The sequence below is a fragment of the Phyllobates terribilis genome, unplaced genomic scaffold (assembly GCF_046119375.1).
Source record: "Phyllobates terribilis strain yellow unplaced genomic scaffold, ASM4611937v1 Scaffold_9__5_contigs__length_417890890, whole genome shotgun sequence".
NCBI classification, from domain to species: domain Eukaryota; kingdom Metazoa; phylum Chordata; class Amphibia; order Anura; family Dendrobatidae; genus Phyllobates; species Phyllobates terribilis.
The window spans coordinates 106849124-106921212 of record NW_027362769.1 but is presented as its reverse complement, the minus strand read 5'-3'; positions in this window follow the sequence as shown (position 1 = coordinate 106921212).

The window sequence follows — 72089 nt, the reverse complement described above, 5'->3', positions numbered from 1 at the left end:
TATTGGGAGAGGGGGGCTGGCCATCAGGGTTCACCGCGGCTCTGGCACAAACCCGGCGACACGGAGGTGGCACGGGCAGGAGCGGACTGGCCGTGTTGGCTTCTCACTTTTTGGATTTTAGAAGGGCATGACATGCCTATATCTGTGTCTCCCCCTCCTTTTACTCCTCCACCTCTTTTATTTTCGCATGACTATATGTACTTGTCACTTTTCCATGTGTTAGTTATGTCTTCTGAGCAGTTTGTCAGCTTTTGGACACCTTTGAAGGTGTTTTCTATGTGTTTCTATGTGTTTTTGTTTGCCTGCCATTGGTTTTAACGGTGTTCGAAGGTGTTCGTCGAACAGTTCGACGAACAGTTCGGCGAACACACGGGTGTTCGACCAACCGAACCGAACTCGAACACTACGGGGGTGGCTCAACACTAAGAAGGAGCACCTCCTTGCCTTTTGAATGTATTTACATGAAACAACTTTTGACCATACTTTTTGTTTGCTCTTCTTTGCACCTTTCTAGCTGCAGGGCATCTTTTTTAGGAACTGGTGCCCAGAAGTGAACTGCATGGTCCAGATGAGGATGCACTAACGTTTTGTAAAGTGATAGTATTATGCCCCTCTCTCGCGAGATTATACCTATTTTTAATCATGACCATATCCCACTGGCTTCAGTAGCAGGCTGATTGACATTGCATGCTGTTATCTAGTCTGTGATCTACAAGTACACCCAGATCCTTCTCTACAAGTGACTCTCCTAGTTTTACTCCAACTAAAACATATGATGCCCACATATTGTTAGTGCACATGCGCATAACTTTACATTTCTCCACATTGAACCTCATCTGCCAAGAATATTAAAGAGTAACTTACCTTTTGACTGAAACTTCCATTGATTGCTCAAAAAAACCTCTGAGAAGTTCACAGCTGGGGAGACAGGAGTGAACAGAGTGAACAGTGCCTCCCTTTTGAAGCAGTACTCCACTCTGTGTGCTCATTCAGGCAGAAGCCTCCCGAGCTGTGCTCTTCTCAGAGGTCTTCTGAGTGATTGATGGGGGTGTCATTACCTGTACCCCCACCATTCTGCAGGCAATTAAAGGGCCTAAAAATATTTAAAAAAATTGTTAAGATTCAAATGAGGGCTGCAAAATAATATTCTAATCCTTCCTCGCCATTGTATAAGAGTTTCTATTTTGGATCTGCTGCAATAGTCAAGTCATGAGCTCGTATGATTCACCCTAATTACCTGTCCAGGATCAATTAGATTCACATCATGGTGTCTAAGATGGAGCCCTGATTAATTGTGGTCTTTATAAAGGATTTCTACAGTAATGATCATGCTACTATATCTCTAGGCTAGAAAAATATACCTTTCCGCAGACAAAGACAAGATAGAAATGTTATTATTTTTATTTTTTTTACCCCTGTACTAAAATATTCCTACTTGTATTTCCCTGCCGTTACACTAACATGTTAACCTAGTTACAGCAATTAGTGCTTCATTAGTAAGGCTAACTAACTGCTGCTTGATCCTGTAATGATTTACCAAGGTTTTCCATATACAAGTGCATAATCAATGTTTTCCAATTACTGCGATCGTGCAACCACTATTTCAAATAAACTAGCTAATAATACAACACCATTACAGAGGCTGGAGAAGCAGAGGCATTTAATTGCAGTGCAGAGCTTCTTCAGCTTTTAAAATTTTTCACACTAATGAACTGTCATGCAAAAAGTTGTATTGATTTTTACACCACATGACTTCAACCACAAATATGTAATTATCCCTTTTATATCTAGCTGGGGGATTAAAATAATCTATAGTATGTAGCCTTTACTTATCCCTGATAGGTTTAGTGGTCCTTTACCCTTTTCAAAACATTGTAGTTTTTGATGAATGAACTTTAGACATTTTCTTTCTATCACTGCCATTTGAGATCTGTTTGCATCCTGCCAGTAAAATGTTATTTTAACAATTGCTGGAGAAAAAAAAAAAAAAAAAATTAGAGAGGTTATTAGTTTGCAGATAAACTTCACAGCTTGCAGTTGCTGCTTATTAAAACATACAGAAAACAATATCTAAGTACAGGATGTACTATTAGGTCTTTTATAGTCGGCTGCAGATAGCTTTGTTTTAAATTGTTAGATGTTAAAAATTGAGAAAAATATTAATTTCAGCAAAAATTACCTATTATTTAAATCTATTTTTTAAGGTTGAACATATTTTTTAAGATTTTTTTTTTATTTCCCATATAACTACGAATATAAAAAAAAAATCCTGAAATCATGCCATTCTCAATGTGGTCACAGCAGGAGCGGACACAGGCAGCAGAGGGCTCCTTTTCAAGAACAATATATGGGCCCTTTGCAGTCAAAAAGCTCATCATGATGCTCAATTCCACCTGCTTTGGAGGTGAAGGTGGGCCCCCTTACTTCTTGGGCCCCTGTGTGACTGCCCAGGTTGCACCAATAGTATGCCCACCCCTGGGTTACAGGCCATCATAATAGACTGAGTCTTTCTGATTTATTTAGATCACTTTTCAGCAACTATCTCATTATCATCACAGACAGGATTACAATAAAGGTAATGGCTACTCCACTAGGATCCATCATTTACAATAAATGTTGGTCACAGCACTGGCGGACACAGACAGAAGAAGGCCCCTGTGCAAGAACAACATATGGGCTCTTTGTAGCCTAAGAACTCATCTTAATGTAAAATTCCACCTGATTTAGAGGTAGAAATGGACCCCATCACCAATTTGCACCAATGATATATCTGCCTCTGGATCATAGATCACCTCCTTCCTCTCCCTTCATCTGCATAGGTCACAGAGCATCCCCATCTACAGTCTATTACGTTCTAATATATCAGGCACAATGACTTACCCCCATAAACAAGTCAAATTCGATTTTAAAAAAATTTAAATATTATACATATTATTGCAGAGGATGGATGTACTCGTAATATCTGTAATCTTTCCTACATGTTGAGACATGCCTGTATTGATGGGGAGAAGAAGAAACACGCAGAAATCATGCCTTCTTTTCAAACCTGGACAATTTAGCATGAAATAACAAACACCATACTGTATATTTTGGAGGCACCATATTAAGAACGTAGCTTGCATATTGCATGTTGCTACGTAGCAAACAGGGCCCTACATAATTCCACTGTAGCGACTGGTGAGGAGCGCGAGGGGGCAACACACAGATAAGCTTGGGTTACTTATTTGTCTGGATCTCTGCAGCAATAAGTTCTATACTGCCTTGAGGGCTCATACATGTGACAACAATGCCATGAGTAGTGTTGAGCCACCCCCGTAGTGTTCGAGTTCGGTTCGGTTCGTCGAACACCCGTGTGTTCGCCGAACTGTTCGTCGAACTGTTCGACGAACACCTTCGAACACCGTTAAAACCAATGGCAGGCAAACAAAAACACATAGAAACACATAGAAAACACCTTCAAAGGTGTCCAAAAGCTGACAAACTGCTCAGAAGACATAACTAACACATGGAAAAGTGACAAGTACATATAGTCATGCGAAAATAAAAGAGGTGGAGGAGTAAAAGGAGGGGGAGACACAGATATAGGCATGTCATGCCCTTCTAAAATCCAAAAAGTGAGAAGCCGACACGGCCAGTCCGCTCCTGCCCGTGCCACCTCCGTGTCGCCGGGTTTGTGCCAGAGCCGCGGTGAACCCTGATGGCCAGCCCCCCTCTCCCAATACTGGTGCCTGTCCGCTGGTGGGTCGAGCGAGCCCCCCTGTGGTGGAGGCAGCTCTAAGCTTTTTAATTTAAATTGTCTCTCTAATTTGAAGGAATACACTTTAAATCCATTTACAAGGATCTATTGGAGGGCAAGTCTCATGCCAGCAGCTGCGTAATTCCAGCTCCAGTAGCGTCCACTAAAGCTGCTGCAGTTAAAAAGCTTTTATAAGGATCAAGCTCGGCTGTCCACCGCAAGGCATCCTACTGCCAGTCCCAGCCCCTATGCCTTGGGGTGCCTCCTGATGCTCTTCACTGAGTATCCCGTGGTCCCGAAGCATTTCCTTTGAAAAAATGAAGTGTCCAAACTACAGGTGGTGTAGCTTGCTTAACAGCCGGGATAATCCGCTGACTAGCAGACCCTGCTACTAGGCACAAAGTATTTCCTGGGCTAGATGCAGTTAAAAATTTGTAATTAGATACTCTCGTTGGATGCTGAGAAAGCATTCCATAGAGTCTCCTGGCACGCCATATATGATTCTCTTAAAAAGCTTGGGGTAGGGGTCTAGGGGACCCTTTTATAGCCAAAATCACGGCCCTGTATCGCAATACGTCACCTAGGCTGAAGATAAATGGAACTGCAGCACCCTGAGGGCTCGGTTGCTACAGAGGTATTGCACCTCACCCAGAGGTGTGATATCTCACTCTCAGGTAAGGATGTAGTGTGGATCAGGACCCGACACCTGCATGCATTACACCACATTGCCGTGGGGCAGGGCGACCAATATGCCCCTGAGATGGGCACGACAGTCCCTGTCCCTGGCTGGAGTGGGGGGAGGAAACACTGAGGAAGGGGAACCCTGTAGTGCAGGAGCAGGGAGGAAGCAGTTCCTGGGTGCATTGAGAAGGGAGTATAAAAGGTGGGCACCATCTTAATTCAGTGCAGAGAAGTCTGAGCAGAAGTGGCAGGGAGCAGGGGCTCTGCATGAGCTCTGCTCCGGAGGCGGGCCTAGTAACAGAGGCCCAGGCCTGGAAGAGGGAGAAGGAAGGAAGAGGAGCGGAGAAGGCTCCAGGAACGAGGAACGAAGGGATCTCAGGGGTGCGGACGGGCGAGTCGCCACCGCACGCCAGAATCCACCTGCGTGGAGGGGTCAGGCCAAAGGGGGAGACCGGTCCCCGAAACTAGTGGAGGCAGGAAACGACCCTCAGCTAGAAACAGGAGGCTGTGACATTTTATGTGGCGCAGCCCCTCGCTACACCCGCTAGGAAGGCACCACATAGGGTCAGGGAAACTGGCGCCAAGTTTACCAAGAGGAGGCCCGAGGCAGCCGGACAGAAGGGTTGGTAAGAAAGGCCAGACAAAGGACACACAAAGGGGGTCCTGTGAAGCGCTCCAAAGTTATCTGGGAGTTGTCTGAGCCCCTCACCTGGTGAGCACAGTACGACGTGGGCAGCCGTTACCTGCAGACGTGGTCTGGATAATAAGAACTGTGAGTAAAGGCCCTGGACTGCATCACTGACTCCGTGTCATTACTGCTGCTGCCCTGCATCATCACCCCCATCCTCCGCATACACTGCCCTGAGGCTATACTCCTCCCGTGGGGAGTTATGCTACGCTCTGCTGCACCCACAACACCAGCCTCAGCGGTCTGCCCTGGAGCGGCGGTTCACTCTGACCGCAATCCACGGGTGGCGTAGTCGGACATTTAAACATCAAAACCACATAAATAGTTCCGCCACTGGTTTGACCGCCCTGAGCCACGGAACCGGGTTGCCGCCACGGAGACTACAACCACCAGCATCCACCAAAAAGGGTCCGGCTCCGGGTGTCCCAAGGCCCAGGGGGCGCGTCAGAACATTTTCATCACCTTTCACAATCACCAATGGGACAAGGCAGGGATGTTCTCTGTCCCCTCTCTTATACATCCTAGTGACGGAGCACCTGCTCTCATCAATTCGCCATAACCCCAATATTAGGTGGATTGAGGTGGGAGGCACCGAGTACAAGTGCTCTCTATTTGCTGATGATGTCCTAGTATATATCACTCAATCACATATATCCATCCATGCTGTTATGGCTGAAATAGATCACTTTGTTACATGGTCAAATTTTAAAATCAATGCAGCGAAGTCTGAGGCCCTCGATGTCTCCCTCCCCAAATCCATATAGGATTCCATCCAGTCCAACTTTCCCTTTGCCTGGCCCTCACAGGGTATCAAATACTTAGGAATTCATATTCATAGAAACCTCTCCCATCTATGTTATCTTAATTTTGGGCCCTTTATTGAACAACTCCATACAGACCACGGTTGGCAAGTTAGAACTGTAAGATTCACTACGTGAACCACTGGTGTTTTGTGGAAAAGCACATGTACACTGTGTTCCAAATTATTATGCAAAAAGTGTTTAGGAGTGATAAGGGAAGAATTTGTTTGTTTGTCAGTTAAACTCATTGATGGTGATGTGTGTCAGGGCTCTTTATATCACTGTAAGCAATTGCAGACACCAGTGCTAATTAGTTTGTCAGGTGTGTCCAATGAAAGGCAAGACTACTTAAGAAGGCTCTCTCACATTATTCAGCAGCCTACATTTTCTGCCAAAATGGGAAAGAAAAAGGATGTGTCGGCTGCTGAGAAGCAACAAATTGTGGAGTGTTTAGGTCAAGGCATGACTACAATCAACATTGTGCGATGATCAGGATGAAGTGTCTTGGCAATCAAGAAGTATGTAGCTGATTCACAGTACACACGTGTGCGTGCTGATAAGGGCAAATTGAGGACTCTTTCCTACAGGCAATTACGTCAGGTTGAAAGAGCAGCGGCAAAAAAGCCTTGTCATAGCAGCAGACAAGTTTTTGAAGCTGCTTGTGCCTCCAACGTCCCCCGAACAACAAGATGCAGGGTCCTTCAGAGGTTTGCAGCTGTGCATACGCCATCCTGTCGACCTCCTCTATCCACTTCACACAAGCAGAAACGGCTCTAGTGGGCCAAACATTACATGAAGACTGATTTCAAAACTGTTTTGTTCACGGATGAGTGCCGTGCAGCGCTCGATGGTCCAGATGGATGGAGTGGAGGATGCCTGGTTGATGGACACCCCACGCAAACATGGCTACAGCGCCAACAAGGAGGAGGTGGAGTAATGTTTTGGGCTGGAATCATGGGGAGAGAGATTGTCGGCCCCTTTAGGATCCCTGAAGGCGCTAAAGATGAACTCCATAATGTATGTGGATTTTCTCAAACAGCACTTCCTGCCATGGTTCAAGAAGAAGAACCGTGTATTTCACAGCAAGATCATTTTTCTGCATGATAATGTGACGCGCCCCCTGGGCCATATTCTTTTAGGGGGAATATCCGGAGCCGGAATCAGATGGGGGTTGTAGTCTTCCGAGTGGCTGTGACCCGGTCCGTGCCCAGGGTGTCAAACTCAGTTGTATGTGGCAGTCCTACAGATGTTATAAGTTCTTTATTGTCGACTACGCCACCCGTTGTGTTGCGGTCACTGTGGCAGCCGCTGCAGCAGGGTCCGCTGAGGCTGGTGGTGTAGGTGCAGCTTTGGTGATATAACCCCCAACGGGTGGGGTATAGCCTCAGAGGGATCAGGTGCAGAGGATGGGAGTTGTGGTGATGCAGTGTAGACGGCAATCAGAGACAGAGTCGGGTTATGCAGTTTAGGATGTTTACTCACTGCTGATGTTCTGGTCACTCCAGCTTCGAGTGACCTCCCGAGCCGTGCTGCGTCCACCAGGTTCTGGATCCAGCCAACTCCCAAATAAGTCCGGAGCGTGACCCTGAGCTCTCCTTCTGTCCTTTCTCTGGCCGTCCCCACTATTGATCCACCCAGGTCCAGCTCCCTCGGGCCTTCTGTTGGGAGACCCTTGGCCTTGGGTTCCCTGACCCTCCTCGTGGTATGCCTTCGTGGTGGATGTGGTGGGTGACCGTGACAAACGCTGCCCACGGTCTCCGGTCTCTGGCTGGGGAGTGTTTTTGCCCCCACCAGTTTGGGTTCCGGTACCCTGATGCCGACTCTTCACCCGGGGATTTAGTTTGGGGTCTTAGAGTCCTTTTCTTCTGTTTCCCCCTCTGGGTCTCTCTCTCTTCTCCTCTCTCACTCTGGGTCTCTCTTCTCCTCTGCTCGCTGACTTTCTCTCTGCAACTGACCCTGTTCTTAGTTGGTGCCCACCTTATATACACCCTCTATGTGTGAGCTCAGGTGACCAGCACCCAATGAGCTCCTATCTTTACCCAGGCTGCTCCCCCTATCTGCCCCTACACTACTTGGGATGTACCACCCCCCTCCCACTCCAGCCAGGAACAGACTCTGTCGTACCTGCACATTTCTAAGTGGGAGTACCGTCGGCCTGTTCCTCGGAAATGGGATGTATGTAGTGCATGCAGCCTACCGAGCCCAGATCCACACTCCATCCTTACCCGGGAGTGGAATATCACACCTCTGGGTTGAGGTGCAATACCCCTGTAGCAGCCGAATCCTCAGGGTGCTACATAATGCACCATCTCATGCTGCACATAAAACATCTGCATCTCTGGCTGATATGGGCATAAAAGGGGACAAACTTATGGTGTGACCCCCATGCTCCCCTGACCTCTACCCCATTCAGAACCCTTGGAGCATCATTAAAAGGAGTGTCTATGATGGCGGGAGGCAGTTCACATCTAAGCAACAGCTCTGGGAGGGTATTCTGTCCTCATGCAAAACAATTGAAGCAGAAACCATCCAAAACCTGACAAATTCAATGGACGAGAGAGTTCAGAAGCTCCTTTCGAACAAGGGGTCCTATGTGAAAATGTAACATCACCTAGAATAAAGTTTTGAGTTGAAAACTGTTTGATTTCAGTTTCTAACAACCTGCTAATGCTTATAATTTCAAAAATGACCATTTTTTTGGTCTTTATTAAAATGAAAAGGTTGATCGAAAAGTTTGGGGGATCTAAGAGTGTGGCAACCCAGTAGTCATGATTACTTCGAATTCTGACAATATGAGGGTCATGCTGCAGGTAGTGCAGCAAGAAGGCACTTATGTGTCTTGCGCATCTCGGAGCCCCAAAATTATTTTCCGGGCTAGATGCAGCTAAAAATTATTTTTAATTTTAAATCTGGTGGAGCTTATTATAGATGGCCTAATAGGATCAGTGCTGCACACTGCTACAAAGCCCAAATTATTTTCCAGTCAAGATACAGATAAACATGATTAGTAATTTGAAAGCTTAAAACGGTTGGTAGGGTGATTTTAAACAATCATCAAGCTTTTACTCTCCCCAGGATGACACAGGGGTAGAAAAGTCGTTTCGGATCCATGATTTGTTCATCTTTATGAACGTGAGTCTGTCTACATTATCAGTGGAGAGCCGCGTACTCTTATCTGTCAGCACACCACCAGCAGCGCTGAACACACGTTCAGACAGAACGCTGGCTGCGGGGCATGACAAGATCTCCAAGGCGTAAGTGGCTAGCTCCGGCCATTTATCCAGATTGGAAGCCCAAAAAGAGCAAGGGTCCAGTGACACAGTCGTGGCTTCAATGTTTTCTTGGAGATACTCCTGTACCATCGTCTCTAGGCGTTGACTATGTGTCAGACTTCTTGTCTCCTGTGGCCTTGCAAAGGATGGGCTAAAAAAGTGGTGAAATGATTCCGCAAAATTGATGTTACCACCAGATACTGTGGTTCTGTTACGGTTTGAGTGCTGAACACTTGACGGTCCCACGGTTGGCAAGTTGGAACTGTGAGATTCACTACGTGCACCACTGGTATTTTGTGGAAAAGCACATGTAAGATTCTGCAACAGTCTCTGCTGATACTCCTGCATGCGTGCATCCCTTTCTATGGCAGGAATAATTTCTGCAAATTTACTTTTGTACCGGGGATCTAACAGTGTGGCAACCCAGTAGTCAGGATTATTTCTAATTCTCACAATTCGAGGGTCATGTTGCAGGTAGTGCAGCAAGAAGGCACTCATGTGTGTTGCGCATCCAGGAGCACCAAGTCCTTGTTGTGTTGGTGGCGAGGTAACAATCATGCTTCCTTCCTCTGTCCTCTTCCCCCAACCTCGCACAACAGAAATGTGATCAAGGTCTCCCTCATCTGATGAGTCTTCCATCAGTTCGTCCTCCACTTCTTCCTGGGCTCCTGCACCTTCCTCACTAGTTTGGCTGCTACCATGCGCCCTGGTAAAACCATCTCCCCCACCCTCACATGCCTGCCGCCTTGGTGCTGCCGACCGTCTGGACCTTGCAGATGTTAGCCCTTCCGCATACAACTCCTCCTCCTCTACTTCCTCCACCTCCTCTTGTGCCACCACCTGACTCCGAATTCTGTTTAACATGTGCTCCAGCATGTAAATCACCGGAATAGTCATGCTGATAATGGCATCGTCAGCACTAAACATCTTCGTCGCCATTTCAAAACTGTGCAGAAGGGTGCATAGGTCCCTGATCTGAGACCACTCCTCCAGCGTGATTTGCCCCACCTCTGAATCTCGTTGGCCCAGGCTATACGTCAGAACGTATTGCACCAGGGCTTGTCGGTGCTGCCACAGTCGCTGCAACATGTGCAGAGTTGAATTCCACCGGGTAGGCACATCGCATTTTAGCCGGTGAAGTGGCAGGCCCAACGACTTCTGTAGAGATGTAAGTCGCTGAGCTGCGGGATGCGAACGGCGGAAGTGAGCACACAGCGACCGTGCCCTCTGCAGAAGGCCATCTAGTCTGGGATAGTGGGCTAAAAATTGCTGGACAACCAGGTTCAACACGTGAGCCATACAAGGCACGTGTGTGACATTGCCCCGGCGAAGGGCCGCACCCAGGTTTGCAGCATTGTCGCACACGGCCTTCCCTGGTTTCAGGTCCAGTGGAGACAACCATTCATGAAATTGGTTCTCCAGAGCTGACCACAACTCCTCAGCTGTGTGACTCACATTTCCCAGACATTTCAAAGTAAAAACCGCCTGATGACGTTGAGCCCTACTGCCAGCATAGTAAGGAGGTGTGCAGGATCCCTTCTGCGCAGTTAGAAAGCTTGTGGCATGACCAGACAGGCTTTGGGTGCAGGTGGAAGACCGAGAGGAGGTTGAGGAGGCAGAAGCAGTGGAGGAACTTTGACATAAAGAGGATTGACGCACAACTCGTGGGGACGGCAAGACTTGGACAGCAGCCCCTTGTCCTGCTGTTACCATAGTTACCCAGTGCCCAGTCAGCGACATGTAACGCCCCTGTCCATGCCTACTCGTCCAAGTGTCTGTGGTGAAATGCACCCTGTCACACACAGAGTTTCTCAAAGAAGCGGTGATGTTGTGTGCGACATGCTGGTGGAGCGCAGGCACACCTTTCTTTGAGAAGTAGTGCCGACTGTGCATCTGGTACTGGGGCACTGCGACGGACATAAGGTCTCGAAAATCCTCTGTGTCCACCAGGCGGAAAGGCAGCATTTCTGTAGCCAAGAGCTTGCAGATGGTGAAATTCAACCTCTTAGCTTTCTCATGGCTAGCAGGAAATGGTCTTTTACTTGTCCACATCTGAGGGACCGAGGGCTGGCTATTGTGCTTAGACGGGGTTGATAAGGGTGTCCCCGGCAAACTGCCGGTCTGTGAGGAAGATGCAGGCGGACATGTTAGGTTGCCTTGATCCAAAGGTGGTGCTATCGATGTCGGACAGCGCTCAACACCAGCTGCTGTTACCACCTCCAAAGAAAATGATGACCTGCCAATCACGCTGGCTGTTGCGGGTAAAGAGGTGGCAGGTCTGCGCCCCAAAACAGGTGTGACTGCTGTCCCCCCAGTCACAGAGGATGAAGAGGCCGCGGATGCACAAGATATGGCAGACGGTGGTTGGCCCGGGCGGCTAGGCCGCATTGTAGCACACTGAGCTTCCCACTGCAACTTATGCTTCATGTCCATGTGCCGGTTCATGCATGAAGTACTCAAACTATGTATTTTTTGGCCTCTACTTAGCTTTTGCTGACAAATGTTACAGATAACACGAGTTGGGTCATCTTTATCGATCTGAAAAAATGCCCAGGCTATGCAAGGCTTAGCACCCATGCGACCTGAAGAGCCACCACGACTTGTGGTGAGAGGCAGAGTTGTGTTTGAGGATGCAGTTGTTGACGTGCTTCCAGTACTACGTCTCTGTCCAGGAAGGCGCAACCTGACCTCGTCGTCACTAGCATCTTCCTCCACCTCCTCTGCTGACCTCATCTCTTGGCTGACTGTGGGTTGACAGTAAGTGGGATCTCCAACCTCATCATCATCACCCTGTGTGTTATCACACCCGTCGTCCTCAGAGCCAACCTGTTCCTGCCCTGACAAAAAACTAAAGTTGTCGCTCCAATCAGGTATTTGAGTCTTATCATCGTCTTCCTCATTGTCTCCACCAACAGGAGTTACAGTTTGGGAATGAGGGTCTACATTATGGTCAGAACCTTCTGCGTCTGGTCCTGGATCCGACTCATAAAGATTCTGGGCATCAGTGCAGATCATTTCCTCGTCTGGATTCACAGAAGCGCTGGAGTCGACCTCTGATTCCCAGGCTATAGTATGAGTAAACAGCTCTGCAGACTCAACCATCTGTTCTACCTCATACTCAGACGGGCAGCTGGAGATTTGGGAGCTGTGAGGAAGCAAGTGCGATTTGGGTGACACCTTTGAGGACTGGAGTATTTGTGATGTTGAAGTTGATGTGGAGGAGAGCCCACTTAAAGGAGCACTTGATATCCGTTGAAGCACCTGCTGTTTTTGTGCCTCATCTGGAATTTGTAGCGATTGGCGTGGCCGTAAGAAAGGGATCTTATCACATTGTCCGCTAAAAGAAGTAGACATTTTAGTTTGGCTGGAAGATGGTCTTTCTTCTGCAGATGTTACTGTTGCTTTAACACCTACCCCACGGACACAACCTTTTTTCCCCTTCCCAACACGCCTATTCCCCTTTCCACCAGCAGCAGGCCTTTTTCCACTCATTTTGGTGGTTAACTAATTCACAACTCTGGAGTTGTTTGCACAAAAAAACAATGGATGGTAACCGAGCAGAGCTGAGTGGCCAAACTGTGGTATTAGGCCAAAACTATTGGCTGGGTTAGATGCAGAAAAAAATATATTCAGTTTGCAACCTGATGGAGGTCAGTATAGATGGACTAATAGAGAAAGTCGGACACACTGCTACAAGGCCAAATATTTTTTCAGAGGTAGATGCAGAAAAAAATTATATTCAGTTTGCAACCTGATGGAGGTCTGTATAGATGGATTAATAGAACAAGACCCACACACAGCTAGAAGCCCAATATTTTTTCAGAGGTAGATGCAGAAAAAAATATATTCAGTTTGCAACCTGATGGAGGTCAGTATAGATGGACTAATACAACAAATCCCACACACAGCTAGAAGCCCAATATTTTTTCAGAGGTAGATGCAGAAAAAAATATATTCAGTTTGCAACCTGATGGAGGTCAGTATAGATGGTCTAATACAACAAGTCCCACACACAGCTAGAAGCCCAAATATTTTTTCAGAGGTACTGTAGATGCAGATACAAATTATTTTTAATTTGCAACCTGATGGAGGTCAGTATAGATGGACTAATACAACAAGTCCCACACACAGCTAGAAGCCCAAATATTTTTTCAGAGGTACTGTAGATGCAGATAAAAATTATTTTTAATTTGCAACCTGATGGAGGTCAGTATAGATGGACTAATAGAGAAAGTCCGACACACTGCTAGAAGGCCAAATATTTTTTCAGAGCTAGATGCAGAAAAAAATTATATTCAGTTTGCAACCTGATGGAGGTCAGTATAGATGGATTAATAGAACAAGACCCACATACAGCTAGAAGCCCAATATTTTTTCAGAGGTAGATGCAGAAAAAAATATATTCAGTTTGCAACCTGATGGAGGTCAGTATAGATTGACTAATACAACAAGTCCCACACACAGCTAGAAGCCCAAATATTTTTTCAGAGGTACTGTAGATGCAGATAAAAATTAGTTTTAATTTGCAACCTGATGGAGGTCAGTATAGATGGACTAATACAACAAGTCCCACACACAGCTAGAAGCCCAAATATTTTTTCAGAGGTACTGTAGATGCAGATACAAATTATTTTTAATTTGCAACCTGATGGAGGTCAGTATAGATGGACTAATACAACAAGTCCCACACACAGCTAGAAGCCCAAATATTTTTTCAGAGGTAGATGCAGAAAAAAGTATATTCAGTTTGCAACCTGATGGAGGTCAGTATAGATGGATTAATAGAACAAGACCCACACACAGCTAGAAGCCCAATATTTTTTCAGAGGTAGATGCAGAAAAAAATATATTCAGTTTGCAACCTGATGGAGGTCAGTATAGATGGACTAATACAACAAGTCCCACACACAGCTAGAAGCCCAAATATTTTTTCAGAGGTACTGTAGATGCAGATAAAAATTATTTTTAATTTGCAACCTGATGGAGGTCAGTATAGATGGACTAATACAACAAGTCCCACACACAGCTAGAAGCCCAAATATTTTTTCAGAGGTAGATGCAGAAAAAAATATATTCAGTTTGCAACCTGATGGAGGTCAGTATAGATGGACTAATACAACAAGTCCCACACACAGCTAGAAGCCCAAATATTTTTTCAGAGGTACTGTAGATGCAGATAAAAATTATTTTTAATTTGCAACCTGATGGAGGTCAGTATAGATGGACTAATAGAGAAAGTCCGACACACTGCTAGAAGGCCAAATATTTTTTCAGAGCTAGATGCAGAAAAAAATTATATTCAGTTTGCAACCTGATGGAGGTCAGTATAGATGGATTAATAGAACAAGACCCACATACAGCTAGAAGCCCAATATTTTTTCAGAGGTAGATGCAGAAAAAAATATATTCAGTTTGCAACCTGATGGAGGTCAGTATAGATTGACTAATACAACAAGTCCCACACACAGCTAGAAGCCCAAATATTTTTTCAGAGGTACTGTAGATGCAGATAAAAATTAGTTTTAATTTGCAACCTGATGGAGGTCAGTATAGATGGACTAATACAACAAGTCCCACACACAGCTAGAAGCCCAAATATTTTTTCAGAGGTACTGTAGATGCAGATACAAATTATTTTTAATTTGCAACCTGATGGAGGTCAGTATAGATGGACTAATACAACAAGTCCCACACACAGCTAGAAGCCCAAATATTTTTTCAGAGGTAGATGCAGAAAAAAGTATATTCAGTTTGCAACCTGATGGAGGTCAGTATAGATGGTCTAATACAACAAGTCCCACACACAGCTAGAAGCCCAAATATTTTTTCAGAGGTACTGTAGATGCAAATAAAAATTATTTTTAATTTGCAACCTGATGGAGGTCAGTATAGATGGACTAATACAACAAGTCCCACACACAGCTAGAAGCCCAAATATTTTTTCAGAGGTACTGTAGATGCAGATACAAATTATTTTTAATTTGCAACCTGATGGAGGTCAGTATAGATGGACTAATAGAGAAAGTCCGGCACACTGCTAGAAGGCCAAATCTTTTTCAGAGCTAGATGCAGAAAAAAATTATATTCAGTTTGCAACCTGATGGAGGTCAGTATAGATGGATTAATAGAACAAGACCCACACACAGCTAGAAGCCCAAATATTTTTTCAGAGGTAGATGCAGAAAAAAATATATTCAGTTTGCAACCTGATGGAGGTCAGTATAGATGGACTAATACAAGTCCCACACACAGCTAGAAGCCCAAATATTTTTTCAGAGGTACTGTAGATGCAGATAAAAATTATTTTTAATTTGCAACCTGATGGAGGTCAGTATAGATGGACTAATAGAATGATGCTATGCCCAAAAGATTTTACTTCACTAGGTGCAGTAAAAAAATTGGTATTCTATACACAGGTGGTATATCTTGCAGCACAGATAGGCTACTCCACTGACTAACACACTCTGCAATAGGCCAAAAAGGATTAGCTTTGCTAGATTCAGCCAAATGCTGTGAAAAAAACTTGCACAGCACTGGCACAGACCTGCCTGGCAAAAACTGATAGGAACTGATGTAACCTAGTCCTGAAAAGGACTCCAGTTACAATTAGTCTTTACTCCCACAACCTATCTATTTAAGAGCACAGACCTCCCTGATAAAAGTCGTAGGAAATGCTGTAACCTAGTCCTTAAAAGGACTGCAATCACAACTATTCCCTACTCCCAAGCTATCTGTATATTTGTGCGAAAATTGGCTTGAAATTAACAAGGTATAGCGCACACAGCAACAGCGGTGCCGTCTAACACGCAGCTGCAGCAGTGAGAAAATGGTGGCGACGGGGAAAATGGCTTGGTCTTATAGGGCAAGGACATGTGACATACACTGCCAATGACACATGCCCTTGCTTGTGTGAAAAAAAGCACTTCGCTCCGTGTGTGCGCTGCTGATAGGCTGACAGATTGCACCTCCCCACTGCAAATGCGGGAAAGAGAAAAAAAAATGGATATCTTCATTGTTCCTGCAGAGATCCATCCCCTGCCCCTCCCCCCACCCCGCTGTACACTCAAACTGCGTATTAACATTAATTTTCATCATTACTGAGAAAAAATCCAGTTATGATTTTGGTGCACGAACAGTTATCGAACATAACCTCGAACAGCCGAATTTTTATCAAATTGTTCGTGTTCGCCGAACGGCTCGAACACCGCCCAAAACAGCTCGAATTTGAGATTGGCGAACAGTTCGAGTAGAACAACGCTCATCTCTAGCCATGAGCACTGCAGACCTATTGCAATCCTAGGGTCACATAATGCTATAATATGTGACTATAAATTTCTACTAGCATCATATTTGACATCCATTCAATTTACACTCCTCAATATTGAAATTGAATCACCAAAAGGAAAATATGTGAAAAAATGGAAGTCATAGGATCGATAGACAATGTGTTAATGAGATGCAAATGATGAAAAACTAGAAAAAAATGTTTTCAAAACATCTTGATTTATTCAACATGGGCAAATCATCAAGATCCGCTGCCTGCAGCTCTATGTCAAATTACCAACCATTGATCTAACAGATGCGTGCAATGAGAGGGAAGTCTGGAGAAATTACTGGCCATGAAGGATGCTAACAGTAACACAAGAAACATGCGGTGCGGCCTGGTGTTGTCATGTTGAAAACTGCTCCTGGGACATTTTGGAGAAATGACCATACCACTTTTTCCAAGACCAAATTAATGTGATGCTGAGCATTTAGTGCACCTGGAATGAAGACTACATGAGTCCAGCTACTGCACATTATGTCAACCTACAAGATGATCCCATTGCGACATTTCCTCATGAAGGCCTCTTCATGGTGTTGTTCACTGGTCTCCAACTCAGTCTCTAGCTATCATTGTGTCCAAGACAAAAACTGGACTCAACAGTGAAAAAGATATATCATGGTGGCTGTTATGATCTGCTACAAGCTCTAAGGAAAGAGAGGAGATCTGTCCCTACAATAGAACTAAGCTTGAGCCCTACGATGTAACGGGGAACCTGACCCTACGATCAGACCCGCTAAAGTCCTCAGCTAGTCTGTACGAAGACCTATAGATGTGAGGGAGGGATCCCTACAAGAACTAGGGACTGGGAGTAAGATGGACACCTCCTAGCAGAAATTGTAGCAGAAAAGGACAAACAAACAACATAGAACATAGAGGTCAAGAGACCAAGCTGAACTGACGGAGAAAGGTAACAAAGCACCTGGCTAGCTTAAGAGTAAAAATTACAATGAAGTCCAGCAAGGCCAGAAGGGCGGAGCAGGATTAAATAGGCAAAAAAGGTCATGAGACCAGCAAACTAGAATAAACCTAACAGGAGAGTTCTAACAGTACCCCCTCTTCTATGAGGATCCTCTGGATCCCCTAGCCCAGGCTTATCAGGAAACCTCCTGTGAAACGCTCTGACAAGTCTGGAAGCAGAAACATCATCCGCCCTCACCCATGAGTTATCCTCGGGACCGAAACCCTTCCAAGCGACGAGATACTGCAAACTCCCTCTATACCGTCTAGAATTAAGGATGCGGGAAATTTCATATTTCCCGTCCTCCACCACCGGAGGAACAGTGGCATTGGCATCTCTATCAGATACATCAGCTTTTTTCAATAGAGAAACATGGAACACCGGATTAATCTTCCAGGAGGTGGGAACCTCCAACCTAACAGCAGATTGGTTAACCACCTGAAGCACCTTAAAGGGCCCTACAAACTTGGGACCCAATTTTTTAGAAGGAATCCTCAACCGCAGATTCTTAGAGGACAACCAAACCATGTCACCAACCTTAAACAAAACCTCTTGACGTTTCCTGTCAAAGTACCTCTTAGATTTTTTGTTAGCCTCCTGAAGATTACCACGCACATCCGTCCAAACTCTTTCCAAATCACCGGAAAAACTCTCCTCCTCAGGCACAGCCGATACCAATTTGGAGAATGACCCAAAAGACGGATGTCTCCCAGAACAACAAAAAAAAGGCGAACACCCAGCAGAAGAGGATGTATGGTTGTTAAAGGCAAATTCAGCAAGCGGCAGAAACTCAGACCACCCTTCTTGATTGTCTGCCACAAAACAACGCAAGAACTGCTCAACATCCTGGTTCTTCCTTTCTGTCTGGCCATTAGACTCAGGATGAAATCCAGATGAAAATGACAAATGAACTCCCAACCTGTCACAAAAGGCACGCCAAAAACGAGCCACGAACTGAGGTCCCCTATCAGAAACAATGTCAGTAGGAAGACCATGGAGTCTGACAATCTCTCTGACAAAGGACTTAGCGAGTGTCTTAGCGCAGGGCAGTTTGATGAAGGGAACCAAGTGACACGTCTTGCTAAAACGGTCCACGACCACCCAGATGACCGTGAAACCCTCAGAAGGGGGGAAGGTCAGTAATAAAGTCCATAGCCAGATGTGTCCAAGGTGCACTAGGAACCTCCAGAGGGCAAAGCAACCCCGCAGCAGGAGTATGAGAAGACTTAGATCTAGCACACACAGTACATTGACGCAGTACTTAATGACTACCTTCTGCCATCCAGGCCACCAAAAACTGCGACCCACAAGTCTCTTGGTCTCAGAAATTCCTGGATGACCTGCCAACCGAGACTCATGACACTCAACAAACAAATCTCTCCTAAAGGTCCTAGGCACAAACAACCTCCCATGGGGAGTGTTAGATGGGGCATTCTCCTGTGCTTTAAGAATCTCATCTTCCAAAAAGGAGTCCAATGCAGCAATCACAACACCTTCTTGTAAAATGCTCTCCTCCTCCTCAGCACCGACCATGGGAGAAAAGCTGCGAGACAAAGCATCAGCTTTAACATTCTTGGTACCCGGGATGTAAGTAACGGAAAAATTAAACCGCGAAAAAAAAAGTGCCCACCTAGCCTGACGGGCATTCAAGCGCTTGGCAGCATCAAGATAGATCAGATTTTTATGATCAGTGAAAACCTGAATGGGAAAATCAGCACCTTCCAAGAGATGACGCCAGTGTTCAAATGCGAGTTTAATAGCCAGCAATTCCCGATTACCAATATCGTAATTAAGTTCAGTCTCAGAAAATTTTTTTGAAAAAAAGGCACAGGGATGTACTCCATCCTTGTTTTCCTGAGACAACACCGCACCGACCCCCACAGAAGAAGCATCAACCTCAACCAAAAACGGCTTAGTCACATCAGGCTGCATAAGGATGGGGGCAGAGCTGAACCTTTCCTTTAGAAACACAAAAGCTTCAATGGCATCAGTAGTCCACTGAACCGTATTAGCACCTTTCCTGGTGAGATCGGTCAGTGGTTTAACAATAATAGAAAAATGTTTAATTAATTTTCTGTAGTAATTGGCGAAACCCCAAAACCTCTGTATCGATTTCAAACCAATAGGCCTAGGCCATTCCTGCACAGCTTGAACTTTCACCGGGTCCATCTCAAAGCCCTCGCTGGAGATAATGTAGCCCAAAAAACTAATTCTCTGTACAGCGAACTCACATTTCTCCAGCTTAGCAAAAAGCGAATTGTCAATCAATAACTGCAATACCTCACGTACGCTCCGCCAATGAGACTCCAGATCAGGCGAATAAATCAAAATGTCATCCAAATACACAACCACATTTTTGCCGATCAAAGGTCTAAGGATATCATTAATAAGATTCTGAAAAAATGCTGGTGCATTGGTAAGACCAAAAGGCATAACCAGACTCTCAAAATTACCCATAGGAGTGTTAAAAGCAGTCTTCCATTCATCACCCTCCTTCATACGCAACAAATTGTATGCCCCCCGGAGATCAATTTTAGAGAACCATTTGGCCCCCACTAACTGGTTAAACAAATCAGGGATCAATGGCAGTGGGTAGGGATTGCGTACAGTAATTTTATTAATCTTGCGAAAGTCCAGACAAGGACGTAAACCGCCGTCCTTTTTTTTAACAAAAAAAAAATCCAACAGCCACAGGTGACTTAGAGGGTCTGATATGACCGGCGGCCAAGCTCGTCTGTATGTATTCCTCCAAAGCCTTTCTCTCAGGAATAGTAAGATTAAATAAACGACTTTTAGGGAGAGTCGCTCCAGGGACAAATTCAATGGTACAATCATAGTCTCTATGAGGAGGCAAAACTTGAGACTCCTCCTCAGAAAAAACTTTCCAAAAATCCTGAATAGGTACAGGTAATTCCCCTTTATCCACAGCAGCAATGCGCCCGTTACAACACTTGTCATAACACTTAGGGCTCCAGGACTTAATTTCATTGGTAGACCAATCCAGTACAGGATTGTGCAATTTTAACCAGGGCAAACCCAACACTACTGGAGAAGGCAAATTATTTAATACCACCAAATCCAAATTTTCTTGGTGAATACCATTAATAGTGAGGGGAAATTCATAAATCTTGTGAGTAACACATTTCAAGGGAGAGCCATCAACAGAAACCACGGCAATAGGGGATGACAAAGGTTTGGGTTTTAATTTAAGTTTTTCCAAGAATCCCCCATCAATCACATTCAGAGTAGAACCACAATCCACAAATACCCGAAATTCAATTAATTCTTCCTCAGCAGCGGTGGTAGCAGAAAGAAATACACCCTTAGTGTTTAAACAGGCTATACGGGCGTAACTGACCTTTTTTTTTTCTTTGTTCATACAAAGCACACAGTTCTTAATGAAATGGTCAGATTTTCCACAATAAAAGCACAAACCTTCAGAAAACCTGCGGTCTTTTCCCTGAGAGCGGGGTGACATCGCCCCAATCTCCATTGGCTCTCCAATGTCAGTACAGACCCTCTCAGAACTCGGAGCTGACATGGCAGAGGATTTACTCTCATTAACCCTTGCACGCAGTCTCCTGTCCACCCGTATAGCTAATTGCATTGCCTCCTGCAAGTTTCCAGGTGTAGGCTAAGCAATCAGCAGATCCTTAACCCTTTCACCTAGCCCTGCAAGAAACAAACTTTTCAGAGCAGAATCGTTCCACCCCACCTGAGCAGACCACCGACGGAAGTGAGTGCAATAATTTTCCACATTACTTGATCCCTGCCTCAAATGTCTCAATTCCGTCTCAGCTGATGAGACACAATCAGGATCATCATACAACAACCCCAAAGCAGAAAAAAAACTATCCACTGATCTAAAGCACGGATCACTAGGTTGGAGAGAAATGGCCCATCCCTGAGGTTCCTTGTGCAAAAGTGACATTATGAACCCTATGCGCTGTGATTCATCACCAGAGGATCTGGGTCTTAAACGAAAATACAATAAACAAGCATTTTTAAAGGAAAAAAAATCTTGTTGTTCACCAAAAAATAAATCAGGCAAACGTACCTTTGGCTCTACAAAATGCCAGAACAGCTACTCACGTGTTGTTGGAGCTCGGCCACCTCCAGAGAGAGTCCCTGCAAGCGTTGAGCCAAATCCTGAACCGACACCATGGTGGAAACTGGAGGTCTTTCCTTAGAGAAATTTTTGGGCTGGACTTACTGTTATGATCTGCTACAAGCTCTAAGGAAAGAGAGGAGATCTGTCCCTACAATAGAACTAAGCTTGAGCCCTACGATGTAACGGGGAACCTGATCCTGCGATCAGACCCGCTAAAGTCCTCAGCTAGTCTGTACGAAGACCTATAGATGTGAGGGAGGGATCCCTACAAGAACTAGAGACTGGGAGTAAGATGGACACCTCCTAGCAGAAATTGTAGCAGAAAAGGACAAACAAACAACATAGAACATAGAGGTCAAGAGACCAAGCTAAACTGACGGAGAAAGGTAACAAAGCACCTGGCTAGCTTAAGAGTAAAAATTACAATGAAGTCCAGCAAGGCCAGAAGGGCGGAGCAGGATTAAATAGGCAAAAAAGGTCATGTGACCAGCAAACTAGAAAAAACCTAACAGGAGAGTTCTAACAGTGGCTCAGTGGTTAGCATTGCAGCGCTGGGGTCCTGGGTTCAATTCCCACCAAGGACAACATCTGCAAGGAGTTTGTATGTTCTCCCTGTGTTCTCGTGGGTTTCCTCCAGTTTCCTGGCACACTCTAAAGACATACTGATAAGGAATCTAGATTGTGAGCCCCAATGGGGACAGTGATGATAATGTCTGTAAAGCGCTGCGGAATATGTTAGCGCTATATAAAAATAAACATTATTATTGTTATTTATTTATTTCCAGCCTCTATGGCACTATTCCAACTCTGGTTTCCATCTGTAGACCACATGAGCAACACCATGAGGAGGCCTTCATGAGGAAATGTAACAATGGGATCATCTTGTATGGTGACATAATGTCCAGTAGCTGGACCCCTGTAGTCTTCATTCCAGGTGCACTAAATGCTCATCATCACATTAATTTGGTCTTGGAACCAGTGGTATGGTCATTTCTCCAAAATGTCTCAGGAGCAGTGTTCAACATGACAACACTTCACAGCAGACCTACATTTGGGAGAATTTATTTTGCATATTGTGGGGTCCATATTCTCATACTACCCCTTGTGTAGATGAAACATTTGGGGCTAAAGTATAACTTTAGTAGACAAATGTAATTTTTTATTTTACATTCAAGTGCTATAAACTTTTAAGAAGCACCTGTAAGTTCAAAATGGTCATTACACGCCTAGATAAATTCCTTAAAGTATGTAGTTCATAAAAAGGGGTCTCTTTTAGGGGGTTACTGACTCAGAGGTAATGAAAATTGCAACATGGCGTCCACAGTCCATTCCAGCCAAAATTGTGCTCCAAAAGTCAAATAGCAATACTTCCCTTCCAAGACCTACCATGTGCCCAAACAGTAGTTTCAGACAAAATATGGGGATTTGTCATACTCAGGAGAAATTAAAAACAAATTGTGTTGTCCAATTTCTCCTGTTACCTTTGTGAAAGGTAAAATTTGGTGCTAAATTAATATTTTTGTGGAAATGGTGTTATCGCAGCCGTCGTTGTTACTACTCCCCACAGGCGGAGCAGGACCTCAGGGCAGAGGGACAGGATGGAGGGGGTAGTAGTCTAGGAGGTCTGGTGCTGCGTAGTGCGGTGTAATGCAGAATAAGAGTCCGGAGGCCATAGGGGTTTACTTCCAGGGTTTTTACTCACGAAAGAGATGGCAGTAGGAATGCGTCTCCCTGCTCCTCGCGGAGTTCTGCGGTCACCAAAGACGGGGGTCCGACAACCTCCGAGTAAGTCCAGTGTAGATAGGCCGGGTCTCCCTCTGAACTTCACTCAGAAAAAGGGTACGGGTGGCAGATCCTCAGGGCCTACCGGGCATCCCTGACCAGGACGTGGAGTAGCAAGGTCAGGTGTCGGGGGCCGGTACCCCTCTTGCAGCCGGAATCCCTCTGAATAGATCAGGATGGCGAGGACAGGTGGCGTATACCGCTCCGTCTGCATCCTCCCTGGGATCCATTTGCGGTGGAGCTACACTCCTAAGCTCCGGGCCTTCTTGGTCATGGTCCTTGACCGGGTTGAGACATACATTATCTGCAACCTGCCTCTCGACCCAAGGCCTGGGTACGAGGGCCGTGCCTCCATCCTCTGCAGGTCCACACAGGATCCATGCTCAGGGAGGAAGGTCATGAACAAAGAACAGTCAAAGAACCCAGAACCAAAATGGCTGAGTATTAAATATGAAATTTTAAGTGTCTCTAAAATGTGAATCCTCTACCCTCACTCACTAATTGGTTCCCCAGTCTCCCAATTCCAGTAGGGGCAGCACCTAGTGCCTTCTAGCCCCCTCTGGTGGGAGAAGTGTGGTGTTGGATGTGGAGGTTGGGTCCTGACCATCACACTGTTCTTACCTCAGAGGAGGAACACCACACTCCATTAGAGAAGTGCAGCATCCCTGTGGCGGTCGAACCCTCAGGGGCGCCACATATCTATATCTCTCTCTATCTATCTGTGTCTCTATCTTTCTATCTCTCTATCTCTATCTATCTATATCTCTGTCTATCTATCTATCTATCTATCTATCTCTCTATCTATCTATATCTCTATCTATCTATGTTTCTATCTATCTATCTATCCATTATCTATTTATCTATCTATCTATCTATCTATCTATCTATCTATCTATCTATCTATTAATCTATATATAAATGTATTAATGGTAATATCATTATTGTTTGTGGAGTGCATCATATGTTTGCTATGCCCCAAAGAATTAATTTTTCAATATATATTTAGTTTATCCTAATTTATTTATTCCCTTTCCTCATCTCATGAATCATACCTACTACTGTAACATACAGTATTATATAACATCATTAATTTGTATTGCATCATATATGTTACATATAACATATATTTATAAGTTTATGATGTACAGGTACTTGTCACCTGTTGGCTATATTAAGTGGGCGCTATCCCATTAAATGATGGTTATACTAAGTGGGTGCTAACTTTTTAAATGTTTGCTAAGAGGGCACTATCCCTTTAAATGACAGTTATATTAAGTGGGCACTATTTCTTCAAATAATTACTAAGCCGATGCTATCCCTCTAATTGATGGTTAGGTTACGTTCATAAGTTCAGTATTTGATCAGTATTTGTAAGCCAAAGCCAGGAATGGTAAACTCAGAGGAAATTTATAATAGAAACACGTCACCACTTCTGTATTTATCACCCACTCCTGGTTTTGGTTTACAAATACTGATGTAAAATACTGACCAAATCCTGAACGTGTGAACGTGACCTTATACTAGGTGGGCGTTATCCCTTTAAATTATGGTTATATCGCTCAAGGATTCTTCAGGTCATTATCTAGTACAGGTTTATTCTAGTACATTATTCTCTATTGCACAGGCACTGTGGCCATTTTAAAGAATCTCAAAGTATAAGACCAGCCCCATCTTTTTGAAGACTTCAGACATCTCTTTACATTGCATAGGCATTGCGCACATTTTGAAGGAGTTCAAAGTATAAGACCAAGCGCCATTCTCTTGAAGACTTTTTTAAGTGACATCTCTACCGTACAAGCGTCTGGGTCATCTTTTTTAAACCCATAATATGGAGCGGAAGCTATTTTCTTGAAGACCTTTATGCTTTTATGTTTTCTTGTACACTTTTAAAAATAGATATCCTATACCTAATGTGACTTATGTACTTACTGTAAAAATCAATCACAGAATGGCTGTATAGTACTAATAATAAGATGAACATTTTAGTACAGCTAAGCTTATAAAATGTTCATTTTAATATAAGACAGAAAATGTTTGAAAAAAGATTTTGCAGTTCTTCCAATTGTCAAAGTAAGTACACCAGCCTCATTACATCAAACATATTTACTTAATAATGTGCTAATGCTCCTTTTAGTATCAGTCAGTCAAAAGTAAAAAAAGACACACACAGCAAAAAGTCCTTTAATTGATCAAAACACTCCCCGACAATTACCCTCTTTTTCCTATTTATTAACATAAAAAAAAAAAAAAAAATCAAAGTATTCCTCACCTGTCCGCTATTAAAGGGGTTGTACACTACTATTTAAAATATGCCAAAGCGTTTTTATGATGAAAAGCAACTTCTTTATAATTACCTCCCTCTGCCTTTTCTGCCTGTGAGGGGCGCTATCACTGGCCGCTCACAGGCATCATGTGACCCCGCGCTGACGTCACGACAAGTGAGGTGTGACTCAGCGCTGGGGTCACCGTGGTGGCTGCTGGGTTGTGGGCGGGAAATAAATAAATAATAATAATCTTTATTTTTATATAGCGCTAACAAATTCCGCAGCGCTTTACATACATTATCATTGCTGTCCCCATTGGGGCTCACAATCTATATTCCCTATCAGTATGTCTTTGGAGTGTGGGAGGAAACCGAAGAACCCGAAGGAAACCCAGGCAAACACAGGGAGAACATACAAACTCCTTGCAGACGTTGTTCTTGGTGGGATTTGAACCCAGGACCCCAGCGCTGCAATGCTAACCACTGAGCCACCGTGATATATCTTTTTCACCATTGAGTCCAGTTTTTGTCTTGGACGCAATGATAGTTAGAGATTGATTTGGAGACCAGTGAACAACACCATGAAGAGGCCTTCATGAGGAAATGTCGCAATGGGATCATCTTGTAGGTTGACATAATGTGCAGTAGCTGGACTCGTGTAGTCTTCATTCCAGGTGCACTAAATGCTCAGCATCACATTAATTCGGTCTTGGAACCAGAGGTATGACCATTTCTCCAAAATATCCCAGGAGCAGTTTTCAACATGACAACACCAGGCCGCACCGCATGTATCTTGTGTTACTGTTAGCAGCCTACATGGCCAGTAATTTCTCCAGACTTCACTCCCATTGCACGCATATGTTAGATCAATGGTTGTGTGGTGCCCTGCTGTGCATTGGTGCCACAAAACCCAGAAGGGTGCATGGATGGACTTCTCCACAAGAGACCCTTGCTACATTCACACACCTCCACCCTACCACCTCAGACCAGCAGAGGGAGCCAGTTAGGGATATATATAGGGAGGGTGGAGCCAGGCAGCTCAGATTAGTGTTCAGAGACAGAGAGGAACACAGCTCAGAGTGAGCAGAGAGCGTGCTGATGCTCAGAGAGCAGTGAAGAGGCAGCGAGCTGGCTGCTGTGCTTAGGCGAGCCAAGGCCTACAGCACGTGTGAAGGCCTAGTGAGGGCCTTGAGTGGGCCAAAGGCAAGAGGAGAAGGAAGAAGTAGCGAGGGGGCAGAGGCACATACCAGGCTCACCCCGATATATATACCGGACACCGGGTCCGCGCCTACAGGGACATTTATACCCAGTAGGAACCACCGGAACCCCTGGAGGACTACAGGTGCCAGGGCTAGGAGTCACTGAGGTCCCAGCATCCAGGGAAAGTGATTTCCAAAGAGAAGGCCCTACCACCAGGTCAGCAGGTGCAAAGAGAGACAGCAACCAAGCTAGGCCTAGCTCCAGGCAGGTCAGAAGCTTAGAGAGTAAAGCAACGGATCAGGAGGCCCTGTACCCGCTCACTGGGGAGAGAGTCCAAAAGTGCGCCCTTCACCTGGAGTACCCTGGACCGTGTCTGCAGCATCACCAGTAAAGGTACTGAAGCTTACCCCCGTGTGAGTGTCCGTCTTTCCTCCGGGACCGTCTTTGCCGTCTCTCCCCTGCACCACCATCCATTACATCCCCCACGCTGCCCTGGAGCTAGCTCTACCTGTGGAGAGCCACACCATCCCTGCTGCCGTAACACCAGCTCCAGAGGACTGCCCCGCAGCGGCGGCCCCCCTCTAGCCGCAATCCACAGGTGGCGTCACGAACCATTTTCCCAAATCCCCTATAAACTATCCCCCTTTTACTGACCGCCCAGGGTCACGAACCAGGCCAGCCACCGTGATATCCCCCCAGCAACCAGAGGCCCGGCTGCCGAGTACCCCACTGCCCAGGGGGCGCATCAGTCTTGGCGTCACGAACAGGATTGCGTGCCCGTTGCCACCGGGTACTGTGCGCCTTAAGAGACTGTAACCCTTACTGTGGTGAAGTTTTCCCGCCATTCCTGAGGTTATCCCGCCATATCCGCCATTTTTCCTGTTGTCGCGCGGGAAGAAGAGGGGCGTAACCGTTGGAAGCGCGTGAAGCCTAGGACACGCCCCGCTCCTGATGTCGTACCAGGAAGCATCAGGTCCTAGCAGGATCCAGAGGATGCTCTGACGTCAGACGCGAGCGACGCAAGGTCCTGAAAGAAGACCGTCGCCCTCGGAGCTGCGGCCTACCTGAAAAGAAAGTGAAGAAGGTAGGCTCCGGTTCACTAGGGGGGCGCAACCATGACCGATGACCAGCAAGCCACCGGAGTGCCCATTAGCACTCGTGAGGCCCAACCTGCGCCCCGCTCCACCAGCGGGGGTCGTAACTCCGTTGATACCTATGACCCTGCCGTATATCGCTCGAGCAAAGAGGTTCCCCCAGTATAATGGTAAACCGGACACACTGTCCGGATTCAAGAGGAAAATATGCGGTATACTGGATATGTATTCTATGACTGGCAAGCAGAGAGCCGCTGTAGTGTTAAGACAATTGACTGGTGCCGCTCAGCGAGAAGTTGAAACCTGGCCAGCCGCAGACCAAGAATCAGTTTCCATCATCTTTAAAAGATTACAAACAGCGTTTGAAAACCACACTGAGACAGATCTCTGGATGAGGTTCTACCAGTGTGTCCAGAAACCTGAGGACAGTAACCGGGACTATGCCTGGAATTTGCAGGAGGCACTGCGGGCCCTGAAACAGGTTAGTCCAGCCAGCATCCATGAGGAAAATAAAATGCTGATGGAACAGTTTATCCGGGGGTTGAAGTCCCAGGAGGAGAGCAGAACTGTACGGTGGTGGGCCTTAGACCATCCAGATGCCACCTTTGACACCCTTAAGGACATGGCTATAAAGGGCCTGCAGCCCCTGGGGACCATAGATACTGCTATCCAGCGTTACCAGGGTGGGGCCACCCCAGTGCCTACAGCACCCGTCGCTCCTTAACTAACGGCCGAAACAAGGATGCAAACAGTGCCCCCTAGCGAGCTGGACAGCCTACGCTCTGAAGTGCGGCAGCTAAGTAAAATCTGGACACTGTCATGAGCACCCTGCAGCTACAGACTGAGCCTGAGCCGGAAGGAAGGATCCTGCTAGCCGACAGCCCTGAGGATGTCCCCTGGATGAGAAGAAGAAGGAGGACAACGCCACCCCGTAGGAAGACAATGCCACCCCGTGGGAGGACCCACGACCAAAGTCGCCCTCCAGGAGAGTTCATCTGCTATTGCTGCCAGAAGGCAGGCCACACCACGCGGACCTGCCCTTTAAACGAGGAAACCCTGGGGCCGAGGGCCGACACCCAGGAGTAGACCAACCAGGCCCATCAAACTGGTACCGCCGGTTCGTGGGAGGAAGACCTTTCCTGTCCATTGTGTTGGACGGCATCGCGACACCTGCCCTGCTGGACACAGGATCTCAGGTAACCATTATGCCTGATGTCCTCTACAAAAGGTTCTGGTCTATAGACGAACTTCACCCGCCAGATCCAAACCTTTCCATGTACGCCTCTAATGGCCTCCCCCTTAACCTAGTCGGGGTTAAGGATGTGGCAGTAAAGGTGGGAAGAGTGGAACTGAAGGACCAGGGACTAATTGTAGTAGAGACTAATCCTGATGATACAGACTTGTATATGGTACTTGGCACAAATATTGTTAGTAACTGTTTGGGAGAAGTGTTGTTCTTGCTCCAACAGATGGCTGACACCGCCAGACCAGGGCAGAGGAGGGTGCTCCAGAAAGAGATCCAAACCCTTATGTACCAGCAACAGGTAAAACTAACAGGTGGTGAAATTGGTAATGTACGGGTGACAGACCCGATACCCATTGTGATCCCCCCGATGAGTGAGATGCTGATTTGGTGTAGAGCAGCAATAGGTCTCAAAGTATGGAGCTACCAGGCGGTAGTGGAGCCCCTTAGCTTGGAGCATAGACCTACACTCTTGACTGCCAGAGGGGTAGTGGATGTGCGCAATGGGAGGGTGCCCGTATGCCTCCTAAACTATGGGGAGGACGAGATTAGATTACCACGCTACGTCACTGTTGCCAAACTGTACACAGTACCAGGCGAAGTGGAGGATAATGACCCCGGAACCCAGGTGGAGGATTGGTGTCAACAGCTTCATGTTGGGACAGACACCACTCCTGCCCATCAGAAGCAGGGTGTACACCGGGTGGTTAAGGAATACGAGCAGGTATTCAGTAAACACCCACTTAATTTCGGGAGGATTAAAGGGGTTCAACACTATATACCCACAGGTGACCATCCACCCATCAAAGAACGTTACAGGCCCATACCACCAGCACACTACTAGAAGGCGAAGGAGATGTTGCACGACATGAAGAGGACAGGGGTAGTAAGGGATAGCTGTAGTCCCTGGGCAGCTCCCCTGGTCCTAGTCAGGAAAAAGGAAGGAAGCATGAGAATGTGTGTAGATTACAGACAGGTAAATCGCATAACACATAAAGATGCATACCCTTTGCCACGTATAGAGGAATCCCTGGCTGCACTAAAGTCTGCAAATTACTTCTCTACCCTTGACCTCACTAGTGGGTACTGGCAAGTAGCAGTTGCTGAGGAGGACCGGGAGAAGACGGCCTTCACTACCCCGATGGGACTCTGCGAGCTCAACAGTATGCTGTTCAGACTCTGCAACGCCCCCGGAACGTTCCAGAGATTTGTGGAGTGCTGCGTGGGACACCACAACTTCGAGACTGTACTGCTATAACTGGATGACGTGATAGTGAACTCCAAAATGTACGAGGACCATTTGAAGCACCTGGCAGAGGTATTTAAGTCGCTGTCCCGGTATGGGATGAAGCTGAAGCCCTCCAAGTGCCACCTACTCAAGCGAAAGGTACAGTACCTGGGGCACATCGTCAGTCCAGAAGGAGTAGCACCGGACCCGGAGAAGGTCACTGCCATGCAGAAATGGCCGGAGCCGAAGAGCCTCAAGGAGGTACGTCAGTTCCTGGGACTAGTCGGGTATTTCCGGGGGTTTGTGAAGGACTATACCAAGAAAGCAGCGCCTTTGCAAGATCTCCTGGTAGGACAGTCCGGGAGAGGCAGAAACCCCCCGTTCCAGTGGGGTAAGGAGCAAGCTGAATCCTTTGAGGTGATGAAGGAGATCCTGACCGGCGAAGACATCCTAGCCTACCCTGACTACAGCCAACCGTTCCTGCTGTACACTGATGCCAGCAACGAGGGATTAGGAGCTGTGTTAAGTCAGAAGCAGAATGGCCGAGAGAAGTTGATCGCCTATGCAAGCAGGAAGCTCCACCCGACCGCGAGAAACCCAGAGAACTATAGCAGCTTCCAGCTGGAGTTCCTTGCCCTGGTCTGGGCCATCACCGAGCGGTTTAAGCACTACCTAGCCTCCAGTAAGTTCACTGCCTACACTGATAATAACCCCTTGCTCATCTGGAAACGGCCAAGTTAGGAGCCATGGAACAACGATGGATGGCTCGGCTGTCAAACTACCAGTTCACCATTAAGTACCGGGCAGGCCGCAAGAATGCCAACGCCGATGCCCTGTCCAGGATGCCTCACCAGTCGGACACTGAAGTAGAAGTGGATGACCTGGAGGAGATTGAGCTACCTGCCTTCCACCGTAATGGAGTGGTCCACGAGCAATTAGCCTCCAGGAGAGATCGCGGTAAGACGTTAAACCCTTTGCCTCACCACAGCTGGAAGGAGACCCAGGACAGCGACCCAGTTGTCAGCCGTATCAAAGAACTGATAACCCAGGAAGGTTCCTCCCTGGAGAAGGATGCGTCTCCACAAGCCAAGCAACTGTGGAATGAGAGAAGCCGGCTGTTCATCTATAGGGAGAAGCTGTGCCGAAGGTACATCAACCCGAGGACTCATGAGATGGTATGGCAGATCGTAGTGCCCAGGATGGACATCCAGATGGTGTTGGAGGCCTACCACGATCAAGCGGGGCACTTTGGCTGGAAGAAGCTAGAAACCCTGCTGAAAGGTCGGTTTTATTGGATTGGAATGCGCAGTTCCATAGCGAGATGGTGCCGGGATTGTGGACCCTGTAGCCTCAGAAGAAAAGACTACAGCAGCCAGAAGGCACCCCTGCAACCCATCAAGACAACTCGACCCTTGGAGATCGTGGCCCTGGATCATGTCAAGCTGTCACCCAGCAGGTCAGGATATTCCTATAACCTGACCATGGTGGATCACTACTCCTGGTTCCTGGTGGTCGCCCCCGTCAAGGATCTGACGGCAGAAACTGCGGCGAAGACGTTTCAGGCGTACTTCTGCAGGCCCCATGGATACCCGGAGCAGGTGCTGACAGATCAAGGCACTGCCTTCAAGGCCGAATTGTTCAAGGAGTTCTGCCATCTGTACTGGTGTAAGAAGATCCGGACTACACCGTACCACCCCCAAACCAATGGGTTATGTGAAAAGATGAATAACATCGTCATCGACCTGTTGAAGACCTTACCGCTAGAAGAAAGAAACCAGTGGCCTGACAAGCTACCTGACCTGGTAGATTTGTACAACCACATACCTATGAGTTCCACCAATTGTACTCCAGCATATCTCATGCGAGCAAGACCCGGAAAGTTGCCCATGTACCTGGAGCTTGGTGTAGTAGAACCTGAAGCAGATATGTCCACAGAGGACTGGGATACGACGCGACAGGAACAGTACAGGAGAGTACAAGCCTGTGTCGAAGACAGTCTGAATAGGGTAAGAGACAAGCAGGAAGCACAGTACAACAAGAGTGCACCAGCAGAACCCTTTTCACCTGGAGAAGTCGTGCTAAAGAGAAAAAGAAGAAACCACAAACTTGATGACCAGTGGGAGAGGGAACCCTACACTGTGTTGAATTCAAGATTTGATAACAGGAAGACCTGTTTAATTACCAAGGACGGAGGAAGAACGACTGCAACGGTATCTAGAGACCATCTGAAGTTGTGTCCGGGTCTGCTAAAGCCCCAGGAAGAATTGCCTCTCATCGTACCGGAGGAGCCTAAAGAAGTAGTAATACATACCGAATTAGGAGATTTCCCGGCAGATTGGCCTCAACTAGGAGGAGCAGTGATAATACCTGTGATCCACTTTTACCAACAGCCAGAAGACCCTCCACAACAAGAAGCACCTGTAAGTGCCCCAGAAGAGCCTGCTCAGGAAGAATCCCCGGAAGAAGGATCCCCGGTTGGAGCAGAGCAAGAAGGCCCAGCCAAAGGTACACTTGCCAGTCCCGTAGAGAGGTCAAGGCAGTCTTGCAGCCCCTCCACACCTAGAACTGACAGAATAGGAGGTAGTACAAACACCAGTACCGCACGAATCCCAGTACTACGTAGGTCAACACATAGCACGCAAGGTCAGACCCCTGTCAGATATAGAGAATAGAAAGGAAAACTCTGATGGTGTAAATAGTTACCCAGTTGGGTATTGCCTACTAATGTTTATTGTATAAAATGAAATATATGTGTTTATTTAGTTACCCGTCACGGTACAGAAACTTGTAGGCTGAGGACTGTGAGCAGCCCAAAAACTGTCCTGTACATAGTTGCACTCCCTGGAGAGCCCTATTAAGTGACCACTGAACAAAAACCCATTTGGCGTGGCAGAAGACGTGGTCCAGCACCTGGATCACCTATGCCCTGTAGCCACGCCCAGGGAAGAAATGTTATTGTTAACCTGTTTTGCAAAAATGCTTCAGTCCAGGAGTACTGAGTTTTACTAGGGGGGAATGTGGCGCCCTGCTGTGCATTGGTGCCACAGAACCCAGAAGGGTGCATGGATGGACTTCTCCACAAGAGGCCCTCAATACATTCACACACCTCCACCCTACCACCTCAGACCAGCAGAGGGAACCCGTTAGGGATATATATAGGGAGGGTGGAGCCAGACAGCTCAGATTAGTGTTCAGAGACAGAGAGGAACACATCTCAGAGTGAGCAGAGAGCGTGCTGACGCTCAGAGAGTAGTGAAGAGGCAGCGAGCTGGCTGCTGTGCTTAGGCGAGCCAAGGCCTACAGCACGTGTGAAGGCCTAGTGAGGGCCTTGAGTGGGCCGAAGGCGAGAGGAGAAGGAAGCAGTAGCAAGGGGGCAGAGGAGCATACCAGGCTCACCCCGATATATATACCGGACACCGGGTCCGCACCTACAGGGACATTTATACCCAGTAGGAACCACCGGAACCCCTGGAGGACTACAGGTCCCAGGTTCACCAAACGCTGATTGCAGTACCAGGGCTAGGAGTCACGGAGGTCCCAGCGTCCACGGAGAGTGATTTCCAAAGAGAAGGCCCTACCACCAGGTCAGCAGGTGCAAAGAGAGACAGTAACCAAGCTAGGCCTAGCTCCAGGCAGGTCAGAAGCTTAGAGAGTAAAGTAACAGATTAGGAGGCCCTATACCCGCTCACTGGGGAGAGTCCAAAGTGCGCCCTTCACCTGGAGTACCCTGGACCGTGCCTGCAGCATCACCAGTAAAGGTACTGAAGCTTACCCCCGTGTGAGTGTCCGTCTTTCCTCCGGGACCGTCTTTGCCGTCTCTCCACTGCACCACCATCCATTACATCCCCCACGCTGCCCTGGAGCTAGCTCTACCTGTGGAGAGCCACACCATCCCTGCTGCCGTAACACCAGGCCGAGAGGACTGCCCCGCAGCGGAGGCCCCCCTCTAGCCGCAATCCACAGGTGGCGTCACGAACATTTTCCCAAATCCTCTATAAACTATCCCCCTTTTACTGACCGCCCAGGGTCACGGACCGGGCCAGCCACCGTGATATCCCCCCAGCAACCAGAGGCCCGGCTGCCGAGTACCCCATGGCCCAGGGGGCGCGTCAGTTAGTAATTTTACAGGGAGCTGCAAGCAGCGGATCTTGATGATTTGCCCATGTTGAATAAATCAAGATGCTTTGAAAACATTTTTTTCTAGTTTTTCATCATTTGCATCTCATTAACACATTGTCTATCGATCCTGTGACTTCCATTATTTCACAAATTTTCCTTCTTGGTGATTCAATTTCAATAGGAGTGTAAATTGAATGGATGTCAAATATGGTGCTAGTAGAAATTTATAGACACATATTATAGCATTATGTGACCCTAGGATTGCAATAGGTCTGCAGTGCTCATGGCATTGTTGTCACATGTATGAGCCCTCAAGGCAGTATAGAACTTATTGCTGCAGAGATCCAGACAAATAAGTAACCCAAGCTTATCTGTGTGCTGCCCCCTCGCACTCCTCACCAGTCGCTACAGTGGAATTATGTAGGGCCCTGTTTGCTAAGTAGCAACAGCTGTCGGTTTTACCTCTGCTTGTTATTAAAAATAGAGGCGACCCCACGTATTTTTTTATTTTTATCTTTTTCCTTTTTTTACACAGTGCTCTGGCCAATCACAGCCAAGCCAAGCTTGACATGGATGTGATGGGGCCAGAAGTGCCCACACAGGAAAAGCTTATTGATTGGCTGCGCTGCAGCCTTTCAACAAGCGTTGTTCGGGCTGCTGAACCCGAACAGTAACACGGACTTCCATGAGAAGTCCGTGTTTGGGGTCTGTGCATGGACACATTTGTTGTCCAGTACAGATTCCGAACTTTTCCTACTCGGGTTCGCCCATTAATAATTATGTACAATTTGCCTTTCTCTGTTTTTTTTTGTGTTGTTCCAATGCAAACAAATAAATAAACAAATGGATAACAAAACATTTGTAAGTGCAATAATTTTCCAACACTTTTGGGCATGACTGTATATATATATTACATTTTTGCTTGTAATCTGATCTAAAGCAGATGTGTTCTTTCGGCCATGACTGTATATATACATATCCCTGTGAAATGTATATATTCTCTGTGACATGCAACATGCGATAAAAAAAATACATATATATATATAAATATATATATGGCACGCTTAATCTAGACGAATACACCAATGATATCACATTTTGTCTTCACATTATTTTAGGTTGTCTTCTTGCATATTTATGTACTTTTTTATTATTATTATTATTAGTAGTAGTAGTAGTAGTAGTAGTAATATTTGATAATTTAAAAAATGATAATCTAGTCCCACTGCTGCTGTTGTACATTTTTCACTTCTTAATATGTTCCCTATAATTATTGATTTTACTATTTGCTTTCTTACATTATTATATTTCTAGTTCTCAGCATTGTTCTGAAGGTAACACTTCAAGGAATAGTGATCTAGCTATCTCACAAGCTCTCTTGTGAACTTTACTTTTTTGGTTAAGATTCTCGAACTGTCCTTCGCCTATGCATCTCGGCCGCTTGGATAAAATTCAGTAAATTCGTGACATGCATAAAATAACACTCAGAAATGTAACTGTAACCGTAAAAAAAAAAAAATGAAACCGCGACAGCAAAACACAATGCATACTTAAATTTCAGGCATTTGTGTGTTTTGTAAAAAGGTCTCTGGTATAATAAAAGGCTATTAACATGACTGCTGACATGAAGCTATCAGAGTCACGGGTATTGATGAAACTCTCAGCTCTCAATCTGCTGCACAGGAAGTTTATCATGCAGCTGTCAGCTAAGACAGAGCCCACAAACAATGATAGCAGCTGACATTTCCTTTAGCTCATTTACAAAAACACAATGTTTTGGAGGCATTGGAGATTTCTGTAAGCAGACACCATAAAATGTGACTATATAATGTAGCTGGAATTATTCACCGACTGTCATTTAACTCATATTTTTTCTCCGGTCTACTCCTTATTCCTTCTACATAAGGAAGTCGCATATATTATTACTGATTATAATCAGGATATAATGCCTTGTTTATTAGTATTCTTAAAGAGGTTGCCTATTATGAATTATCCAACAGTAGGAATAATAGTGTCTCAGTACTAGGAACCTAGCGGTTATATTTTGTTGGAGAATCTGGTACCAAATGTTCTATTTCCCTTCAGCGCCACCGCAGGAGAAATGAAGCATTACATGGTATTACATGGATGCGCTAGATCATGTAGGGTAAGGGCCATTCTATGTAACTTCTCTTTATCAAGGCTGAGATCAGGGTAAGGTTCCAGAATAGCAAAATCCCACTATTCAATGAAAGGGCCTATTTATCAGGGCCCAGTTGTTCATGGTGATCTTGTTGAGGGGGCATGCTGGAGTCAGACGATCTCGATTCACAAAGAGGTGCACACCTCTTCATGAATCTGGAGCATCTGATGAGTGGCCGTGTGCCAGTCGGGTACTGGAGTAAGAATTCTGGCATAGGGAACGCCACAGCTTTTCATGATGTAGGCAAGCTGTGGCGTCCTACCCCAGCTCCTCTCATTTCATCCGAGCTGGGAGAAACTAGCGTGAAAAAGGCAAAAGTCACAAAATTTAGGCACGGCATTGAGTTCTGCCTAAATTTTACAACTTTTTGAAGTTTGTGCACCAGAATTCTGGCATGAAAGTGTAGCGCCCCGAGGGTTCGGTCGCTACCGGGGTATTGCACCTCAACCAGAGGTGTGATATCCCACTCCCGGGTAAGGATAGAGTGTGGACCGGGACTCAGTTAGCTGCATGCATCACATACACACCATTTCTGGGGGACAGCTCAACGGTGCTCCCATTAGTACAGTAATGCAGGCACGACAGAACATGTCCCTGGCTGGAGGGGGGAGGAAAACCCAGTGATGTAGGAGCAGGAGGGGAGGGTTTCTGGGCATAGGTAGGAGCCCATTGGTTGCAAGTCACCTGGGATCATACACAGAGAGGGAGGTATATAAGGTGGGCACCATCTTAGATCAGTGTTCAGTCTGAGAGAGGAAGTGACAGAGCAGGGCCTCTGTGGAGCTCTGCTCCGGAGGCGGGCCTAGCCTGTGAGGCCCAGCCAGCACTGAAAGAGAAGAAGTCAGTGCAGAGAGTTGGAGAAGAGAAGGAGTTCAGCCAGAGAGGGCTGACAGGGAGCTGTGGCTCAGTCTGCTCCACGAAGCAGGCCTGGAGTGGAGGCCAGAGCCAGAGGAGAGGAACGGAAACAGAAAGGAACAGAAAGGAAAGTAAGAAGGAACAGAACACCAAGAGAGGCCCAGAGACATGAAAGCAGAAGGAACCCTAAGGACCCAGGAGATTGCGGGTGACGGGTTGGCAGAGCAGGGCACCGGATCCCAAATTGGTGGAGGCGACTAATCCTCAGCCAAGGATCGGCGGTCGTGACCATTTACTGGTGCGACCCCTCACTACACCTACTAGAAAGGCACACCACATAGGGTCAGGGAAGTGGACACCCAGCCTCCCAAGAGAAGACCCGAGGCAGCTGGACAGAAGTAGTGTCACTGGTGGGGCACGGCTGACGAAAGGATAGAAGGGAGTCCTGTGCCACACTCCGGAATTGCCTGGGGGTTGATCGAGCCCTCTGCCTGGTGGACGCAGCACGGCTCGGGCGGTCCTATCTGTGCACAAGTGACCTGGATGAGAACTGTGAGTAAAGAACCTGAACTGCAACACCTTGTCTCTGTGCTTTCTCACCGCATACAGCACTACTAGTGCTGGGACGCCCGCACCATCACCCCCACCATTTACTACACTGCCCTGGGGCTGCACTCTTCCCGTGGGGAGTTACACTACCTCAGCTGCATACACCATCAGCCCCAGCGGTCTGCCTTGCAGCGGCGGTTCGCACTGACCGCAATCCACGGGTGGTGTAGTCGGACATTAAACCACAAAAACCCTATAAAGACTGCCACTGGTTTGACCACCCTGAGCCACGGGACCGGGTCACCGCCATGGTGACTACAACCCCCAGCGTCCCACGAAAGGCCTGGTTCCAGGCTCCCCTCGCGGCCCAGGGGGCGCGCCAAAATCTTTCATAAATCAGGGCCATCTATAATATAACGTTACAAGCGTCCCTATGTATGAAGCCTCTATAGACTGCGCAAGCACGACACGCCTGGGCAGTCTGGCTCCAGACAGAAGAATGCATGGAGTCATTACAGGTAAGAGGAGTGTATGGCGCCGGAGATCGCGGTATGCGTAGACACTGAACCAGACAGCCCTTTACATTAACTTTTCTGTTAATTAGTTTGTTAGTTAGTCCAAGTAATACACCATCACTTAGGGGTGCCAAAAGTTGGGTCCTTAAAAATTAATTGTCCATATATGCTGAAATTGAACAAACAGGAGTGCACGGAGGAAGTGTCATTAGAATATAGAAATAATACAACTAAAGTTTTGAACCTTAAATTGGGGATAGTTTTAAAGAACTAGACAATTTCCCACTTTTCCATTAACATTTAAACTTGAGAATACCCTTTTAGCTACTCTTTACAGAGGCTATACACTGGGAAGAAACTATATGTGGATAGTCTAGAGGTATAGTAAAGAGCAAGAATTATTGGTGCCTGTTATTATCTTTCCTCTAGAAATTATCCATAAGCCAACTTATGTGTATGTGGCACCCCAGGAGTCCTGTTGCCACAGTGGCATTGCCTCCCTCACAAGGGGGTGATGCCATGCCTGGAAGCAAGGAGGGGTCCCCTAATCAGGTTTTGCTAGCATGCAACACTTTCCTGACTCCAGACCAGCAAGGGGAGCTCCTCCCCTTAGCAGCTGGGATCTGGAGGCGGGGTTAGTTAGTCTGAGTAGAACAGACAGGAGTTGAAGTCAGGACGTCGACGAGGAAAGACCTGGGGAGTGGAGCTGCACGGCAGTTCACCCCAGGGGAAGCGCAGTAGAACCGGACCCCGGAGTCCGTGGTTGTGGGGCACCGAAGGCCCAGCAGCAGAAACCGGAGGGCAGGAGACTGCAGGTCTCCTGGCCCCATCAGACACCCGGAGGCTCAGCAGCACGATAGGGCCCAACACCACCACGTGGGAGCAACACTCCAGGAAGGCCCGAGCTGCCTGCCATACGGGTGAGCACAAAGACGTTTTACTCTGGGACGAGAGCCACAGCACAGCTATAAGCAGCAGGGCCAAAGAGATTAGCAAAAAGGGAAGGCCTACAACTCCACCTGGCGAGGTGGATCCCCAACTTGTTCCCAGGCCGCCCGGACCTCTACTACCAGCTAGTACCCGTGCCCCGGTCTGCCTAACCACCGCAAGTAAAGATAAGAGGAAACCGCCATTAAGTTGTGGACTGATTATTAACTGTGCCATCCTCTGCACTACACCACAACAGCAACGTCTACACTGCCCTGGAGCTAAGCTCTACCTGTGGAGAGCTAAAACAACTCTGCTACATTAACAACAGCTCGAGAGGATCTGCTCCGCAGCGGCGGCTCCCTTTAGCCGCATACCACAGGTGGCGTCACGAACTATATATAAAAACTATAAATCCCCTGTAAATATCCCCTTTTTACTGACCGCCCTGGGCCACGGACCGGGTCACCGCCACTGTGACATCATCCCTAGCAACGACCGGCCCGGCACCGAGTACCCCACGGCCCAGGGGGCGCGTCATGTATACCTGCCTCTTGATATATGCTATTATTAGTTGATGTAATAAGATTTATATTGGTCAAACATCACAGGAGCTTAGAAAATGGGTGCAAAAGCATACTTCCACAATTCATTTGGCACAGACTGACCAAGAAAAGGGGAAAAGCCTAACTTCAGTAGCATCACATTTTTGGCTCATCATCAAGGCAAACCTGAGGGCATGCGAATCATAGGTTTACAAGTTTTGAGTACTAATATAAGGGGTGGTAACCTTCGAAAGCGTTTGTTGCAGACGGAATCAAGATGGATCTTCACTCTGAAGTCAATGTCACCAGAAGGATTGAATGAAGAATTATTATACACTGGTTTTCTAGGGTGAAGTAGATGAGCCAGTGGGACATTTTGTATGTGAATTGAGAAACTCAGCTATTGTGTTTTCCATACCTAGGAACCTTTGGTACTTCTGAGAGGACATGCTGTTATCAAGGCTCATTATCCATCATGGGTCGACATAAAGGCACTGTTTTTTGGAGGCGTTTCTGGGAGTGAGTACTTATCGGAATGGATTGGGAGGCCTGTGGATCAATCATGAAGCATTGAGTTTGGAGAAGATATGGATAAATCCCGTCATTGGATTCCAGTGGTGTTCCGAATTTGGATATATGGACTGTTTATCTGCCTTTTGAGAAATAAGGATATAGGTGTGTCATGGCACTGAATGTGTGCTATGTCTGTATTTTTTTAAATAATGGTTAGCTGACGATTTATGTGTGGGGTTTTGGGATTTTGGTGATACATCATATGAGCGCATGCGTTAGGATTTATGTTGCAACATAAAGAACATTTGGAGGATATGGGGACCCTATGCCGGGAGATTTATCATTAAATTTCTTGGGTATGGTATCTCACATATATAGATAATCGCAGGATAGGGGTATGCGGGGGACCCGATGTGATTGTAGGTATCCAGGTTGAGGATATTAATTTTCCCCTCGCATGTATTATAATGCTGTGAGGGTGAAACTATGGATCTTTTATTAGGATATTAAGATAATTAGTGGTATTCAAATATCTGCTTGATGTAAACATCTATGCGGTTTTCTTTAATGAACTTGGAGGTTATAACCTATATTAGAATTGTTGATGACCAGTATGTTCCCTGGATGCTTATCACATTAACATGGATCGGTGTCCCTTGCGTGCATCTGTGCATTGTAAAGAATGCTTTATGGTTGGAGATACAAGACTGGGGATTCAGCTTCCCTGGTTACGGCCAGGGTTGCGGTGACATCACTTCCTATACTAAGTGCGCATGTCCGGGCGTCTGGTATGGCGCCGATGAAAAAGTATCATCTTGGAGGTGCTCTCCTGTGCCTGTGACGTGTCGGCGTTACCACCGGTAATAAATTTTTTGAAATTGTATGGGCTTATATACACTGGAGTACCTTTTGTCCTATACATAATTTCCCTGATGAAGCTGTGGTTCACAGCGATACGCATGGGGCTTATTATCTGATTCACAGGACTTAGCATCTGATCCACACATGACCCTTTGGTGATATGGCTATTTACATGCAATGATTGTGTTTATCATATGACCCATATTTGATTTTTTGTGTGGCGATATGGTTATCCCTATGCAATGATTTGATTGGGGTTTGGTTTATTTAGACCAAGCTCAATAGATATATATGCATGTAATCTGTCATATGCATGGTTTGGCTCATGGCATGTGTTGATTTATATTAGGAGTTTCTGACTAGGGATTGTATGGTATACATTGAGAATCAGCTGTGTATCATTATATATGTGAGACTCTACATAGGAGTTATTTGCACTGAGAATACTATCTTATGACATGCCAGAGCTAACATTTATCATTATTGGGATTCCGTATATATGCACCTTGTAATTAATTGTATATGAACTTTAATCATGTATTAACCACTTCGCGGCAGAGCCTATTTTGCCTTCGTAACCGGGCCAATTTTTTCAATTCTGACCACTGTCACTTTATGAAGTAATTACTCTGGAACGCTTCAATGGATCCCCCTGATTCTGAGATTGTTTTTTTCGTGACATATTGTACTTCATGATAGTGGTAAAAATTTTTGATATAACTTGCGTTTATTTGTGAAAAAATCAGAAATTTGGCAAAAATTTTGAAAATTTTGCAATTTTCAAACTTTGAATTTTCATGCCCTTAAATCAGAGAGATATGTCACACAAAATAGTTAATAAATAACATTTCCCACATGTCTACTTTACATCAGCACAATTTTGGAACCAAAATTTTTTTTTCTTAGGAAGCTATAAGGGTTAAAATTTGACCAGCGATTTCTAATTTTTCCAACAAAATTTACAAAAACATTTTTTTATTGACCACATCTTATTTGAAGTGACTTTGAGGGGCCTTTATGACAGAAAATACCCAAAAGTGACACCATTCTAAAAACTGCACCCCTCAAGGTGCTCAAAACCACATTCAAGAAGTTTATTAACCCTTCAGGTGTTTCACGGGAATTTTTGGAATGTGGAAGAAAACCATGAACATTTAACTTTTTTTCACAAAAATGTTACTTTAGACCGATTTTTTTTATTTTCACAGGAGTAACAGGAAAAAATGGAATACACAATTTGTAGTGCAATTTCTCATGAGCGTGCTGATACCCCATATGTGAGGGAAAACTACTGTTTGGGCGCACTGCAGGGTTCGGAAGGGAAGGAGTGCCATTAGACTTTTTGAATGTAAAATTTGTTTGAATAATTAGCAGACACCATGTTGCGTTTGGAGAGCCCCTGATGTGCCCAAACAGTGGAAACCCCCCACAAGTGACACCATTTTGGAAATTAGACCCCTTAGGCAAATTATCTAGATGTGTGGTGAGCACCTTGCACCCCCAGGTGCTTCAAAGAAGTTTATAATATTGAGCTGTAAAAATAAAATTTTCACATTTTTCTCACAAAAAATGTTTTTCATTCCCTAATTTTGCATTATCATAAGGGTAACAGGAGAAATTGCACCATGAAATTTTCTGTGCAATTTCTCCTGAGTACGCCGATACCCCATATGTGGGGGAAAACCACTATTTGGGTACACTGCAGGGTTCGGAAGGGAAAGAGCGCCATTTGACTTTTTGAAAGTAAAATTTGCTTGAATAATTAGCGGACGCCAGGTCGCATTTGGGGAGCCCCTAATGTGCCTAAACAGTGGAAACCCCCCACAAGTGACGCCATTTTGGAAACTAGACCCCTTAGGGAACTTATCTAGATGTGTGGTGAGCACCTTGCACCCCCAGGTGCTTCACAGAAGTTTATAATATTGAGCCGTAAAAATAAAATTTTCAGATTTTTCCCACAAAAAATGTTTTTCATTCCCTAATTTTGCATTATCATATGGGTATCAGGAGAAATTGCACCATGAAGTTTGTTGTGCAATTTCTCCTGAGTACGCCGATACCACATATGTGGGGGAAAACCACTGCTTTGGTGTAGGGTTCGGAAGAGAAAGGAGCGCTATGTTGGCTGGGATAGGTTGCAGACACCATGTCACATTTGAAGAGTCGCTGACATGCCGAAACAGCAGAAAGCCCCACAAGTGACCCCATTTTGTAAACTACACCTCTTAAGGAATTCATCTAGAGAAGTAGTGAGTATTTTTAAATTTTTAAATTTATACCATTGGGCAGTGAAGAAAACATAATTATATTTTTACCACAAAAAAATGTTTTACCCTCAGATTTTACATTTTCACACAGGGCAATGGGTAAAAATGGTGCTGAAATGTGTCACACAATTTCTTCTAAAAGTGGCAATACCCCATATGTGGCTGTACCGTACCGCTCAGCCATTCGGCGATATCTGGGGGGGACGGAGTGCTATTTGACAATAGGAGAACACATTATTGTAGAATAGGCATTTGGATTTGGGAGCACAAAATTTTCTGAATTACTTTTGGGGGGCAAGGGCCATTTCGCTTTTCCAGAGCCTTTCTGCTACCAGTAACTTGGAATATTTTTAACAGATGACGGACCTGAGTGGGGACTAGCTTTTTTTGAGGACTGAGTTGAATCTTTTAATGGGAACATTTTACGTAACATTTATCCGGTGCTCGAGGCTGAGCACTTACATCGGAGTTTCCATCTAAATTTCCAAGTGATGTAATTCAGATGAAACCCCTGTGGGATCCATTCACTGTAATGAGACAGCAGAGTTACTCTGGACTCAGTCTGGCCTCTGTTTAGTGGTGTCCTTTTTTTCAGAAGTGCACAAAACTGTGGCCAACCGCACTTTTATGCACGCCTAAAACAACTGACACCGTGGGATCACAGGCCAGACGGCATCCACAGTGGCCTATATCTGCCTCATTACAGGGAATCTTCCGTCATGGGTTCCGTCTGAATCACGTATTTCAGAGATTTACACGGAAACTCTGGTGTAAGTGCTCAGCGCAGAGCGCAGGATAAATGTGAGCAGAGCCTTACTGCGATCTTTGGGAGACATAATAAACAAATCAGTAGCAGGTGAAGAATTGGTTTTATTTATTTTTTACGCCATTCCTCGTGCGGTATAAGTGATGAGATTACTTTATTCTTCGGGTCGGTGCGATTACAGAGATACCAGATTTATATCGGGTTTTTATGATTGCCAGCTGTCACACACTGAGAGACGCTTTTTTTTGCAAAATCTAGTTTTTGCATCGCCATATTTTGAGCGCTATAATTTTTCCATATTTCGGCTGACAGTCATGTGACAACTTGTTTTTTGCGGGACGAGTTGACATTTTTATTGGTACCATTTTTGGGTACGTGACATTTTTTGATCGCTTTCTATTCCGTTTTTCGGGAGGTAAAATTAACAAAAACCAACAACTCAGGAATTGTTTTTTGAGGTTTTTTTTTATGCCGTTCTGCGTGTGATAAAAGTGATCAGGCAGCGTTATTCTTCGGGTCAGTACGTTTACAGCGATACTACACTTACTGTATTTTTTTTATGGTTTGGCGCTTTTACACAATAAAACAATTTTATAGAAAAAATATTTTTTTTGCATCGCTTTATTCTGAGAGCTATAACTTTTATTTTTCGGCTGATAGAGCTGTATGGCGGCTTTTTGCGGAACAAGATGACATTTTCAGCAGTACCATTGTTATTTCCATTTTGCTTTTTGATCGTATTTTTTTCCACTTTTTGTTTGGCGATATGATGAAAAAGCATAGTTTCTTGCTGCGTTTTTTATTTATTTTTATTACGGTGTGCACAGAAGGAGATAATTAGTGTGACAGTTTTATAGATCGGGTTGCTTCAGACGCGGCGATACCAAATATGTGTACTTTTTTTGCTTTTGCATAAATATACGGATTTATTGGTTTAATATTTTAATTATTTATTTTGTGATTTTTTTAACAGTTTGAAAACATTTTTTTGACTTTTATTTTACATTTTTACTTAGTCCCTGTATGGGACATTAATTTTTATTTTTCTAATCACTGATCTCATGCAATGTAATAGACATGTATGGCATTGGATGAGAGATCTTTGCTGACAGTTTTACACTGTCTGTCTCCTGCTAGAGTTCAGGTGCAGGCTGAGCCTAGCAGGACACCATATATGGCAGATCTGGAGGCGGTCATGTGACATCCAGCTGCCATAACAACGGCAGGTCCTGGAAGGCATCAGGGGGCCGTCGGAGAGGTAAGCTGACGACCCCCTCTCCTCTCACTATCTTCTATATGCCGCGATCACTATAGATCACGGCATATAGAAGATAGGAAAGGGTTAACATCATTGGGACCTGATCCAATCAGGTCCCGATGATGTCCCCTACCAGAGCTATCGCTCTGCACTGGAACCGCAGCGCTTGCAGGACCCTGGGGGTCCTAAGGGCTGCGGGACCACCAACCGTTTTTAAACGTCGGCGCTGCACAGAGCCCAGGCAGCGCTGACGTTTATGTACAGTGGGCGGTCCTGACCGGTTAAGATTTCTATTTTGCATACGGCTAATCATGCATTGTGGATATTAGGTGTTGATGATCATGTGTGTAGTTTTTTAGTGTTTTTAATGTGTAATAAAGCTTATATCTTTTTACTAATTAGTGTATTGAGGTGTGCGCATTTCTACATATGTACCTTCTTGTTTCTCTGTTTTTTTATGTATACATGCCTCTTAGGATCTGTTGTTCTGAACCTCTTTTGATGCCAGCATCTAAATGCAAAGTTCAGTCACACCTTAAAAATAAATCACTAAAGTAAACAGTGTCACATAATTGCTTTAGTGGAAACCCATAAATCCCCTAAAGCAATCAGCAAATTGTTTCTCTTGCTTCAATTTGATGTTACATGAATATCTCCCTGTAAGTTAACTCTAGTCGTAAAAAGAACTGTAATGGTTCCACAGGGTAGAAGATAATGAATCAATCTACAAAAGAGCAATGAGTAATAGCTAAATGATGGCTGATCTTTCAAACAAATCCAGTCTGAACTTCAAAACTGAAATTGATTCCAAGCATAGACTATAACGTTAAATTGATCTATTGCCAATTCTACTAATAAAATTGATTCTAAATGCATTGCCTCTTAGCTGTCACTGATTAATTCTCGGGCATGAATGCACTCTCAGAGTTATAGAAGATGCCTTCTATTTAAAATTGCAAATGCAATCTCACAAACTGATTCAGATGTGTAATAGGATGATAAGACCCTAAAGGCGAAAGCTTGGAGAAAACAATTATATGAATATACAGTATTACAAAAAGTAGCAGTAAACTGTAAGATTAAGATTCCTTGGCACTGAACTGAATGTTCTACAATGCAATAATGAATATCACGATAAATAATTTAATACTGAAATTTATTTTATAGTATTGTCTGCTGTGTGTCCCTCTATATTTCTCTATTTATCTGTCTATGGTCACCAAGAGGCAGTGGTGTAACTAGAGTCCGATGGGCGCTGGTGCAAAATTTGGACCTGGGACCCCACATACATGTTCATTAGATAGATGGGCCCTTGTAGCATTCCAGATCCTGTGAAGATTTACGTACTCGCCTTCTCATGTAACAATGTCCCCCATTCTGTAATTATGTACCTGATCCTGTCTCCTTCCTGTAATAATGTCCCCCATTCTGTGCTTCTTTCCTGTAATGATGTCCTTCATCTTGGATCATTTCCTGGTATAATGTCCTTCATCCTGGGTCCCTTCTAGTAAAAATGTCCCCCATTCTTGAATAATGTCTCCATCCTGGGACCCTTCCTGATATAATGTCTCCCTTTCCTGGTATAATGTCCTTCATTCTAGGCACCTTCTTAGTATAATGTCTCTCTTTCCTGGTATAATGTCCTCCATCCTGGGCTCTTTCTTGGTATAATGTCTCTCTTTCCTGGTATAATGTCTCCATCCTGGGCTCCTTTCTGGTATAATGTCTCCATCCTGGGCTCCTTTCTGGTATAATGTCTCCCTTTCCTGGTAAAATGTCCTCTATCTTGGGCCCCTTCCTTGTATAATGTCCCCCATCATGGGCCCCTTCCAGGAATATATGTCACCCATCCTGGTATAATGTCCCCATCCTGGGCTTCTTCCATGATTTTCTCCAACAAATGTAAAAGAAATTAAACGATTCTTCTCACCTTCTGCGGCTCCCATGGCATCTTCTCTCACAGTCGGCGCAGAAGCTGCCAGTTAGGTTCAGCGTGCAAGCGACGAGTATGACGTGACTGCCTTTCACTGCCAGTGACATCAGCTGCCGGCCTCTGATTGGCCATCAGTGTGTATTGCAGTGCAGGGAGTCGGTGGGTCTCTACACTGTAATACATTTCAGCTGAATGTGCGTCCTCGGATGTATATCCAGCTGACACAGCTGCTGGATTCAGTGGGCCCTCCCCTCCGCACAGGTCTAGTCAGGTAGCAGAGAGTGAGAGATTGTTTCGTCCCTACCAAGAGGCAAACGTAGGTAGAGATAATATCTCAATGTTCCCTCAATGCAATTAGAACTGCCTCTCAGATGACATACGATCGTCCCGATAACTGTGCTGTATAACATATCTGTATACAGTGTAGAAGGTCAATTCCTGTATTAATGGGAGGGTTGTCATCTAGTGTGCATTTTTATGTGTCCTTATGTTGGCCCAAGTGATTGTATCAGAGTTGATCCAAGTGTTTCCTATTACAATATTACATATAACTGATAAGTGTATGATGATTTTAATCACTTCACTTTTAAATCTGCAGTTATGTTCAGACTATTGTTGGTGGCTCTCTAGTGCAAAGGTCATGGCTAACCCTCATATCTTTGGTGATGCCATTGGTGGGGAACTAAGCAGTAATTGGCACACACTAGCATTTCTCACTTTAACCTGGTGGAACATTTTATGAAAAGGATAGCCCTTCCTACTAAAAGTGGGTTGGGCATATGCTGACAATCCAGTTATTGCTTTGGGATTATGGTGGGGGGGATATATATTGTTACTGGTGCAGCAGAGAGTGTGATGGCTGGTGCTAAAAGCAGCCGTTCCAGACAGGTGGTTGCAATAGAAGTGAGAAGCTGTTAGGTAGAACCAAGAACTAATGTTCAGGCCTTAAAGAAGACCTTTCACTGGATTTTTAAATTTTAACTGAGTACCTCCTTTAATCTCTACTGCTTCACAGATCCTGGAACAATTTTTTTTTTTCATCTGTGCCCCTCCATTCCAAAGTTATGCCCCCTGGCAAGAACAATGCAAATTTTCCCTTTAACCAATTGGGCTTTGTGGCACCCCAGGGATCTGGTTTCCACAGTAACAGCAATGTTATGTCGGAGAGCAGGTGGGAGGTCTCTTGGTCAGGAATCCTATGCATGCCACACCTCCTGCCCAGTCCTGGGAGGGGAAGAACTTCCCCTATATAAACCTAGGGCTGAGGCAGAGTTAGTGAGTAGAGAAGAAGTAGAGACAGAGAAAAGAAGCAAATATAGGAACAGAACATCAGGAGCTCTGTGGGAGCAGTGTTACAAGGAGTCAGGGGCTGGCAGCTGCAGAGCTCGCCCTGACTGAGAAGATTTCTTACCGGACCCGGAGTCCGAGGCTGTGGGGACTAACTCCTACCCAGCAGCAGAATCCGTCAGGCAGGGGATTCCAGGTCCTCTGGCCAAGAAACCCGAAGGCACGGTCACACGCATGGGACCAGCACCGCCGTCGTGGAGCAGAAGCTACTAGAAGGCCCCGAGTCACCGGCCATACGGGTGAGCACCACACGGTACACTCAGGGACGTGGGCTACTTATACCCGCCTCTAGCAAGGTAGCCAGAAGAGTACAGTTAGTTTGGGAGGCCTACAACTCCGCCTGGCCAGGGGAGATCCCATCTGCTCAAGGACTGACCAGGCCCCAATCGCTAGCCAGTACTCCGGGAGGGTCTATCTTTGTCACCAGTAAAGACCCTGAACTACACCGTACCGTCTCCGAGTGGTTCCTGCTACCCCCATCATCCACGTCGGCTGCCCTGAGGCCATACCCCTCCCGTTGGGGGTTATACTATCACGCTGCACAATCCTACCACCGGCCTCAGCGGTCTGCCCTGCAGCAGCAGCTCCTTAGCTGTACTCAACGGGTGGCGTAGTCGTCCAACATCTACCGCTGATACATCGCCGCTCAGTTTGACTCCCTGGGCACGGACCGGGTCACCGCCACGAGACTACAACCCTCAACAGATCCGGCTCCGGGTAAGCTCCCGCGTGCGCAACGCAGCGCGACACAGGCCCAGGGGCGCGTCAACTTTTGGCGTAGTCGGCAGGATCTCGTGCCCGCAACCACCGGGTACTGCGTGCCTGAAAGAGACTGTTCAAACTTACCTGTGGTGAAGATTCCCGCCATCCGGCGCCATCTTCAGCCTTCTTCCCGCCATCGGTGAAGATTCCCGCCATCCGGCGCCATTTTCAGCCTTCTTCCCGCCTTCCGTGGAGTTTTCCCGCCGTTGGACGCCATCTTGAAGACGTCGCGCGGGAAGAAGAGGGGCGTGGACTCCGAAAGCGCGCGAGAACTGAAGCCCCGCCTCACGTCCGGACGTCGCGTAAGGTCCTGGAAGGAGCCCAGCAGACGCCGACGTCACAGGAGCGCGACGGAAGGTCCTCAACCCTGACGATCTACTGCGGAGCCGCAGCCTACGGAAGAGGATCATCGCAAGGTAGGCCACGGTCCACTAGGGGGGAGGAGGATGTCGGATACGGAGGAGAGCTTCACTGCCTCAACCCCCGCCAGCGCCATCGCTGCTGCAGTCATGCCTTTCACCATGCCCTATATCCCGGGAGCAGCCTGGCTACCCCAGTACTCAGGGGAGTCACATACCCTGCATGACTTTAGAGAAAAGCTGGATAGCCTCTTCCAGGTGTACCCCCTCACAGAAGAGCAAAAAGTGAGCATCCTGGTGGCCCAATTAACTGGGGCAGCCCGAAGGGAGGTAAAGTCCTGGCCACCTGGGGGGAGGACTGTCGCAGGGATACTAACCCGGCTGAGGGACACCTTTGATACCCGCACCTCAGCCGAGATCAAGCTTAGATTCTACGGGTGCAAACAGCGGGCACATGAGAGTATAAGGGACTATGCCCTGAACCTACAAGAGGCCCTGAGAGCCATTAAGCAGACCGACCCTGACGGCGTGGGAGACGAGGACAGGCTGTTGACTGAACAATTTATAGAGGGTTTATATTGCAGGACCCTCATCTGGGATTTGCACAGTTCAAGGACAGAGCCATCCGGGTACTCCGAGAACCGGCACCAGGTGGCGTTGTGACCCACAGACGCCCCACTACTACTTACCACCAGGAGGCGGCGCCCTTGTCGGCAGGGCCTGTGGGAGCTGATGCGCAGGCTTTGAGCAATGACCCGGCTCCAGACCTGCACCATCAGGTCCAAGAGCTAGCTAAAAGCGTTGCTGCGCTAACCCGAACTGTGCAGTCTTTACAGGTTTCTACTCCAGGGAAGATCCAGCTGGCATCCGGACCGGAGGACATCCCGTGGCGTCGACCAAGGAGGACCCCACCGGCCAGAGGAAGACCCAGCGACCGATACAACGAGGACGGACGACCCATCTGCCGCCGCTGTAATCAACCCGGACATATGGCAAGGTACTGTCCTTTAAACTGGCACAACCTAGGGTAGAGGGCCAACCCCTAGGAAAAAGATCATCAGGCCCATCGAACTGGCTCGACAAATATGTGGGAGGACGTCCAGTCTTGCCTGTGGTACTGGATGGCATTCCTATGAGTGCCCTACTGGACACCGGGTCACAGGTCACCACCATCCCGTACGTGCTCTTCAAGCAGTACTGGAATGACTCGGATATTACCCGCTACCCTGACGACGACTTGAGTATCATCGCCAGCAATGGTCAGCCCGTGCCACAGATCGGATTTAAAGAGGTGACCATTAAAATTGGTAGAGTTGAACTGGCAGCACAGGGACTGATCATTGTAGACATTGACAAACACGAGAGTCACCCAAAGATAACTCTAGGAACTAATGTAATTGAAAATTGTCTTGCAGAGGTGATTTTCCTTTTACAGCAGGTTGCCAAGAACGCCAGCTCCCGCGAGCAGCGAGTGCTCCAAAAAGAGATCCGGGCACTGATGCGACGGCAACAGGTGGAACTCTCCGGCGGTGAGATTGGTAGCGTGAGAATGTGTGACCCTTTCCCTATTGCCATGCCCCCAAAAAGTGAAATGATGATTTGGTGCCGGGCAGCTATTGGTCTGAGAGGTAGAGATTACCAGGCAATGGTAGAACCAGTTTACTCAGACAGTAGGCCCACCATCTTGACAGCACGGGGGGTGGTTAATGTACGCCATGGGAGGGTGCCCGTTCGCATAATCAATATCGGGAAGAGGGAAGTGTACCTGCCCCGGTATGCCACGCTAGCCAAATTATATACCATTAACCAAAATGCTATACAATCTGTGGAACCCTTGCCTCCATCTCACCCGGAGGAAGGTAACGGCTCTAAGAAAACAATGGAGGACTGGTGTCAGCAACTACATTTGGGTACTGACTCCACTCCCTCACACCAGAAACAGGGAGTCTATCGGGTGGTTCAAGAGTACGAGAGAGTGTTTAGTAAACACCCGTTAGACTTCGGGCGAGTCAAGGGGGTAGAACACCACATCCCCACGGGAGACCATCCTCCCATAAAAGAGAGGTATCGACCCGTACCCCCTGCACACTACCAACACGCCAAGGGGATGCTTAGAGACATGAAGGAGGCTGGGGTGATCAGGGATAGCTGTAGCCCCTGGGCAGCTCCACTAGTCTTAGTCAAAAAGAAAGACAACACCATGAGGATGTGTGTAGATTACCGGAAAATCAACCGTATCACACACAAGGATGCGTACCCCTTACCAAGGATAGAGGAGTCTTTGGCTGCTTTAAGATCTGCTAACTTCTTCTCTACCTTGGATCTCACTAGTGGGTACTGGCAGGTTCCTGTAGCAGAGGCGGACCGGGAGAAGACCGCATTCACCACCCCGATGGGACTTAGCGAGTTTACCTGCATGCCGTTCGGACTCTGCAACGCACCAGGAACCTTCCAACGATTAATGGAGTGCTGTCTGGGCCACAGAAACTTCGAGACGGTCCTGTTGTACCTGGACGATGTCATCGTATATTCTAAGACTTATGAGGACCACCTGAAACACCTGGCGGAAGTGTTCGAAGCTCTGGCAAGCTACGGCCTAAAGGTGAAACCCTCCAAGTGTCACCTCCTGAAACCAAAGGTGCAGTACCTGGGACACGTGGTGAGCGCTGACGGAGTGGCTCCCGACCCTGATAAGATCACCGCAATTAAGGAATGGCCAAGTCCCTCCAGTGTAAAGGAAGTGCGGCAATTCCTCGGGTTGGTAGGCTACTACCGCAGGTTCATCCCCGGTTTCACCAAAAAGGCAGCTCCTATGCAGGACCTCCTGATAGGCCAGTCCCGGAAGGCCAAGAACCAGAAGCCACCCTTCAGATGGGAGAAGTTGGAAGAAGAGTCCTTCCGCCAGCTGAAGATGGCCCTCACGGGGGATGAAATCCTGGCGTACCCGGATTACAGCCAGCCCTTTATCCTCTACACCGACGCAAGTAACATCGGGCTAGGAGCCGTGCTGTCCCAGATCCAGCAGGGGAAAGAGCGAGTAATCGCTTACGCCAGCCGAAAACTGCGACCCACCGAAAGAAACCCTGAGAATTACAGCTCATTTAAGCTAGAGTTCCTGGCAGTGGTGTGGGCAGTCACCGAACGCTTTAAGCACTACCTCGCTTCTTCCCGGTTCACCGTGTACACGGATAACAACCCGTTGACACACCTGGACACGGCAAGACTCGGTGCCTTAGAGCAGAGATGGATGGCCCGTCTGTCCAACTACGAGTTCACAATCAAATACCGGGCAGGACGCTCCAATACCAACGCAGACGCCCTGTCCAGGATGCCAAACCTACCGGACGTAGGAGAAGATTCAGAGGGGCTGGAAGAAGTCGAACTCCCCGCGTTCCACCGTCATGGGACTATCCAGTATTCCCATCGGGTAAGGAGTAAGCAAGCCGCTACGTTTAACCCCTTGCCTCACTACAACTGGGAGGAAACGCAAGACAGTGACCCTGCCGTCCGACTGGTGAAGGAGATGCTGACTCGGCCAGAGGCTCGCCTTGACCCAGACGCTCCGGAGGAAGCCAAACAACTGTGGGCTGAGAAGAGTCGACTGTTCCTTTACAAGGGGAAGTTGTGCCGCAGAATGGTTAACTCCCGGACGCATGAACTAATCTGGCAAGTAGTGGTGCCACGAAGAGACGCAGCCATGGTGATGGAGGCATACCACGACGGGGCTGGACACTTCGGATGGAAGAAGCTGGAGTTCCTGCTGCGCGGGCGGTTCCACTGGGTAGGCATGAGGGGAACCATCGAGAGGTGGTGCAGAGACTGTGGCCCGTGCAACCTGAGGAGGAAGGACCGTGCCAGCCAGAAGACTCCCCTGCAGTCCATCGTCACCCGGCAGCCGTTGGAATTGGTAGCCTTGGATCATGTAAAACTGACCCCAAGCAGAAGTGGCTACGTCTACGCGTTAACCATCGTGGATCATTACTCCCGGTTCTTGGTTGTCGTCCCCGTCAAGGACTTAACGGCTCAAACAGCAGCTAGAGCCTTCCAGCAGCACTTCTGCCGTCCACACGGGTACCCGGACCAAGTGCTGACGGACCAGGGACCTGCCTTTGAAGCGGAGGTCTTCCAGGAATTCTGCAATCTGTATGGCTGCCGGAAGATAAGGACGACACCCTATCATCCGCAAACTAATGGACTTTGTGAGAAAATGAACCAGGTGGTAATGGATCTTCTGAAAACGTTGCCCCTGGAAGAACGCAGTCTGTGGCCTGAGAAGCTGCCCGATCTAGTGGACCTATACAACCACATCCCGGTAGGTTCCACCAACTGTACCCCGGCTTACCTAATGAGGGCGAGACCTGGTAAGTTACCTGTTGACCTGGAAATGGGAGTCCTGACACCCGAGGACACTTCACCAGAAGCAGACTGGGACACAGAGAGGCAGCAGCAGTACCGGAAAGTACAGGAGAGCGTGGAGCGAAGTCTCTATCAGGCTAGGGAGAGACAAGAGAAAACTTACAACCAGTATGCTCCCGCTGTTCCCCTGGTGCCCGGAGAGCAGGTCTTGAAGAGGAAAAGACGGCTCCACAAGTTGGACGACCAGTGGGAGAAGGACCCGTACACCGTACTGCCCTCAAGCCACGAGAACCCGAAGGTCTGTACCATCAGTAAAGACGGAGGGGAGACCACAGCCATTGTATCCCGGGATCACCTGAAGAAGTGTTCTGAACAGCTACGGAACCCTGAAGAGGAACAAGAAGACCATCGACCCGTAGAGGAAAGGGAAGATATGGTTAGTACTGTGCTCGGAGACTTCCCTCGGTCTTGGACTCAAGTCAATGGTGCAGTTGTGGTACCCGTACTCACCTTCCTCCAACCAGCATCCCAAGCACCTACGGAGCAACAGGTAGAGCTGGAAGAACAGCCGGTCCAGGAGGCAGAAGACCCCACACCAGCAGACCAGGAGGATCAACCCTCTGCTTGCAGTGAGCCTGCCATATCCCTAGTGAGCCAAAGGGCCCGTAGACCGCTGCCCAGTTTACCCTTAACAGCTCCTACACCCTGTAGTTCAGGGCCAGACAGTCAGCTCCGTAGGTCCACTAGGGCCACTAGAGGCCAATTACCCGCACGTTGGAGGATTTGAAGTGTATAAATTGTTTTATTTGTGGTTACCTGTTTTTCTTGTTGCTTGTGTATAATTATGTGTTTCTAGTTGTTTATAGGAGTCTTTGGTGGATTTACCGGGAATCCTGTGTACATAGTTGGAGCGTAACCCAGGACGGACTAAAGACTGTTAAGGACTCGGGGCAGGACAGACCCCTACCTGGTTACGTCTCCCTGTTTTGGTGAAATGGACACCTTGCTTTCTTCAAAGACTGCACCCGGTTACGGACATGCCGTGACCACCTTTATGTGTTTCTTTATTGTATTGTTATTGTTATATCTTGTTATGTTTTTCTAAAATATGTTTAGTCCCGGAGTACTAAATTTCACTAGGGGGGAATGTGGCACCCCAGGGATCTGGTTTCCACAGTAACAGCAATGTTATGTCGGAGAGCAGGTGGGAGGTCTCTTGGTCAGGAATCCTATGCATGCCACACCTCCTGCCCAGTCCTGGGAGGGGAAGAACTTCCCCTATATAAATCTAGGGCTGAGGCAGGGTTAGTGAGTAGAGAAGAAGTAGAGACAGGGAAAAGAAGCAAATATAGGAACAGAATATCAGGAGCTCTGTGGGAGCAGTGTTACAAGGAGTCAGGGGCTGGCAGCTGCAGAGCTCGCCCTGACTGAGAAGATTTCTTACCGGACCCGGAGTCCGAGGCTGTGGGGACTAACTCCTACCCAGCAGCAGAATCCGTCAGGCAGGGGATTCCAGGTCCTCTGGCCAAGAAACCCGAAGGCACGGTCACACGCATGGGACCAGCACCGCCGTCGTGGAGCGGAAGCTACTAGAAGGCCCCGAGTCACCGGCCATACTGGTGAGCACCACACGGTACACTCAGGGACGTGGGCTACTTATACCCGCCTCTAGCAAGGTAGCCAGAAGAGTACAGTTAGTTTGGGAGGCCTACAACTCCGCCTGGCCAGGGGAGATCCCATCTGCTCAAGGACTGACCAGGCCCCAATCGCTAGCCAGTACTCCGGGAGGGTCTATCTTTGTCACCAGTAAAGACCCTGAACTACACCGTACCGTCTCCGAGTGGTTCCTGCTACCCCCATCATCCACGTCGGCTGCCCTGAGGCCATACCCCTCCCGTTGGGGGTTATACTATCACGCTGCACAATCCTACCACCGGCCTCAGCGGTCTGCCCTGCAGCAGCAGCTCCTTAGCTGTACTCAACGGGTAGCGTAGTCGTCCAACATCTACCGCTGATACATCGCCGCTCAGTTTGACTCCCTGGGCACGGACCGGGTCACCGCCACGAGACTACAACCCTCAACAGATCCGGCTCCGGGTAAGCTCCCGCGTGCGCAACGCAGCGCGACACAGGCCCAGGGGCGCGTCAGCTTACACTCCAGAACTTCTCTGTGGGCGCAGTCGTGTTTTGATTGGCCAACATCAGAAGAGAAAAAGCAAATGCCCACTGAGAAGTTTCTTGGTGTACGCCCAGTTGGTTGAAGGGCAAATTTGTATAAATTTGCATACATTTTAAACAGAAGGGCACAGAAGAAAATAATAAAAAAACATCAACCATTAACCTTTGATGAGGTTCTTAAAGGAAATCTGTCACTAGGTTTTTACTACTCCATCTGAGAAGAGCAGGATGTAGGAGCAGAGATGATGAATCCAGCAATGTATCACTTACTGGGCTGCCCAGCACCCATACTAGTGATTAGCAGCTTTCTTTGTACACTGTGAATAGACAGAAAGCTGCCAATCAGTAGTGAGTGCAGGGTTATACAGAGCTTATGAATAAGTAGGACTATGTCATGCCTCAAGATTTGATCCGGCAGTCCTTTGGTCTTCTGTTGGCATCTCTGTCCGCTGAGCCACAGAAAATCATGACGCTGTCCAGGTGCTGATTACCTTTCTTCTATTTCTTTCTGACAGGTGTTTTCCATTTGCTATCTAGCTTGTCCTAGCACACTGCAGGTGATTCTATTTAAACCCCTCTCCTGCTTGTGTTCTCTGCTGGTGATAGATTTATTTAGATGTTCTGACTGTCTATTGATGTTTAGATCCAGTCTGTGAGTTTCCAGCAAAGGGTTCTCAATTTACTGTTTGTTCATTTCACTTTGCACATATCTCCTGTTTGTCATTAGGAAACAGGCAGAGTATTTGTTTACAGTATTTGCTTTATTCTTTGTCTGGTATTTTGTTCTTTACTTTATTCACTCTGGGAACTGTTCTTTGTACAGCACACTTCTCCTCTTGAAGGTAATTCACACTCCTCTCTGCCTTCCGATTCTTTACTATGAACATGAATCAACTCGACGGCCGTTTAGGCAGTTTTAGGTCCGAGTTGCCATCTCCTCGTTTGTGGTTAGGGTTATTTCTGTAACCACAGGCACCACTTGGGACTGCGGTATTGGAATATCTAGTCTGTACAGGGTCAGTTGAGATTTTTAGCGTTTAACCAATTATTCCAGAGTGAGCTACTACACAGGCATAACAGACTACGTGGCAGCAGGTTTATTAATCCTCTAGTGATAGTCTCCTGCTGATAAAAGTGATTTTATCAAAATTACAAACCAACCAGAAAAAGAAAAAAAAAACATTAAAAATATATTTATTAATTTTATATTAAAAGAAGGGCACTACATAGAATTAAGATAAGATCATAAACCAGTAAATCCTTTCTTTCCCTTTGACCATTTATATTGTCTCTGCACTTAATCAATCTGGTCTATGATCTTATCTTAATTCTATGTAGTGCCCTTCTTTTAATATATACCTAATAAATATATTTTGTAATTTTTTTTTTTGCTTTTTCTATTTCGTTTGTCTAGGGCATCTCTATACAAACATTTTTTTTTGTTGTTTTTCTTTATCAAAACTACAGCAAGCAGCCCAGCAAGTGACATATCGCTGGAATCAGACTTTCTATCCCTACATCATATTGCTTTCGGATTCCCTTTAAAGACGTCCAATTTTAATTTATGTCATCACAAAAACACTTGCCGATTTTTATAACTTTAGGAACCAAAACCCAAGACGTCCAATGAGTTTGAACCATTATGTCTTCTTGTTTTGCAAATAAAGTCATGTTCACCCTGAACTTCCAATATCACGCCATTACTGGAAAGCTAGCATATCACAACAAGTAGGATTTTTTTTTTCCCAAATGTAGTAATTCCTTGGAGTAGCCCAGAGTTATGATTCATTTATGGCGGAGTGACAACATAATGCTTAGGTGTCACAATCTATTAATGCTGTTCAGTATCTTCTGTTTATTTTTAGAACCAATTGAGGCTTAACTGATGGTGAAAAATATACAGCCAAGCATGTTTACTTCACCTTTGCAAAGAACCTGGTATAGACCCAATTAATTTGTTATTCCTGTCACAACAGGTACAGTATACTTCACAAATGCCATTGCTTTATGTGTCCGCTTGCTTGACAGTTACTGCTTTTAAGCACATCATTGGATTCTCTTTAAATAAGACTATTTTTCTTGTTCATATTAATCAATATATCAGACATAAGGGACATAGAAGTGTTACTTAAGGAAAAGCTTAGTGCAAAAGTACAGGTAACATATACTTCATTATGAAAGCTTAGGGCTGCTATTATTTTAGTACACAGGTTATATGAGCATTATACCTTTATAATATAAAGTTATTTTAATGCACATTTTCAGTTGAAAACTTTGAATTCTAATGTTATTCATTTATTAAATAAAAAATATCGACTTGGTGTTTTAAAGCAAAAAATGTTAGCCTAAAAAAGCCAATGCGAAAATTGGAAGATTTCTAATATTTAATACTGATTTGATGTGGAAAAATATAACATTGCCTCCTTCAAAAAAAAATTAAAATAAAAGCCTGACTTAAATACCAGGTTGTTTCCTAATGACATATTCCCTTTAGATATAACACTTTTGTCTAGAGATATTTCTCCAGTTTTTATGCCATTAAGCCGCCCCCTACTGGAATGAGACTTGTGACTTTTTTGCAACTTTTTAAAAAGTCTCAGTTCATAAAACTGGTTCAGCTCTATTTGTATAGCTAACCATGCCCACTTTCCCACCCACGTTTCAAAAGTGCCAAAAGCAATGTAAAACCACAAAAAAGTCACAAACCTATATATAAAAGTGGCATGTGACAAAAATTTTCACCATTTTGATGACAAAAAATGGGCATAAAAGCCTTGATAAATTCAACTTTATGTATATTATGTGCATCGTCCCTGAATTGTGAACTTTTTTTTAATCAAAAATTGACTCCTTAGCTTTCATGCAAATTACCTTTTTCACGAAGAGAAGAAAAACATACAAGAGCAACTTTTAGGGGTAGCTACTCTGGAAGTCAATGTATAAACCTATAACAAACCTTGCAGAATGACTTTGGGAGAGAGCTAATTAGCATTGTTCCCCATAGAACATGCCCCCCCAAAAAAACTCCATACACAACTGGTCTTAAAAATGAAACATTGTTTTTTTTCATAAATCAATAGTACACATGAAAATAAGAAACTTTATTATTATATTTTATTAGCGATATCTGCTTCTTCTTGACAGATCATTTATTCTAAAAATTCTCAAGTCTTGGGTAAAACTTGATATACAGATTTTCTCATTACTGAGATAGATGACAGTTGGTGCTCATAGTGTTCTATGAAGAACTAAAACTGTAGTTTCAGGAGATCTTGCAGCAGAATGTCTGTGTCTGATTCGAGCTCCGTCTCTTCTCCTCCCACTCCATAGAATTTTAAAAGCACCAACTGTCATCTATTATTTCAGTAATGGGAATTTCTGTCTTCACAGATTTTACCCATGAGTTAAGAGTGAAAGGTCAGGTAGGAGGTGAAAATAGAAAAGATATTTTACAAAGTTGCTTATTTTCATGTAACAACAATTATATTTTAATAAGACCCATTACCCCCCGATCCTTCCCTATAACTTCTTAGCTCATGGACATTATTTATCAAATTATTTTTTTCACTAGAAAAACATTAGATTGATGAGTAGTTTTATGAAATAATAACATCTTCAATTATAATTCATTGATTCAAACCTCTACTCAGTCTTAGGGGTCCAGTGGGCAGCCCTATTCTGTAAATGTCAGCAATATCTGTATGCATACTCATACAGGAAGTACTGCCAATCACTGGGTAGAACCGCCCACTGGACTCCTAAGCTCAGAAAGACAGATGTCTAAATGAATAAATTACAAGTTATGCCTAAACATTTCACAAAAATATGTATATAATTCTGCTCAGCGCCTCCTGCTCTACACCGTGCTGACTATAGATTAGACTCTCACTTCTTGTTGAGCACATGGATATTGGCAGCAATACACTTACTCCAACTCTATTTGTATTGAATAATTTAATTAGCATGCTGTTATCAGGGTAAAAGTCATTGTGAAGGGATAGGATAGAGGAGGTGAGCTCTGACCATCACCTATTGTAAAATGTGTATCCTGTGTTATCTACTGTATATAAAAATATTACCTTTCTTTATACTCTTGTGATGATAATGAGACTGCTGAAAAGTATTATATACAGAAAATGAAGCATAAGTCTAGTATTTTTCTTAAAATCAAAGAAATGAGCTGAGATATATGTTGGTATAAGTGCAATCTGTAGGTACACATTCACACTCTTTCTGTCAAATGGCCACAGTGTGAATGTCTACCTACTCATTGCACTTATACCAACATGTGTTCCGGCTCATTTATTTGGTTTTGCTTTATTTTTTTGTACTTTGTACATGCAGGGGTGTGGATCCCCCTTTTTGGGCTGTGCATTTAGTATATAGCTTTCCACACAGGCAGGTGTCTGAACAGTTGGGTATGGGTCCTGCTCTGCCCCCAACTATTTTGAGGTGAACTACAAGAGTTAGGGTCCTTCCCGATTGTCGCAGTGGGATGGCTTTTACGCTCTTTTGATCAAAATAGTGTCAACTAATTATCTTAAGGTATTTACTATTACTCTTTATGTACTTACTACAGCATATTTGCTCATTTTGTTTTTTTCCTAGTATTTTTCTTAATAGTCAATGTTACAATTTCAAGCTTTCTACCTTTTTTTTTTCAATATAGGTACTGATATGAAAAATTTAAAAAATACATTATCAAGCATTTTTAAAATACAGATCGAATATAAGAATATGATTTAAGAAATAGGACAACGACTCATTCCCTTTAACCACCTTGACCGCAACTTTAATTTTCCGCAAATGCAAAAAAAAAAAGACCAAGTTCATGTGTAAATCTTTGCAGCGATGGGTTTTGTTAGATTTACTATTTCACCCAACATGCCATTTTGGCGTCATTTGTCATAGTTATGTTATTAGACAGCATTACAATGAAACTGAGCACAATTCCAAAACAGCTATCAGCAAACTCCTTAAACTGCAGAGTGCTGATGTGTGTATTTTCTGCACTACTTTCAATACCTTGTAACCTTAGAAAAAAATCTCCCAGAATTATACTTTAGCAAACAACTAGGATTCTCAAGAATACGATTTAAAAGGCTCACAAACAAGCTACAAGGATTTTTTTTTGTGCGCGCAGTTATGGTCCATCATTATTAAATGTCTCTTGCTGGACGGAAGAGGTGATTTATCACAAACAGTCATTCATCAGCACTTGCCAAGCCAGCTCACATCTGACCTCTGCAGCAATAATGCTGCATCAAGTAGGCCAACTACCCAGTTTAGCTGCAGAGCAGGGAGCATAGGATGGCTTGAAGATTAAGTGCACTGCTTCATGTTTTCATTCCCTGGAGCTTGACGGGCTGATGTTGTATTGATTGGTAAAGTTTACCAGTAAGTATCACAAACAACAATAGCCAGGTCAACGATCGGTGATGCCTGAATGTGAATTCCCCCGTGGTGCTCAGGAATGCTGGGCTAAGGCAACGCTATCATGATGTCTGAGTGCAGGTTGAATAAGGTTTCGAAGGAAATCGAGAGACTGAAAACCCGCAGTCTGAAATGACATTTAAACAAGCGGCATGTGGGAGTACAGCGAGCAGTAATAGGACAATTATATACAACCCAAGCTCTAGAAGCAGAGGAAAAAAAATGTCCTCTAGACAAATTGCCATTTGAAGGATGATTAATTGATAAATAATTACTTAATATTCCAACGTCTCGCTCTGCACAATAAAGGTTGGCTATGATTGCAGTTAATTAACTGTGTTTAAAGGTAAAATACCCCAGTGATCTGCTGCTTCATATGTCACCACAGAACTGCACAGATTGTTTATGAGCGTCACTTCAAGGATATACAGAATGGTAGGCATGCTGCGATATAGGACTTCTTTCCCGGTAATTTTGAGTCTCTAGGGGTTAATTATAAAATCAAAATGGCTGTCAAAATCAAAAATCATCTTTAAGTGAGGTACGTTTTGCAGTCAGTTGTTAGGATGAGTGTCTTCTGTGTCTGGAAATGTCCCTGAATGCTGCGGCTTAGTATGTGTGATAGAGTTCAGTAATAGCACTATTTGGCTGTGAAAACTAATCTTATCATAATGGAACCACATATGCCCTATACACAACAACTGTCTCCAATTTGCTGAGACTATCTTGATTTTTCAGCAAATGTCCTAGCAAATTTGCGGTGTCCTGTCCCGAAAGGGTCAAGGTTTCCAATAACCCTGTTTATAAATGGGAAGGTTTCTTCTTGTGTTGAGTGCGTAAGGAGACTTTTAGGCCATACAGTGGGAAATGAAATGTGTTAAACGCCTCTATAGAGAGAAAGTGCCTTAAACGCTAGTGTCTTTTATTTGGGGTAGCAGTCCTAAAAGTCATATTGACCATTTAGTGAGCCTTGCCACATGACTTAGGATGAGAAGCAAAATCAGATACTCCATTTGTAGATATGTGTACCCCAAATTGGTGCCAGGAGAGTGGAAGTCCTCTGAAGAGACCATGTTTACAAGTGGGTGTTTATGGTCAGGATTGGAAAGTCCTGGGAGAGGGTGAAAGGGAGGGAAGTTATTGCTGTTGGTAACTCTGCCTATTGCAACTCAGGCTGTAGGTATACATCCCAGTAACTATAGGAATGCATGACACATGGATAAAAGGGAAGCTAAAAAAAAAACAAGAAGATTTGCATCCACTATTCTGTTTATTTGCGATGTGGCCTCATTTTTAAGCTACTTGAACATTATTCAGACCTTTATTCTCATATATTTTACTGTCATTTTCTAAACTACAGCATGTCAGCTTTTAGGGCCATGCCAGACAAATCACATCTACGCTTGGGGTTACATGGACTAATATAACTTCATTAAAGGGGATAACCAAGACTTAAAAAAAAATGTGCCTAAGCACTAACTGGCATGTAGATGCTAACAGAGGCAACTTCCTGTCTGTTGTACCCGGCGCCGGTCATTGACCGCTCTTGCCGGAGATTCAGCTTCTCTCTTTCAACAGAGCAGCAATTTCTCTTCCTGTTGACAGGGCGGGACAACTGATGACATGCTGAAGGACAGCTAGATTCCCCCAATCAGGCAGCGGAGAGCCGCATGTCAATCAACATGACACCAGTAGTCCCGCATGTCGACAGGAAAAGAAACCGCCACTCTGTTGATGGGACATCAGCAGAAGTTTGTGACTGCTCTGTGCTGGCGGAGCACGGCATCAGACACAACAGCCAGGTGGGTAGCAACTACCTGCCTGTTAGTGCTTAAGCACATTTTTCTCAATCTCTGACAGCGGAATTTAACATGCTAACAGCCGCGGGTGGATCGCGATTCCAGCCGCGGCTGTTAGGGGACATGAAAGCTGTACAGATGAACTGTCATGTCTCCGGAAAGGTGTTGGCTCATCGCTGGAACCTGCATCAAAGAGAGAGACATGCCATGGCAGTAAGGGGTTAATATATCAAATGAAAAAGGAATTTTCTCCCCCATCTCGCCAATGGAGCTGGTAGTAGGGTTACGTCTCATTTGTAGGGACTTCCTTCCAAGTAGCAGGGGACATCAGGATGCACAAATGCCCTATTATACCCTGTAGGAGCTAATTAGTCCCTATGGACCCTGATTGCTCATGTCCTATCAAGGGCAGTCCACAGCTTTTCCTAATAATATCTTGTTCTAGGTGTTCCTAATGGTTTCTCAATGCATACAGGGGAATATGCCAGGAGAATATGCCAGCGGATATGCCAGGGACAGCCACACTTTCCCGTGTCTTGGTAGAGGGAGAAAGGGAGTTTAGCTCTGACCAGGACTTGTTCAAGTTGGGGTTCACAGGTTCTTAGTTGTATATAGTGAATATAGTGTACATAGTGAGTGTTTTTGTTGTATTGTTTGTGGTAGATCGGCTTACTTTGTTGCACATAGAGGTACACAGGAACACTGTCTCTTTAAATCTTCTGTGACTTATTAAGAGCACTGCATAAGCCACAGCATTCTTAGCAAAATAAACACAGCCTTCCTGGCCTAACAAGAAAGCAAAACATAACGTATGGCACATTCCTTGTTACTACGGGTAACCACCCGCTTCAGGAACAAAAGCAACTCAAGGTTTATCTTTCCTTAACATGCACACTACAGCTCCAGAGCTTGTGTCTCCAGGCCCTCCCCACACCAAATGCTCTGAAAGGCTGTGATTTTATCATCCGAGTTCCTCCCTTTCTGCAGGTGTTTAATCACCCTAGCACTAAGATGGCTGATTAACCCACTCGTGTGCTGGAACATTTTTCCTATGTATAATTACTGCAGCTATTAATCTCAGTGCTACATATCTCCCCTCCAGTACTTTGCCACTGACTTTGTGACATATTCTCCCACTCTGTCCAAAACTGTAGGTTTTGGCTCCTTCAGTCACCAAACAGGAGAGTCTAAACTGGCATCTGCGTTACTATGCAGCCTCCCAGGCCCGTGTTCACATGAAAGATGAAGTCATGTAGCCCTGACTTTCAACTATTGGACTGCCTCCACCTTATTCACTTGCAGTTTTACTTTGTTTCTTCCAATGATGTAGCCCAGGTATTTTCCCTTCTTTTTCCCGATGGCACACTTCTTTGGGTTTATGGTAGACTCCCCTTTCCTCAGCACATCCAGCATGGCCTGGACCTTCTGCAGATGACTTCCCCAATCCGGGCTGAATATCACAATATCATTGAGGTAAGCTATGGCGTACTTTTTGTGAGGGGCTAAGATCCGGTCTATGGCCCTCTGGAAGGTAGCTGGGTCTCTTTGCAGGCCCAATGGGCTTCTGGTATACTGGAAGCAACCATCAGGTGTAAAAGAGGTCGTCTTCTTCTTGGCACTTTGAGAGAAGAGGATTTGCCACTAAGATGGCTTATTAACCCACTTGTGTGCTGGGACCTTTTTCCTATGTATAATTACTGCAGCTATTAATCTCAGTGCTATATATCTCCCCTCCAGTACTTTGCCAGTGACTTTTTCACATGTTGTACACGTAGGTGCTAACATTCATGGCTTCTTCTTAAGGATTTATCTATTAAAAGTTATATTTTATGAATTAATGCTCACATTTGCTGCTGTGGTATACAATATATTTGGAGTAAGATAACTGTAATTGGTATTTTGGATACGACTCCTTCTTTCACTGACTTTGAGTAGTGCGTCATCATAAAACATGATGCAGTGGACTTGAGTGCTACTCAAGTCACCTGACCACTGCAGCCAATCACAGGCTGCAGCTTTCTGGTGGCTGATGGAGCAGTGACATAACTACTCACCATGGTATAGAATCCCCTTATCACACAATTAAAAAACCACAACAAAAAAACTGTACTAAAATACATTATTTTAAAAAAATAATAACAATAATGGACTAACAAAAAATAATGTAAAAAGGTACTTTTTATTCCATGCACAGATATAAAGTACGTATGTCAAGGTGCCCTGATAGCTATAGTGCAGTGTCTGCATTCCTTTCTGTATAATTCATTATATAAATGAAGCACAACATTCGCAATTTTTTATGAATGAAATAAAAGTCAACTTTTCAAGGTGCAGTTTATGTTGAAGTAAGCCTGTGTTAATATTTCCTAATCATAGTGACCTCAGCCTGCCAGAATGTACAGACCCCTAATCCTCGCTGTAATGTTTTGTCATTAACCGCTCAGCATTGGCCACACCAGTCGTATCAATTGGAGCAATGCCTCAGGCACCACTGGAATTAATTATCCACAAGAAGCACTGCTGTTTGGAATTGTCATCTTGAATTTATCACTTGCCACTTAATGCAACTCATCTGACCTAATACCTCCTATATGTCACCAGGGTTTTGGCTCCATTTCCACCAGTCTGGTATCTGGGGGTCTTCTGTATGCCTAATACTCATGCAGTGTGTAGAGCACACATCTGCCGGAGACCTGGATAAAAGATCCTACCCTAGAGGCATAGCTTGCTAACAATGCCCCTAGCAAATTGCAGATAACCCATACGTCATGTAACATCTGAAGTTTACAGCGATTCCGAGCCCGAGCTGACACATTTAATTTTCCCTTCTCAGAGATGATAATCTTTCATTTCATTGGCTGTAACAACTGTGACCATTTGTGTCTTTCTTGTTTCAGTTTTTAGAGTTTAATGAAGCTGGCTGTCCTCATGTGGATGAATAAATGGCTCTAGGGGGCTTTTGGTATTAGGCCTGCTTTCCTCCAGTATAAATTGAGCAGAAATAGCTCATTAAATAACTCACAAAATATATATAGCCTAAAGTACAGTCGGGTTAAAACCCATGATGTTTTAAGGGTTTTTTTTTCTGCTCTTTTAGAATGTTTTAACAGTGATCCGGTTTTATACTTTCCTGTGCTCCTTTTATTGAATTAAACTATGATTCCAGACAGGAAGAAATGGAGCTGAATCCTGCAGAATGGTCTTATAATGATAGTACATCTGTTAAATCAACATATCAAGAGCCGTTGTCTAGATTTTTCTCAAGATGTCTTGTAAAAAAAATACCATCAAAATGGTTCAATATGAGCTGCATGTATTTTACAACCTCTATTAAATATCTCCAGTTGTTTTTTTTATCCACCATAAATGTAATACAATATGTAATACTGGAAGGAAGGGTTTTATTTCAAGATTTTAATAAATATATTTTAGAGGAGAATGCGGGCAGACAAATTTGTTTAAAGCCTATATATTCCTTGTGATAATACTTATTGTCTTCACCACATTGCCCATGTAAATCTTGCAGTATATTTCAAACAACTGTAATATATGCTGTCAGGAGTTGATGTAGGGATGGGGATTGTCTTACCCTGTTCCTGCCCCTGAAGAGAACAATCGCGCAGTGTGTAAAGTGTCATGCGGTTTTACATGTAACAGTGATGTACGTCTTATGTAATGTATTATGGTAATGTGCAGCATGTAAAGTCATGTAAAGTATTAATGTATAATGTGAGTAGTGTCGAGGGCACGATAAGTATAGGATTAGCTTTGAGATACCATGAGTATGGTTTATATAATAAGTGGTTTAGCAACAATATAGCACATAGAATAGGAACAATAGGTTTAGTCTATAAGTGTCACGGGTGTGTCAGATGTAGCAGACAGTCGTTCTGCAACTGGTTGCAGAAGGTCACTTTGTTTGGAATTACAGACGCTTTCTTAAATCTGGCTTAGTTTAGGACCCAGCGGCTACCTCCCTCTTGCTCTGATTCACACCCTAGCCTGGGTATTTAAATACTTTCAGTTTGCTGCAGGGAGGGGCCGGTGATATTCACATGTGTCCTTGTGAAGGCTTGGAGCTATTGCAGTCGGCTTACTTCCTCTCTGGTGCTTGGAAGACATTTGGTGTAATCTCTCTGAAGTCGGCTCAAGCTAAGTTTCTTCCCCCTGTGTTTGTCTCCCTTGTTGTCTTTAATTTATAGTGGGGACTGACCAGTGCTCACCCCCTCTTCCCTATCCAGGGCCTAGCTCTAAGGATTTACAGGACTTAGGTATTCCTTTTCGGCGATTGGTGAGGAACAAATATAGGGATGGTAGGGGAGACAGGGTGATAATAGATCAGCCTAGGAGGTCCCCAGTCCCCCTTTCCCTAGTGTCTGAGCTCCCTTCCCTTCATCCCTTTGTGTTGCACTTTGTGTCTTTCCTACACTGTGCTTGACAATAAGATAGGAAATAGTTAATGATAGAAGTAACCCAGTGGTGGAAACTATTGTTAATAAAAAGGTGGGCACTTCCTGGTAGTGCAGGAGTTAGGAGGAGTTAGTGAATTGCATAGTAAAGGTCAAGTTCAGGTGCAGTGGGCTGCTAGGGGCAGCATGTGCTGCTTGTTCCAGGCAGTGGAAGGCATTACTGGGATCCCGAATGGAGTCCAAAGTCTGGAATAGGGGCTGCCAGACACATTGTGTCCTCTGGCGTACAGTGGACGATGGACAGGGACCCTCATAGATGGAAGGAGATGGCCGGTCCCGAGTGCACCGCCGAGGCGGACGGGAAATCCCTGAGGCAGACACAGTCAGTAGGCTTGGGGGTAGTCCAGGACGAACTAGTGACAGGACTGAAAAGGAGTTGTACTAAGGTGGAAGAAACCGTGAATTCCAGTGCCCTATCCCACATGTCACCATCTGATGTACTTGAATTGACTAGTAAATGTTTGCCTGTTTTAAAAAACTTGGTGTCCCCTGAATTGTGTGTGGTGGATCCTGGAGGCAGCGGAGGCCTGTGGCCTTCAAGTGAGTGTGATGCACCCCACACCCTACAGCACACTGGGTCTGAAACACCGTTTGTCTGTAAAGTGCCAGAGCGAAACCGGACAGCAGCTCAGTCGTGACTACCACTCTGTTCCACTTTACACGGACACAGACAGAAGGGGCCCCTGTGCAAGAACAATACATGGGCCCTTGCAGTCGAATAGCTCATCATAATATATAATTCCACCTGCTTTGGAGGTGGAAGTGGCCCCCTTATCATTTGAGTCCCTGTGTGGCTGCATAGGTTGCACCAATGGAATGTCAACTACTGTATGTTGTTTTGCACTAAATAAACATAACATTAGTTCACCCATGAACTAAGTACAGGTTTTTTTCAATCACATTTGTTTGTAATGTTTTTAAAGATCAAAAAAGGTCACTAAAACACATTTTAAATATGAAATCCTTTTTTTATTACAATTATTGTTATATATCAGACATACAGTATCAGCTTTTTAAAAACACTGGTTTTGACTGGCAGGAACTTTTTTATTTTATTTATTTATTTTCTTACTTTGGATTTATATATTTATTATTTTTTTAACTTATTTCATAAAAGAGTCCAATGAAAAGAATTTCAAAATTAAAATATATTATTTTTATTGGTGATTTACCCTGAAACTAGGGCTGGCAAATTAGCCCCAGTTACAGTACAAATTCAGCCTTCATCCCGATGGGTAAACCTTCTTGTGGTAGGGGACTTTTATGCCTTTTTGATCAAAATAGCGTTAAATAAGTACCCTATATTATTTACAAGTACTATTACTATTTACTTATTTACTTGCTATAAGTGATCTTCTCTTTATGTTTGTTTTTAATTTTTTGTTTTTTCTTGTGTTATGTGTTTTTATCAGTAGCAGATAATCAAAACCATATACTTTTGGGCTTTTTATTTTTCTGCTAAAAAGCAATAAATCATATTGTTTCTGTTATTTAGCCCTTGTACCTTGACCAATAGTTTTCCCACACAGTATGATGTCCCTATAACCATCCTACACACAGAATGATGCCCCCTCAATCCTCAACACAGTATGATGGTCCCATAGCTTCTCCACACAGGGTGATTGATCACACACTGTATGATGAATCCCAATAAAGTATCATGGGTGGCCTTCACAACCTTCTCCCCTAAACATTATGATGGAACCCACAGCTCTTCATCACACACTATTTTATGGACCTCACAGCCCCCACACACTCTGATTGACCTCACAGCCCCCGCAAATAGTATAATGTCCTCACAGCCCCACACACAGTATGATGGACCCCATAGCCCCACACACAGTATGATAGCTCCACAGCTCTTCACATAATATAATGTCCTCACAACTCCACATACAGTATGATGGACTCCATAGCCTCCTGCACATTATGATGTACCCCACAACCCCCAACATATTCTGATAGCTCCACAACTATTTACACAGTATGATTGACCCACAATCCTCCCACCCACACAATTTGATGAACCCCACACTTGTTTTGGAGATTTAGGTTAGTTCATTTCACAAAGTCTAAGGCTGGTTTCACAAGTTCTGAGTATGGAACATAAAGTCTGAAATTATTTGGGTCTCAACACCCAAAATAAACAGCCTCATATATGTCTATATGGCTGTTGAGTTCACATCAGGAGACCCGTGGATGGTCAGAACATTGTGGTCCATACTCGGACAGTGAATGTTGGATGTGTGAAACAATGGAACAATGTTCTGTTATCCGAGGAATTACTCAGTGTTCCCAAGCCCTGAACCCAACTACTGAAATAAACTGTCAAAGTACCCCTAAGGCCATGATCATACACTGTTCTGCACATTCCATGAGGACAATCTAAGTACTAGAGACATGACATGTACCCCATGGGGTATACATACCATTTCTATGTCTACTACCCTTTCATTGGTATTCAGAAGGGAATGTAAAATTATTCCACTCCATTCATGTCCATGGGTCTCATGGAGATAGTTGAGCACTGCCATGGAGATTCTTTCAATCCTGATGCAATGGAGCAGAGCAAAGGATCAAGCCCCCTAGTTATGGGTGGGGGTACTATCAATGGAATCCCCAATCAGACATTTATTACCTCTCCTGTCTTTGCAGGGTAAACCCCTTTTAGAGTTTGGGGACAATTCATCAAAGCTTTTTAGCCAGATTTCTGTCACAAAAAAGTTTTAAAAAAAATCACATTTTTTGCGCAAACGAGGTTGCACAAGAAAATGCAACTTTTGGTGTGTTCACTCCCTTTATTCCTCAGATCCAATAAGTGGGTGGAGCTGGGGCATAATGGGGCATGGCGAACCGTGCTTGTCAAATTTATGATGAAGCAGTGGCATTCGTTACTTCACAAATCATACTCCAGCAGGGGCTGGAGTATGATTTGTGATGAGGTGAACCTTGAGATACAAGCCACTACAAGCCATGCTCCAAGCCCGCCTATCATAAAGACCAGTGAAAAAATTGCCGGTCTTGAGGAATCGCCCCCTTTGTTTTTGAGGTCATATAAAGGTTAACATGTAAATAAAAATGCCAATGCTAATACTCACAATTGTCCTGTATGATGACTTTAATCCTGGAAAATTTAAGTTAATGCATTAAGTAAATATAATGTTTGCCATAGAGTTACAACAGTTATCGATGACTAATGGAACATCTAGTTCCCAGACATGAAAGACAAGGAATGCAGGAAGGTGAGTGTTGTAAATTATTTTATTGCTGAAACCACAACACAGCTGAACTGTTTACACCTATCAGGCCTTTCCTTGACACTGAAGGGAACTTGAAGAGTCACTTGGAACTTTTTTTGGATTTAAAACATTACTTTTTCAGTAGACTGTTACTTTGCCATTTTTATCAGCACTTTGTTATTAGCATGGGGGAAATAATAATTAATCAAATTCCCAAAAACATAATTAAGTATTAGAAAGGGATGTGACTTCTTTAACCACCTATATCAATATTTATTTTTTAAATATACTATACCTTTATTCAGTTTTCAACACATAACATTCAATACTTTTGCATTATTGTTCCAACAAAGGATTAACATATAGGAAAAAGCATGGTGATTGCTGCCTGGCCATGTTGGGGTACTGAGTTCGAATCCAACCAGCGACAACATCTGCATGGAGTTTAAATGTTTGATTATCTGTGATTTTTTT